This window comes from Entelurus aequoreus, linkage group LG11 (genome assembly GCF_033978785.1).
Source record: "Entelurus aequoreus isolate RoL-2023_Sb linkage group LG11, RoL_Eaeq_v1.1, whole genome shotgun sequence".
NCBI classification, from domain to species: domain Eukaryota; kingdom Metazoa; phylum Chordata; class Actinopteri; order Syngnathiformes; family Syngnathidae; genus Entelurus; species Entelurus aequoreus.
Window position 1 is genome coordinate 40,922,575 of NC_084741.1, and position 72,089 is coordinate 40,994,663.

The following is a 72,089-nucleotide window of genomic DNA, read 5'->3' on the forward strand; positions in this document are numbered from 1 at the left end:
ATCGGTCGACCACGGTGAGCACCGTGGTGTTACCTCTTGAGACCAGGAGGCCCGTGACAAAGTCCATAGAGATGTTCGACCACGGTCTGGAGGGAATGGGCAGAGGCTGTAGCAGTCCAACACTAGACCCGGAGGATGTTTTATTGCGAGCGCAGACCGGACACGCCTCGATGTACTCCCGGACCCCCGCCTCCATGGATGGCCACCAGAACCGCTGTGAGATCATAAACATAGTTCTCCGGATCCCCGGATGGCAAGTAAGCAGCGAGGTGTGAGCCCAATGGATCACCTGTGGGCGCAGATTGACCCGGACAAACAAGCGATTCTCTGGGCACCCACTAGGTGGAGGGTTCTCACCGTTGGCGTGTCTTACTTCTTGTTCTATCTGCCAAGTGACCGCTCCAACCACACAGTTCAGTGGAAGGATGGGCTCTGGTACCTTGGCAACAGGCTCAGGGTCGTAGAGGCGGGACAAGGCGTCTGACTTGACATTGCGGGACCCCGGCCTGTAAGACAACGGGAAGTTAAAACGGTTGAAAAACAATGCCCACCTGGCCTGGCGTGAATTCAGTCTCTTGGCCTGTTTGATATATTAAAGGTTCTTGTGGTCTGTCCAAACTATGAAAGGATGCTGTGCCCCCTCTAACCAATGTCGCCACTCTTCCAGCGCTACCTTAACCGCCAGCAGTTCCCTGTTGCCAACATAATAGTTACGTTCTGCAGGGCTGAGCCGGCGAGACAGAAATGCGCAGGGGTGGATCTTCCCATCGGCCTCCAATCTTTGGGATAGAACCGCCCCAACTCCCTCATTCGACGCATCCACCTCAACCACAAATTGGCGATGTGGATCTGGCAGCGTAAGGATGGGTGCAGTCATAAAGCGGCGCTTGAGATCTTGCCTCCGGAGACCAGTAGAAGCGCACCTGTGGAGAGGTCAGAGCATGGAGAGGGGCAGCTACTGCGCTAAAGCCTCTGATAAACCGTCTGTAGAAGTTCGCAAAAGCGAGGAATTGCTGAACCTTCTTACGACTATCAGGTGTTGGCCACTTGGCAACCACGCTAACTTTAGCCGGATCCATTTGGACTCTTTCAGGGGCTACAATGAAGCTCAGGAAGGAGATGGTGTCGGCATGGAATTTGGATTTCTCAGCTTTTACATACAAGTGGTTTTTAAGGAGCCGTTGCAAAACCTGGCTGACATGGTGCCTGTGAATATCCAGATTGTCAGAATAAATTAGTATGTCATCAAGATAGACGAAAACAAAATTGTCCAAAAAGTCTCTGAGCACTTCATTAATCATGGCCTGAAATACGGCAGGGAGAGTTAACCTTTCAAAATAAAACAGGAAATGACAAGACAACATGAAACCAGACGAAACCCAGACAAGAATTCACCCAGGTGTGACAATTTGTATGTTTCCTCAATGTCTTTGTACAATTATATAAGTATTGTACAGCTGGGATTGGGTTGCTCTATTTTCTTTTATCAGATTGATTAACATTCTGTGATTTTTATAAATAAGATTTTAAAAATATGTTTTTAGGCCAGCGCTGCCCACATTCAGTCTTCACAGCGCTTCACTTTTTCCACACTTTGTTTTGTTACAGCCTTATTCCAAAATGGAATAAATTCATTTTTGTCCTCAAAATTCTACACACAATACCCTATGATGACAACGTGAAAATATTTTATTTTAAATATTGGCAAATTTATAAAAAAAAAAAAATTAAAAAAAAAAGGTACGTAAGTATTCACAGCATTTGCTCAATACTTTGTTGATGCCGGATAAAAGCCAACACTTCTCATTCAACCTGATGGAGCTTGAGAGGTGCTGCAAAGAGGAATGGGCGAAACTGCCCATACCTGACTTTGGGCAGTTAACATTTTCTAAATGTATTAAAAATTTTGCAAACTTATTAAAAATGTGCTTAATTTAGAAAACAAAACAAAACTAAACTTCACATTGTCATTGTCGTGTAGAATTTTGAGGACATAAATGGATTTATTCCATTTTGGAATAAGGCTGCAACGTAACAAAATGTGGAAATGTAAATCGCATGACAGCAGCCAAGAGAAGCGTTTGTGGATTTATTATACTTTATATACCAACCAATAAGCTTAAAAAAATTCATGTTGAATTGAGAATCGATTCTGAATCGAATCATCACCCCGAGAATCGGAATTGAATGGTAAGGTGCCCAAAGATTCCCACCTTTAATGCTGGTGATCTTACCATCTAATCCGGGCAACATTGAGCCGCCTCCTATGCTGGAGGCTTTGTCCTGGCTTTTTATCAGGACTTTCATTCACAGTCCACCTTCATGCCATGCAGGCAATCGATGTCTTTGAAAAAGCACCATCTTCACGAAGGGAGTAACCATCTTTATCAGGATTGATGAGGAGGAAAGCTAACCAATTAGCAAGCCAGTTGCAATCACTTAGCAACACAGAATTACACGCAGTGCACTGGTGGACTTCCACAGAAAGGAGAAAATTAAGAAGATATGGCTCATAAGGTCCACATCCAAAAGCCAACATGGGACTGAACCTATATATAAAGATCATAAACGTAAGTCACCTTAATGACCGGCAGCATCCACTGTAATTTGTACCAGGAGAAATTCTAGTCTCAAAGTCACTAGAGGGAGAGACTCAGCAAGGCTTTTTGTGCCTAAAAACAATGGCACATACACTAAAACAGAATATTATACATTACAAAACATCAATTTACCGTGTCTTCCATTAAAAATTCAATTACTCACCTAGTTATTATAAAACGATTGCTAAAAAAATATGAACAGGAAAAAAAAAGCTTCTTTTGCAAAGGAACAATAATTGGTGGATATGTACACATAAAATCAATGGCCCTTTATCAAAACAAACGCAATAACATACTGCATGTTTTCATCTTTGTTTGAACGGATTATTCATTTGTGCACGCGTTCTTTTTAAGAAATGCCTTTTCATTTTGGGATTTCTTACTAATTGGTACCTGAGAAAGCTTGTTGCTTAAACCAGAAAATGACCACTAAAGTGCAGCCAGGGGTCCTTATTCTAAAAATAAAATGAATACATTTTTAATGGGATGTATATTTATCCCATATTACCTAATTTGCTAAGATATCAGTGTTTTGTTCTCATAGCTTCTTAGTATTTATTGATTTGAATCCATAACTTCATCAAAATTGAAGAACCATGTTGAGGTCTAAAATTGTTGAGGGGTTTTTTCCCACCATTATCTTATATCTATCGCCAACAGCTTTAGCAGCTTTTCAGATAAGCACTAACAAGCCAGCAGCTAATTTGTTTCTTGCATAGTGGGAATTGCTGTGGCCTGTGTGAGCAGCATGATGCTTTGTTGCCATCTGCTGTAGGCATGTAGCGGTGTAATGTAACCTTTTGATAGAAAACATACTATTGTAGTATTGTTGGTAAGACCACAGTTATTGGTGTGGGTCATGATTACTGTGTCATGCTTTCAAAAATAATATATTACTTTATTTTTATTTTAGTCGTGTGGGTGCCTAAATGAAGCGTTGACAGGAAACATAATTTGATAATGATAAATTAATGTGTTTTGAATGACAACAAAACAACCATGTTTATTATGTAGGCACTTTATTGGAATTCTACACTATACAGAGTTGTGCTTAACTGTATTTTTTATGAATATTTTTATTCCACCAAGGAAGTTTTTTCATTTGTTGGTGTAGAAAATAGAACATTTAGGATTTTTAAAAAAATGTTATAGATTTTTTTATAAATTTTTATAGTTTTAGCACTGGTGGCTAACACTTAACAACTCTTCATATTGATGCTCAGCCTTCAATTTCATTGGACCAATTATTAGCATGCATAAAAAACAACTATTTTAACTGAAAATTGTAACAATTCAACCATTTATAAATCACCAGCTGCAATTTCTGTAGACTTTTTTGCCGACAAATGGTTTCACCTGGAAGACGTCAGCAGAACTGAAACGGAGGGGAAAAAAAATATGTTATTTAAAACTAATATTTTATGTTAAAAAAAAAAAAATATATATATATACCGGTATATATATATATAGCACAACTTTGGAACAAAAAGCTGACCTTCCAGCGGTTTCCACACTCGTTACAGAGGACAAATGTGGTCATGGGCTCGTCAGCGCTGCGTGTCTGCACCTGTGGATTACATGCATTAAAACATTGTCATAAACTACTTGTGCAACTACATACAAACTTCTTAAAAGTCCTAACATTTAGAGCGGTAGACTTTGTAGGCTCCACTGTATTTCCAAATGAACATTTTGAATCATCAGGGAATTGTTTATTTACAATTAAAAAAACAAAATCATCGTTTTTTTCATCTACTGTTTTTTTTCCACGTTTGTGTTTTGCGCGGCACTGTGTACCTGATTGTAGGTGCAGTTCCTCTTCTTGCACTTGCCGCACTGCAGCAGGTCGGTGGAGGTGCCACCGGTTTTGGCCATCTGGTGCTCCCTGATGGCCTCCTGGGTGAGGACATTCCTCAGTTGTTTCAGCTCATCGCTGGCCATTTCCTTTGGGGTGTGGAAAGAGAGTGAAAAGGTCAAAGTTGAGTAAGTGTCAACAGACACTACAAATAAAGCTACCAATAGTAATGCTCCCAATGTAGCATGTTAGTGCAATGGAGGCCAGCCAGTGTGTAGTAAACAAGATAGCCAGATAGTATTGGGTGCCAAATGTAAAAGTTCAGTCACGCTTTTCTAGATATATTTCTCAGATTTAACTCACTTTTCTCAGATTTAGCTATTTTTCATCACATTTCAGTTTAAAATAAATGGTGATTCTAAATGTCAATGTAAGCACTAAATGTCAAATATAGGTTTAGATTCAAAATTTAGGTTTAGATTGAACATTTAGCGCTCATGTTTAAAGGTGCCTTATGTAGTAATGTGGCCAAAAATGGTACTGCAAGCACGGTCAAAATTCTGTAGTCCCTCCCACTGACTGAGATTGCCAGATATGCAGCCGAATCCTACTCCAAGGAACTTCAAATGGCAATCGACGAGTCATATACTGTAGGTTTGTCCTGCACTACAACGAGCTACTGCAACAAAATTTCCTTCTTATCTGTACTGTAAAGTTCAAATTTGAATGACAATAAAAGGAAGTCTAAGTCTAAGTCTAAATGTATGCTTCTTGCAAGATGGTTTACAGAGTAATTATGCCACATTATACAGATGTCGATTAGCCAAATGTATTTGTAAAGTTACGCAGCAATATTTTCCTCGGGAGTCGGGACAGATTGTTGGCATTACTCTGCTAAAATGTCTAGTTTGACCGCACGGACCACCATCGAAATAATTATATATAATAATATATAATAGATTATATATCGCATAGGCCAACTTTGATGGTAAGCCAAGGCCAACAGCAAAATTACCGCCACATTTCGTTCAGCATAACTCCATGTTGCATCCAACCTGACGCACTGCATTCTCTTCCATGTACGCACATCACCATCTTTCAGTGCAAAGTGCAATTCTATGAGCCAACCCACGTTACGCACAAATCATATAGCCTACTACCATGTCAAAACACAAAGTAGAAAATCATTACATGTAATGCATTATATTGTGCCAAGCAAATACCACCCCGTATGTGTTTGATGCACATTCAGTACCAGAAACCGCAATTAGCCGTGCTAATGTTGGAATGCATTTCCTCAGCGTATCGACATATTAAGAACGAAATAGGTTTTATTTGTTGAAAATATATGTTGCCCTGTCCGTTGGATGACACATCGACATATAGGCGAACGGGCATTTATTTCCCCCGTTAGCCTATATGTCGATGTGTCATTGACCGGGCTAGCATGCTAAGTAAGCATTACACTAGTGTGATGGTGCTTCACTCCTAAGCATTCATTGAACGAACACACTAGCTTTGTTAGACAAGATCATAGACTGTATTGGACAATATAGTTTACATACAAAATGTCCATTTCCATTTATTAAAAATAATAAGAAAACCTAAATTCTTTACTTACCTATCAAAAAGGAAATTAGCAAGTTTGGTGTGAGATGAAAAAATCTTCTCCGCCTTCAATCATCTCCATCTTTCAAAGGCATCCCTGATACAAATCCTTGTTTTGTTCCTGGCTTTATCATGAATAAGTTGAGAACCGTAACAAGGCCTTTTAGATTTACTAAGGTCTGACATGTTTAGTAACTTTACCAGTGGCAGTAGCTCGACGAAGAGGGCGGTGCGTAATTGCCAACCTGGATGTAACACACTCACAGACTTTTTAACTGGTCAAACGGTAGAGGGCGGGGCATCGAAATGAAAAACAATAACAATTTTTCGGGGCTGTAAATCTAATCTTAAAATGAGTACCGTATGTTTCGGACTAAAGGTCGCAGTTTTTTTCATAGTTTGGCCGGGGGTGCGACTTATACTCAGGAGCGACTTATGTGTGAAATTATTAACACATTACCGTAAAATATCAAATAATAGTATTTAGCTCATTCACGTAAGAGAATAAATGTATAAGATTTCATTGGATTTAGTGATTAGGAGTGACAGATTGTTTGGTAAACGTATAGCATGTTCTATATGTTATAGTTATTAGAATGACTCTTACCATAATATGTTACGTTAACATACCAGGCACGTTCTCAGTTGGTTATTTTTGCATCATATAACGTACACTTATTCCGCCTGTTCACTATTTTTTATTTATTTTAAATTGCCTTTCAAATGTCTATTCTTGGTGTTTGGTTTTATCAAATAAATGTCCCCCAAAAATGCGACTTATACTCCAGTGCGACTTATATATGTTTTTTTCCTTCTTTATTATGCATTTTCGGCAAGTGCGACTTATACTCCGAAAAATACGGTATATCCCGGCTGAATTACTGTTATCAGTTATAAAGGTATTCGAAAAGAACATGATTTATTAATGTCTTTTGACATATCAGAGCCGTTTAATGATGACTTGATATGAAATTATTACACATGGCACTTTAGATTTAGATTCAAGATTTAGGTTTAGATTTAACATTTAGTGCTCATATTTAAAATTTATATTTATATTTATCATACAGGTTTAGATTTAACATTTAGGTTTGGATTTAAGAATTAGATGGACTTTTCTGCCATTTAGTAATTAGCTTTGCCTTGACTGTCAGTCACTCTGCCTCAGTTCAGCGGCAGCGGCATACACTCAATGACAGTGACACTTCAAAGATCTCCAACAGGTAACTGGTGATACATACAGTCGCTCACCAAATGGCCACATAATAGTGGCTTCAACTCTTAGTAAATATAGAAGTGTTCAATTCAGACATTATCCTTCTATTTAATGATAATATCCATCCATCCATCTTCTTTCGCTAATCCGAAGTCGGGTCGTGGGGGCAGCAGCCTAAGCAGACAAGCCCAGACATTCCTCTCCCCTGCTACTTTGTCCAACTCTTCCCGGGGGATCACGAGGCGTTCCCAGACCTACTGGGGGACATAGTCTCTCTATCATGTCCTAAGTCTTCCTCGTTGTCTCCTACCGGTCAGACGTGCCCATAACACCTCCCTGGGGAGGCGTTCGGGGGGCATTCTGACCAGATTCCCGAACCCCCTCATCTGGCTCCTCTCAATGTGGAGGAGCAGCAGCTGTACTCTGAGCTCCTCCCAAATGATAAAGCTCCTCACCCTATCTTTGAGGCAGCGCACCGCCACACGACGGAGGAAACTCATTTCGGCCACTTGTACCCGCGATCTTGTCCTTTCGATCATAACCCAAAGCTCACGACCATAGGTGAGGATAGGGACGTAGAGCGACCGGTAAATTGAAAGCTTTGCCTTCTGGCTCAGCTCCTTTTTCATCACGATGGGCCCATCACTGCAGACGCCGTACCGATCCACCTGTCGATCTCATGATCCACTCTTCCCTCACTCGTGAACAAGACCCCGCGGTACTTGAACTCTTCCGCAACCCGCAGATGTCTCTTCACCCGTTTACGGACGAGAACCATGGACTCTGACTTGTAAATGCTGATTTTAATCCTAGTCGCTTCCCACTCAGCTGAAAACTGTTCCAGTAAGAGCTGAAGATCCTGGCCAGATGAAGCTAGCAGGAACACATCATACGCATAAAGCAGATACCTAATCCTGCAGCCACCAAACTGGATCCCCTCAATACCCTGACTGCGCCTAAAAATCCTGTCCATAAAAGTTGTAAACAGGATCGGTGACCAAGGGCAGCCCTGGCGGAGTCCAACCCTCACTGGAAACGGGTCCGACTTATTTACCAACTACTTACCGACTTACGGACCAAGCTCTGACACTGATCATACAGGGAGCGGACCGCCACAATCAGGCGGTCCGATACCCCATACTCTCTGAGCACTCTCCATAGGACTTACAGAGGGACATGGTCGAATGCCTTCTCCAAGTCCACAAAACACATATATACTGGTTGGGCAAACTCCCATGCACCCTCTTAGATCCTGCCGAGAGTATAGAGTTGATCCACATTCCCACGACCAGGACAAAAACCACACTGCTACTCCTAAATCCGAGGTTCGACTATCCGGCGTAGCCTCCTTTCCAGTAAACCTGAATAGGCCTTACCGGGAATGCTGAGGAGTGTGATCCACAATACTTGGAACACACCCTCCACTTCCTTTTTTTAAAGAAAGGAACCACCACTCCACTCTGCCAATCCAGAGGCACCCTGATGTCCACGCAATGCTGCAGAGTATTGTCAACCACGACAACCCCACAGCATCCAGAGCCTTAAGGAACTCCGGGTGCCCTGCCACCGTATGCTTCTTAACTACCTCGGCAACCTCAGCCCCAGAAATAGAAGAGCCCACCACAGTCACCAGGCACCGCTTCCTCATTGGAAGACGTGTAGGTAGGATTGAGGCGGCCTTTGAAGTATTCCTTTCACCGATCCACAACATCCCCAGTCGACGTCAGCGGTCCCCACTATACACGCCGTTGACAGTGCACTGCTTTAACCTCCTGAGGCGGGGGATGGTGGTCTAGAATCGCTTCGAAGATATCCGTATGTTGTTCCCCATGACTTCTCTTAACTCCTACCGTGTCAGAGTGTTTGCCTCTGCAACCGTCAAAGCTGCACACCGCTTGGCCTGTCAGGACCTGTCCACTGTTTCTGGAGTCTCATGAGCCAAAAGAATCTGATACGACTACTTCTTCAGCTTGACGGAATTCCTCACCCTGGGATTACTACCACGGCAGGCACCGATCACCTTGCGGTCACAGCTCCGATTGGCTGCCTCGACAATAGAGTGTGAAGAAGGTCTAGCGCTGTTGTTTTTTCTGTTCTTTTTGTAAAAACATGATTATGGATCCTTTGTTTCCAATATTGCCCTGAGAGGATATTCAGTATCGAGGAAATTCACTACTTTAGCAATGGTTGACATCTACAGGTTCACAGTTTAGGCCCACAGTACCTCAGAAGTCATACTGGCAATGCGGTTAAGGTCAATGCTTCCTGCCAGAACGTTCCTGCGGAGACCAGGGTTCTTTGGGTCCTTTAAGTTGCTGATGCGACTCCTCACTCTGTTCTTATATTTCATGTCTGTGGCTTTTATTTCTTGATAGATATGTGCACCATAAATGTAAGGAAGTACTATTTGTGTTTTGTTTTGGCATGTTGAATGTTAAATTAAATTGAAGGATATGATCTTCAATTTCTGCTGCCATGCTGTCACAGTTAGTTCCAAAATCTTTGAAGTCATCTGCAAGCAAAAAATAATATAATATGACATGATTCATACATATGATATGTTTGGAACATAATGCATTATTAGCTTATAGTTCGCTAAAAAGACCTTACCGTCAGTGCGCAGGGCAGCAGCCAGCATGTCGATGCACTTGTCTCGTATGGAGTCTCCAGTAGCCAAGTGGGGGGGCAACGGGCCGCCAGTTGAGGTAAAGCCAGGCGACATGGGGCTGGTGGGCGTTGTTGGAGTTTTAGGGGGTTCACATTTGCCTTTTCTGAACACAAAAGTGTACTGTGATCATTTGCTCTTGTTGCAAACCAATTAGAAACGTTTGGTGATATGTTGTTTTTCTACATATTGTCCCTTTCATATGTATTTTCCAGGATCAGTAGTTAATTTTAGCATTTTTAACAACAACACTGACTTTTGCCTCCAGCAACAACCCATTTCTGAGGAATCTCATGGAAGAGAGCTTCACGCAGACAGTGTGTATACCGTTGACAAAGGTGGTTTTGGCGACTATAAAAGACTCACTCGCGGCATGGAGATGTTATCGCTTGAAGAAGCGGTGCAGGAGCATGACGCAGTGCCGCTGACATCGCCACCATCAATTAACCCCTTTTTGACACCACCATAGCAACTGTGTGGAACCACAGGGGAGCCAGACACAGTTGAGAGCCGTTTTGAACGTTTCATGAGTAGGGTTATGGCATCTACCCCTGTGGTACGTTAATCTGGAATGAATAGTAACAGAGGTAGTCTCGTTAACCCTTTGTCTTCCATGAACTGTGAATGCAACATAAGTAAAATTGCATCTGTTAATGTGCACTGAATGCCACGTCACGTGCACACCTGCCAGTTAAGAATGTCAGAGGTGCACAAGCTAAATACTGTAGCTCTGCCTTGCACTATAGTGCTCCACCAATAGGCGGTGAAGAGACCTGAACATGAGTAGCACATACTTGCCAACCCTCCCGAATTTTCCGGGAGACTCCCGAATTTCAGTGCCTCTCCCGAAAATCTCCCGGGACAACCATTCTCCCGAATTTCTCCCAATTTACAGCCGGACCTGAGTGAGGACAGTCTGTCGTCACGTCCGCTTTTTCTCCGGCCCAGTTACGTTATAACATCTACGGCTTTTGGAGCTCAGTGCGCAACTGCACACACAACAAGAAGGAGACTGTTATATGTGTCTCCGTTATCCATAGGTTTATTTATAACCTATATAGTAGGCAGGCACGGAGCTATTTCTCAGCGTGTGTTTATTCCAACCGGCACGTTAATACACTGACACACAACATCCGGATTCCCATCATGCATTGTTTCAAAACTACGGCAAGTAGTAATGTCCAAAAACATAACAGAGACGAAGCAGAAGAACGAAGAAGAGACAGTCATGGCGACGACGAGTAAGAAGAAGAAGTACGCTTGCATGTTCCAAAATGATTGGAAACAAGAATTTTAGCTTATCCAGGACAGCTCGAAGGGGAAGGGGTATGCTAGGGAGGGATGGAAGATTCCAGACTCTGGTGCATTTGATGAAGGCACTTTTGTGCGTGCCACACAGCAATGCATCTTCAGAGAGGGTGTTCAGCATGGTTAGAAAGGTAGTGACAGGGAATAGAACGAGGACGGACAATTCAACCCTAAACTCACTCCTTTCCTGCAATTCAAATTTCACAGATGCTGCCCATACCTATGCTCCTTCAAAGGCTGTGCTACTGGCTGCAAAGCATTGCACTTTCAAATACAACAATGAGTAGAGGAGTGTTATGTGTGTAAATGTGTAAATAAATGAACACTGAAATTCAAGTATTTCATATATATATATATATATATATATATATATATATATATATATATATATATATATATATATATATATATATATATATATATATATATAAGAAATACTTGAAATTCAGGGAATTCTAGCTATAAATATACTCCTCCCCCTTAACCCCACCCCGATCCCGACCGGTCTGACTGCGCTAAGAATAAAGAGCTTTCAAAAAAGTACCTTGCACAAGCATAATTTACCCAAAGCACATTCACAAAATTAAAATGCTTTGACCTAAAATACTGGTCACAATTGTCCAAAGATGTATTACGCTATTAAATGTGAGGATGTTTGATTTAATTAACAAACATTTGTACAATTTTATTTTACACAAAAATTGGTGGTAAAATAAGTGTAAAAGGTTAAGAAAGAAAACCCAAAATAAAAACAATTAAAACGGAAAAAAATGAATTGTATTGTTTTTAATATTGCTATTGTTATTGAAATTAATTTGTATTGCTATTATTATTATTATTTTACTTGTTGTGGTTTATTTGTGGTTTATTCGCTTATCTCTTTTGGGGTCGCGGGGGGTGCTGGAGCCTATCTCAGCTGCATTCGGGCGAAAGGCAGGGTACACCCTGGGCAAGTCACCACCTCATCGCAGGGCCAACACAGATAGACAGACAACAGTCACACTCACATTCACACACGAGGGCCAATTTAGTGTTGCCAATCAACCTATCCCCAGGTGCATGTTTTGGGAGGTGGGAGGAAGCCGGAGTACCCGGAAGGAACCCACGCAGTCACGGGGAGAACATGTAAACTACACACAGAAAAATCCTGAGCCCGGGATTCAACTCAGGACTACCCAGGACCTTCGTGCATATGCACTAACCCCTGTGCCACTGTGCTGCTTATTTGTTACTAGTTTATATCAATTTTTTAAAAACTATATTTAAAGTTGAGTTTTGGTGTCACAATAAATACTGATATTTTTAAATGAATACCTGTAATTAATCGTTACTACAATATCAATCAAAATAATCGTGATTATTATTTTTGTCATAATTGTGCAAACCCTGGTATATAAAGATGTATTAACAGGTCATATGCAAAAAAAAAACAACCTTAAGACTGGCAGATTCCAAGTGAGAAAACACAAACATGACATGACAACATGACAAATGTCTGTCAAACATTTGCAGCATTTAGAAATGCTAGTTTTTCAATGGTATTAAATGCCAGCATGTCTTTGGCGATGTATTTTACCACACTTACTATGAGCGCAAACTATTTTGCACTGTTTTGTTTGCACTCAGCTTGTACACCAAACGCGGAGAGTGTGTGGACTGTCGGTTGGTTTTGTTTCAAGTGTGTGTGAAGGTTTCTTTTGGCAAACTGACTCCTCTGTGTTGATAGGCTCATCTCGTTCGAAAGGTTTGAATTGAAATATTCCCACACTGGTGTGGTGGCATTTGGTTTTGTGATCATTTTGTCCATGTTAGCAGCTACGTGCTAACTTGTTGCACTGTGTGATGCTAGCGGGCCAGCAGTCCGGCCTCGTGGCAAAAAGCATCAAAGACACTTAATGAGGACAAAATAATTCACCCCCATCTTTTCGTTCTGCTATGGTACAAACGCGCGTACAACGACCTGGCTCGTCTACTGCAGACCCAGAGTAATTAATTTTTCATTTAGGCCGTACCACCTTAGTACAACTTTGTACTAACTATTCCGGGTCCGCAAGTGAAACAACCCCTGCGCAGAATGTCTAGTGAAAAACAGGCTGCTGCAGATCAGCAGCTGCAGCAGAGTCTGACAGCCATCGCTCAACCTAAAAATAGCAGCTGGGCTGCTCCGATTGTAATGGTGAAAAAAAAAAGATGGGACTAGCCGAATGTGCGTGGACTATAGACATTTGAACGTGCAAACTATAAAGGACGCGTACCCCTTGTCACTTATTCAGGACACCCTAGATCAGTCCTGGGCATTCTGGGGCCCGCGGGCCGCATCCGGCCCTTTGTACGTCCCTGTCCGGCCCGCGTGAGGCCAATCATAAATTACAAAATACATTTTAAAAAGTATCTATTTCGAGTGTGCAATACAACGGTGCTGCTTTTGTTTTGAAAAGCATTATTTGTATTACTTCCGTGTGGACGTATGCTCGTGCGCGCAGCGCCAAACACAAATTACAAAATAAATTTAAAAAAACATCTATGTCATGCGTGCAATACAACTGTGCTGCTTTTATTTTGAAAAGTGTTATTTGTGGGCGTATGTCCGGGTGTAACCTGTGAGTGAAGGCGCACAGCGACAAGTGATGCCCGGTTATCCCCGAGACGCTAAAAAAAGAAAAGTTGATGACGAATGGCGTGTTTCAACAAGACATGGACTGCACAGGTTGCTGTGTTTAAAGAATATAGTGTAACGACCTGCTGAAGTTGATGTTGTGTTCTTGAGTTGCGGAAATGAGTGAGGATAGACGTGCGTGTGGAGGGAACGAGATAAGTTGAGCTGTGTTAGTATAGGTTGCTCAATAAAAGTTTAAAAAGAGCGTCAGACTTGGTGTGCACTTCTTCTGGACGCTACAATTGGTATCATAAGTAAAACTTTGTGCATACTGCGCTGCTTGTGTGCGCAGCTTGCTACGTCATCGGGAGGTACGTGCCACGATGTTTCCTGGCGACTTTGTCAAGATTGAACGGGAGGGGAAGTACTTTGAGTGGGGACTTAAGGTGCCGCGGCAGCACTGCAGATGTCTGTGTGAATCCGGACGTGAGGAGCTCGTCGCAAAGAGAGAGAGAGAGGGAGGAAGGAGAGAGGCAGCGTCACAGGAGAGAGAGTGAGAGAGAGAGAGAGAGAGGGAGGAAGGAGAGAGGCAGCGTCTACAGGTGCAGCGCAAGCTGCTTGGCATGGGGGAATTCCGCCCTCAATGAAGACTCCCAGGTTTGATGGCAAGGCGAACAGGGAGGCATTTCATCCCACTTCTGACACCAATTGTAGCATCTAGAAGAAGTGCACACCAAGTCTGATGCTCTTTTTAAACTTTTATTGAGCAACCTATACTAACACAGCTCAACTTATCTCGTTCTTTCCACACGCACGTCTATCCTCACTCCTCATTTCCGCAACAGCAACGCTTCCTCCTTCTTCGCCAATCACCTTACAGGTGTGCTACGTTCACAACAAAGAGGATGCAGGATAAAGTGACAGAAATTGAAATGTTTGCATTGTATTATACATCAGGAAGTGTTGTGTAAGAAAGTGTTAAAAATAAAACCATCAAAAGCCATCTGCTTTTGTATAAAGATAAGTTAGGTTAAATGAAAATATTATTATTATTATTATTTATCTTACGGTATATCAAAAATAATTTGAGCAAAATTTAATTGAAATATTGTCGGTGTGGCCCTCCAGCAGTGCTCGGGTTGCTCATGCGGCCCCCGGTAAAAATTAATTGCCCACCCCTGCCCTAGATACTCTATCCACAGCTAAATATTTTAGTACACTGGATTTAACATTGTGGTACTGGCAGTTGGAAATAACTCTGAGGTCTCGCAAGACTCCTGCTTTTTGCACTAGAAAGGGGTTATTTGAGTGGATAGTGATGCTGTTTGGGCTCTGCAATGCTATCTTCCAGAGGTTAATGGACCGAGTGCTGGCCGGGTTGCAGTGGGAGACCTGTCTGGTCTACTTTGACGATGTTATTGTTTTAAGTTAAGTGTTCGACAGACTGCGGCAGGCCAACCTTAAGTTGAAGCCATCAAAATGCTGTCTAATTCGCAAACGAGTGGCTTATCTGGGTCACATTGTTTTTGCTAAGAGTGTCGCTATGGACCCAAAAGGGTAGTAGACTGGCCCCCGCCACAAAACGTCTCTGAGGTGCGCCAATTGGTCGGCTTGGCTTAATTTTATCGGCGATTCGTGAGCTAACTAAAAGGTATGAGCGATTTTTCTGGACTAATGAGTGCCAACAGACTTTCAAACAACTAAAAGCGCGACTAGTGTCTGCACAGATTATAGGCTATCCTCTGGACAGTGGTGAAATTTTCTCGACACTGACACCGGGGATTGGGGGATTGGCGCAGTCCTCTACCAAGTCTAAGGTGGGTAGTAGAAAGTTATGGTTTATGGGAGTAGACGGCCACAGAACGAAATGATTGTACCACGAGATGTGAGCTCTTGGCAAAAGTGGATTTTACTTGTCATTTTCGACAATATTTGCTGGAGAGATTTGTACGGTCTGCACATACCATAGCATGTTTAACTAGGTTGCAGGAGTATGAAGGTCAGTTCGCACGTTGGCCTGGCAGAGTACGACTTTAAGGTTCTCCATCGGCCAGGCAAGCATCATCAAAATGCAGACAGGCTACTTAGGAGGCCTGGTCAGGTGGCTTGTCCATGCAAGGTGGGCAAGGCCGTGCCTAATGATTATTTTCAAGACAAAGCAGTGCAAAGCAGCCTAACTGAAACTGCCAGCGACATGGTGCAACCCCAGTCTCCTCCAGTGGGGTTAGTGCTGTTATCGAGCCCCTTTCTTCTGAAATCAATGCAATATTGAAGTGAAGTGAAGTGAATTATATTTATATAGCGCTTTTCTCTAGTGACTCAAAGCGCTTTACATAGTGACACCCAATATCTAAGTTACATTTAAACCAGTGTGGGTGGCACTGGGAGCAGGTGGGTAAAGTGTCTTGCCCAAGGACACAACGGCAGTGACTAGGATGGCGGAAGCGGGGATTGAACCTGCAACTCTCAAGTTGCTGGCACGGCCGCTCTACCAACCGAGCTATACCGCCCCAAATATACATATTGTACGTTATTACCTCGAACGGAGATGACCACACTCAGTTTCCCACAAATATCCGCCGTGTGCGTGAGCAGTCGCATAATAATCCGTTCTGCGGTTAAACCCCAGAACAACTAGTAGAGGCACAAAAGCCAGACAACGATATTGCCCCATTGACAGAGTGGTTGGAAGGGGGAGGTAGTCGACCATCTTGGGCCGAAATATCTCACCACACCTCGGTCACCAAAGCTTATTGGTCACAATGGAGGAGACTGTATCAGAAAGAAGGGTTCATAATGAGGAGATATTATGACCCTAAAAGGAAAACGTTTTAACCCCATATGTTGCTACCCCACAAGTTCTGTAATTCCCTAATGGAACAGATGCACCACAGCCCAGTGGGTTGACATTTTGGGGTAGCGCAAAGCCTTACCAGGCTCCAGACAAGATAATTTTGGTGCAACATGAAAGATAATGCGCATTTGTGGTGCCACACTTGCACCAGCTGCGCTGCTAAAGCCTGGTCAATGAAGACACCCAAAGCCGCCATGGGGACAGTGAGGGTTGGCTTCCCCATGGAGAGAGTAGCTGTTGATTTGATGGTAGTACAATATTATTTCAGTAAATAGGTGGAAGCGTACCCTCTCTCCGACGAACAAGCAGTAACAGTTGCTGAACAAGTTGCAGCTGAGTGGGTGTGTAGGTATGGGGCCCCCCTAAGCCTACACAGTGACCAATACACCAATTTCGAGTCAGCAGTTTTCCAAGAGATGTGCAGATTGCTAGAGGTTGAAAAGACTCATACCAAAGCATTCCATCCTCAGTTCGATGGCATAAGTAGAGCATTTTGAAGCTACTCTGCAGAAAGTCCTGGCCACCACTGCAGAACGTTGTCACTAGGATTGGGACCTGATGATTCCGTATGCAGTCATGGCATACCGAGCCACTCGCCACAGTTCGACAGGCTTAACGCCAAACATGATGCTCTTTGGATGTGAAATAAATGAACCTGTCGACGTTGGCCTGCCACCAGACTGTGACAATATCAACATCCCCCCTGTGTATGTCATGCAGCTCTGGAAGCGATTGGAACTTTGTCACCAGCTTGTACGGGAAGCCTTGGGGATGTCCGTTTATCGAGCTAAAAAGCAACGTGGTAAAAATGTTTGTCAAGCCCAATACACAATTGGTTAAGCCGTTTGGTACCTGATCAAAGGAACTAAAAGAGTGAAGAACAGGGTCCGGAAGTTACTGTCCTCTTATGAGGGACCATACTTTGTTGTACGCGTCTTGGACAACATGGTCTATCGTGGAAAAAGGGGTCCAAGATCCGGGGCCAATGGTTAACCACGACAAGCTAAAGCCCTACCATTCCGGACATTGATGGTCAATGCCTGGGCCCACCAAGACGCCAATAAATGTTCGACGGCGAGGGTGAATCCTCCGCTTGATCCTGACTCAAAGGCTCCTGACAGTGGTCCCCTTACCCTGGGGACACGCCTTCAGACGTGGAGGATAGAGTGGCAGCAGGCCTTTTCCAAGCCCTCATCAAATCTTGTCCTCGACGGCGGCAGAGGACGTCGGCTGACCTCCTGACAGCAGTGTTATGGTTTATTTGGATTAGACAAAGACCCAGCACCCCTCCGACAATCGGGCTAGCCATCCTCCATCGACCTCAACACCACGTAGGGCCCAAAGGGTCTGTGGACCACACAGCTGAAATATATTTTGTTTACTGTCCGGTTAGCAGTCGCACTGAGTAAAGCATATTGATGTGTACACATTAGGCCCCAAACCAAGTAAAATTTGTGTCAGAAGAATATGCAAGCATGCTTGTGGACAATTTATGGACATGGCCTCCTTTCTCTCGGCCCTTACTAGACGGGCCATACATTAATGTCTAAAAATGTATCCAGTCCAGTATTAATCTTGAAATATGTTGTTGTGCCCTGGAATTAAGTTAAGTGTCTAATCATCATCCAGAGTAGGGGTAGTGTTACAGGCATAGCATAGGCTTGGGGTCCTGTGGCTGACCTGAGGGCGGGAGCAAGATAGGAAACAGAGGAAGTGGGTGGCAATAGAGAGAGACGCACGAGTGTGTGTAACAAATGAGAAGGAATTGTTACTGTAAAAGTGACTTTTGCGCCTGAAACTGTCATGTTGGACAATGAAAACAAAGCCAGTATACTGCAAGGAAAAGTGCCGTCGTCCCATGAAACAAGTCCGTAAACTCGTTGAGTTGGTTACCGACCCATCGAGCCAACTTAAGTTTGATCAGGTCGTTCCCTACTACGGTTTCGGGTTTGAAGGTACCGCCCAACAAAAGAAAAAAAGATAACAGTTCCTATGTGCTCAGTGAAATCAATGCACACAGAAAAATGACAAACTGCTGTAAATAGCACACTTTGTTATGAATGTACTTTAAAGTTACACTAGGTGTGGTGAGATTATCACCCTCAACCCCTGAAAGGTGAGGGGAGCAGTGAGCAGCAGCGGTGGCCGTGCCCAGGAATACTTTTTTGGGTGATTTAACCCCCAATTCCAACCCTTGATTCTGAGTGCCAAGCAGGGAGGTAATGGGTCTCATTTTTATAGTCTTTGGTATGACACGACCGGGGTTTGAACTCACGACCTACCGATCTCAGGGCGGACACTCTAACCACTAGGCCATTATCCGCGGAATAAATCATATCCCCATTAACTGCATTGTTAGCCGCCTCATACTGGCCTTTTATCACTCTTTAGAACGCACAGCAAAAGGAAAGACGTGTGTTCTTGTCTCACATAGGGATTGTAGATGAATGGTAAAATTCTCCCACCAGTTTTCTTTTAAGGCAGGGATTCTGATGCTTTTTTATAGCCAAGTATCACTTTCAACAGAAAAAAGAATGTACCTTTCACTGTGGTCAGTAGAAGGCTTCCTCTGCGGCAGTGCAGGCTGAGGGGCCTTTGAGCCATGAGACTCTCTCCTGTCACATCAAGTCAACAGCACTTCCATGATTTTAGTTGAAAGAGGACAGTGAAACTTGTTGACAAACGAACACTTCATGTACCTTTCAGCTGTTAGCTTCTTTGCAGGAGGGGAGCTGCTCTGCTTCGAATCCGATTCCTGCCTGAGTAGTGAGAAGCTTGAGTGATCATGTCAACATCCATAGCTGAAATTGCTGTTTAAATGATTCAATGAGGAGGTGCAGGCCAATTGTACCTGTCAGGTTTAACATCAGTCGGATGTTTCACTGGTTGGACCAATTTGGAGTCACAGGAGTTCTTCCTGAAAGACCAAGAGAAGCAAGAAACATTGTTAGAAATGACTGACCTGTGACCTCATAATTGCTCTACTGGATCCATTGATAACAGTTAATGTTGCAGGCCTTGCATCTCCAACTGCATATTTCCTCCAATGTTCACTCATTGTAGGCGTTCTAATGCTTAATACTCATTTTCTGTAAAATCACTTTAGATTGCCTTGTCAAACTGTGCTCTATAAATAAAATTGTCTTGCCTACTTATGTCCATGTAGTGAGTGAATCAATACTGTTTTTTGCAAAGTTGTGGCTTACTGCCAATGTCACACTCCTGAATGTCCAACCTTTCTTTCTTGGCTTCCACCAACTGCTTTTTAGCCATTTTGCTATCCAGGCTATCTTTCCTGCAAGAAAAGAACACAGAAATGCTAATTTTAGCTGTGTAGTTCTCAAACATTTACAATAAACCTGTTTTAGCTGAAAGCCAAACGAACCAGGGTAGTGGATAAAGCAATTACAAAATAAAGTGGAAATCCCTAAACAAAAAATACATTCCAACAGAAATTTATGCCAGAAGGATTAACATTAATTGTGTTCATATTTATAATATGGATTAATTTGATTTAAGGTAAAAAAGAAAATGCTTAAATTTGTGTACGACTCAGTTTTCCACAGACCTTTTTGAAAAATAATGGAGGTAACACGGTGTTACTTCCATAAATATCTATAAAATACCACTAGGTTACAGTATCACTCTGCGTACACGTTCATAATGCCTGTAAATGTCCTCGTTCACCAGTTGTACTCTCAGGGCTCTCCTAGCTAGTCTGGAGCATGAACTGATAAACTCTGCTTGTCAAGAGGCTAAATGTCTTTTATATGATGCGCACTTTTTGGGGAATTTTGTCCATCATTCACAATCCTTACACATGTCTTTCTCTTTTTTGTGAGAAACTGTTAGCAAGAGGCAACTAACAATGTAGGTAATGGGCATTTACTAAACTAACTAACCTATAAAATACTCTTTAAAAAAACTTCAAATACCGCCAACAATGCCCCATTTACATGCTGTGACCTGCATATTAACCAAGCTATAGCAACGTTGTTATTGTAAGAGCTAACACCAAGGAACTACTTTTAGTAACACAGTGCCATACTTACAGAGAGATAAGCTAGCTACTGAGCTGCTGCTGAATCGCCTCTGAGTTTGTAAAAATTAATGCTAGATATTAAATCATGCTTCGTACTTGTATAGTTTAGATTTTGTCAACTTTGAAATTTAATTTAGATGTGAAGACATTGCTAAGAAGACACGACAAGATGCTCGTTTCATCCCAGCATTTGTAACTGAGGATTATGATGAATTCATTATTTAGACGGGGAGCACAAGTCTAATGCTGAAAGACATAAACATCCTATCAGTTGGCATCCCAACTGTTTTATAATGTTCGTAGTGTGTATTTCTTGTTTGGCACTTAGCAATACTGCTACATGATGCTTAGTGTTTCACTAAAGCTGGATCTGCTTATCACTCAGCTCCTAAAACTTGGAGCTCATCCTCCGTATATTCAGTCTCAAAAAAGTGCATCATCATTTGTCTCAAATTAGTCGCTGTTGGCTCTCACAAAGTCTGTCATGATTAGTAGTTGATTTTTGTTGACAGAAACGGCGTCCATTGCTGTGTGCTCTGTGAAATCAATGCTACCATAAAAGAAGTTCTGGCAATGCTTGAAATAACCAAAAAACTATAAATATTACATCATGAATGAATGGGCCTGTTACTACATTACATACAGTACAAACTTACGGCAAGTATATAAAACGTTGGAGTTTTCCCTATTTACTGCATTGTTAACCGCCTCTTGCTAATACTTTTTTATGATGCACGGAACAGTGTTTTTGTCTCACATAGAGATTATGAATCACAGGCAAAATTCCCCCAAAAAGTGGAGTTCTCTTTAGGACAATGTAAATTGATTGACTCCATGCCCTGAAAGCACCTTTTGTTGCCCTTTCCTGGTCAAAGGTAGTTTGACTTTATTGTAGTTGTATTGTGTTTTACTGTACAGTGGTTGACTTCTGTTTATACTTGCATGACAGTTAGGGATGTTGGTTAAAAGGTTGTGTATATAGTTATTTAAGGCTTTATGATGGCAGGTTTTATTGTGGTAACTCGCTTCAAAAGGAACCAACGTCCAGCGTCAACCAGCATCACCCAATTTTGTTCACTTTCATTAAACAATTCATTTACGTAAATATAAAATTATAATATAAAGCAAAATTCAAGAATTAGTCAACTATCCTAAACATTTTTACGTGCTATCTATGCCTCTGTATAAAACGACTGAGCCTCCAGGGTGTCTTCCAAAAAAAAGTCCCAGTTTCCACACCTGTCTTTCCTCACTGCAGGGTCTGACGTCTTCTGCGAGGGTAATTTAGAATCTAAGGAGTTCTTCCTGTGTTGACAAAAACATCACAAAGCTTCAAAATAGTCCGTCAGACCCTCCAGAGCTGTAATGATCCAAATCCCACCTCCCCTTTTTCCCGTCCAGCTGCAAGGGCCGCTTTGGAAGGGGCGGAGGTGGGTGGAGATGAAGAGGGAGAGGAGGCAGAGGAGCATTGGGGTCTGGAGGCTCTTTTCTAGAAGGACAAGACAGCTTGAGTGAGAACTCAGCTATGTCATCAAATCATTGAGTTGCTATTACCAGGCATCAACACCCTATGTGGTTGTTTAGGGCCACAACCCCTAGGGGTACTAAGGCTCTGACAACGTTCGAGTCAATTTAGATGCACACTGTTGATATTTTCAAAAACATTTGAAGCCTTAGATAGTTCAATTTGATTTGCAAATTATAAAGCCAAACATATTAAAGGGGACCTATGATGATTTCAAATTTACATTTAAAACACCTTGTGGTCTAGCTCAGTGGTCCCCAACCACCGAGCCGCGGCACGGTACTGGTCCGTGGATCGATTGGCACCGGGACGCACAAGAAATTAAAATTTAAAAAATTATATTTTATAATATATTATATTAAAGTATATATATATATATATATATATATATATATATATATATATATATATATATATATATATATATATATATATATATATATATATATATATATATACTGTATATATACATATATATTAAAAAAAAAATGAAATCAACATAAAGATACACTTACAATTAGTGCACCAACCCAAAAAGCCTCCCTCCCCCATTTACACTCATTCACACTCATTCGCACAAAAGGGTTGTTTCTTTTTGTTATTAATATTTCTGGTTCCTACATTATATATCAATATAGATCAATACAGTCAGCAGGGATAAGCACACATGGTTGTATTTTTTATGACAAAAAATAAATAAATACCAAGTATGACCAAAGATGTGAGTCTGTATTTGCATTTGCAATTTAATTTTATCAACAGTGTCCATCCATCCATTTTCTACTGCTTATTCCCTTCGGGGTCGCGGGGGGCGCTGGAGCCTATCTCAGCTACAGTCGGGCGGAAGGCGGGGTACACCCTGGACAAGTCGCCACCTCATCGCAGGGCCAACACAGATAGACAGACAACATTCACACACTAAGGTCAATTTAGTGTTGCCAATCAACCTATCCACAGGTGCATGTCTTTGGAAGGGGGAGGAAGCCGGAGTACCCGGAGGGAACTCACGCAGTCACGGGGAGGACATGCAAACTCCACACAGAAAGATCCCGAGCCCGGGATTGAACTCAGGACTACTCAGGACCTTCGTATTGTGAGGCAGACGCACTAACCCCTCTTCCACCGTGCTGCCCTCAACAACATCAACAGTGTATCTCAGAAAAAAATATTTTATTTTAGTTAGAATTTTTTTTTTGGAGCACTGCGTAATTGCATGTATATTTTTGTATCAGTTTTTATAAGTTCCTTCCCTTGCAGTATATTTGATTACTATTTATGTTTGTGATCAGTTTGACTTAAGCCTTAATAATAATCTGTGTGATTAACACATGGTTTCATATAATTTGACAAGGTTCATCCTGTTAATGTCATAATTCGTTGCCCGGATCATGTTTTATTTCGTTTTTGACTCCCTCACTTTCCAAGCACCCCTGGGTTTGTGTTTTGGTTGCCATGGGTGCAGCCTGGTTTCACCTGCCTCTGATTAGTGTTCGGCACGCTCACCGGCTGCCAGGCACTAATCAGAGAGCTACTTCTTCACGTTGTGCGCCACACTCAGTCTGGTTTCCTTGTTTGCTGTTGGATGCATGGGATGATTTCTTGTTTCCTTGCTCAAGATTCCTGTGCTAAGTTTTTACCTTAGCTCCCCATGCGATCGGCACGCGTCTCTTTTGTTCGTTTCCTGTATTTTTGTATGATTTATGAGAATAAATCATTGTCCTACCTGCATACTGCCTTCTGTCTGCATCCTGGGAGAACGACCCACGCATAAACATGCGGCCCAATCGTGACAGTTAAACTGTAAGTAGGTCAGATGTACTTTTGAATACAATTAAAGAGTAAGATGACTAATTCAGTGTTAATATTGAAGTGGTCATCAAGATGTTAGATTGAATCGAACAAATTAAACTATGCCCCACACTCTCCTAAAGTATCAGAATGTATTTTATGAAAATGTACACTGTTTAAATTTATATCTCGAAGTCGTCACCGCTATATTTTTTCCGGACACGGTCAAAAAATTAACTGGATAAACATTATGTAGATGGACCCGGTCACAACATTAGGTACACCTGCACACTCTTCTATGGATTCAGAGAGAGCATATAAAGTAGCTGCTTTTAGCAGCATGTACTTGTATGTCACTGCACGTTGCACGTCAGTGTTATTGTTCTCATGCCACGCTTAGATGAAATTCATACTTTATCCTACCCCTCTGGCTGAGAGCTTGACTTAATGTCCAAATAAAAACATCCGCCTCTGACGTAACCAGACTGCAAAAACCCCGCGAACATAGGCATCCATAACCGCGTGCAAGCTCACGGCAAAATGCGTAAACCTTATGATTTGATTAAAGTACAAACCCAACTTTTCTTCCCTGATGGTACCTATCTTTGATGGACGTGGAAACGTATTGTATAGTTTGTACACAGGAGCTCTCAAACAAAGCAGGTATATTTGGAGTCCCCATAAGCCCCATGGTGAAATCAAACCGTGGAAGCATGATGGAGGTATTTACATAACAATCTTGCTCCAAACGCACCGTTTGGAATTTGAGACATGTTTTCCATCGTAACATCGGCAAATATCTCATATATCAGTGGTCCCCAACCTTTTTGTAGCTGCGAACGCTTGAAAATTTGTCCCACGGACCGGGGGGGGTATTTTATTTTATTTTTTTTTAACTTTTTTTGTCATAAAGAAATACAACCATGTGTGCTTACGGACTGTATCCCTGCAGACTGTATTGATCTATATTGATATATAATGTAGGAACCAGAAATATTAATAACAGAAAGAAAAAACCCTTTTGTGCGAATGAGTGTGAATGAGTGTAATTTGGGGAGGGAGGTTTTTTGGGTTGGTGCACTAATTGTAAGTGTATCTTGTGTTTTTTATGTTGATTTAATAAAAATAAAAAAATACCTTATTTTTTTATTTTTTTTATTTCTTGTGCGGCCCGGTACCAATCGATACACGGACCGGTACCGGGTCGCGGCCCGGTGGTTGTCATATATGGTAGAGGTACCCCAATTTAATTTAGTTGTAGTCCAAAGTTTATGTAACGAAATTTCGTTCTTATCTGTGCTGTAAAGTTCAAATTTGAATGACAATAAAAAGGAAGTCTAAGTCTAAGTCTAAGTTGTGGCCAAAAGTGAATTATATTTATATAGCGTTTTTTCTCTAGAGACTCAAAGAGCTTTACACAGTGAGACCCATGATCTACATTTAAGCTACATTTAAACCAGTGTGGGTGGCACTGAGAGTAAGGGTCAAGTGTCTTGCCCAAGGACACAATGGCAGTGACTATAAGCGGATGCTAGAATCAAACCTGGAGTCATCAAGTTGCTGGCATGACGCTCTACCAACTGAGCCACACCGCCCAATAAGTTCCTTCTTTTTTTCTATCCTCTTGTTGTGGGGCAGACTGCCTCGTACATGCACATGCATGTCAAAATCCTCCGCTATTGCCATTTCAAATACAAAGTAGCATTTACTTCTAGATCGGAGGTTGCGAGTTCAAACCCTGGCCGAGTCATACCAAAGACTATAACAATGGGAACCATTACCTCCCTGCTTGGCACTCAGCATCATGGGTTGGAATTGGGGGTTAAATCACCAAAATGATTCCCGTGCGCGGCCACCGCTGCTGCTCACTGCTCCCCTCACCTCCCAGAGGGTGATCAAGGGTGATGGGTCAAATGCAGAGAATAGTTTTGCCACACGTAGTGTGTGTGTGTGACAATCATTGGCACTTTAACTTTTTAACTTGAACTTCTATCTGTCAGTAGACTTTTTATGGAAGCGCTAAAAACTACAACATGGCTGACGGGGTGGAGATGCAGATGAAGTGGAAGGGGATTTGGCCCTGGAGGACGGCTTTGGCATGCGCATTCTGAAAAGACGGTTAGGAAGTGGATTGAAGATGGTCTGTAAAACAAAATCTATGCACCACCATTACATGTTATGTGAACCACAAGGAAGTATTTTAAATATAGAAAAATAAATCATAAATGACCCCTTTAACACGAGTATGAAACATTGTAACAACTTTTATAAGTCAGAAAAGAACTGATTTATCATAGGTCCCCCTTTAAAGACCGAAATGGGACCACAAAAAAAGTCTTGTTTCGGGCTACAAAAAGTCAAAAGTGGGTGCTAACCTTGGCGGTGGAAGAAGAAAGTTCAAAGGAGGAGAATCCTTGCGAACATTTGATTCTTTTGGAATTTTCCTAAGGTGAATTAAATCAACATAAGCACCATGAAAAAATGGATTCCATGCGTTGCCGTGCATGCGAACGCTCCTGCCTGACCTCTTCTTCTTAGAGTCCACTGAAGGCCGCTTAGCCTTGGGGGAAGTACGCCTTGGAGCGTGAGAGTGTCCAAGCGAAGGGTCTTTCCTGAACAAATGTCACACACGAGACAGCCTCACATGAATTCCCCCGTGATACAACATGCATGCGGCTCAGGCTGACGAGACACACCTGAGCGAGGCATCACCGCAAGCAGCATGCACAGCGTTCACAGCGTTCACCATGCACGGCACGCTACTGCGCTGACCTCTCTTTCTGCACGTCCACAGGGGGTCGCTTGACGGGGAGTGGAGGCCGAGCGGGTTGAGGAGGTGAGGGGAAGCGGCTGGGATAGAGAACGCTGCTGTCAAGAACTCCTCTCCTGAAATGAAGAGTTCACCCTCAGGCCGGGTTGGTTCTGATGGAGCTAAGTTCTACTTGGGTCACGTCTCACCTTTCAAATAACGGTCTTTGGATGCTTGCAGACGTCCCCCTGCAGGGGTCACTAAGGTGTCGATTCGTTGTGCTTGTTAACCTCTCTTGTTTGCTCTCCTCTTTGGGTTTCATGTCATGGATTTTTTTGGGCTCCTCATGTTTTTTCACTTCTTCCATGGTGCCCCTCAGATGGTCTTGAACTTGCTTGTTTTTCTTCTCATGTTGCTCTTCATCTGCTGCTTTTGACTTTTTGCTTTCGTCTTTAACTATTTGCTTTGTGTGTGCCTCGTTTTGAAGCTCATGCAGGTCGTCTTCATGCCCCTTTTTGTGTTTTTCTTTCCCCTCTTTAATGGAGCAATTTGTGTCAGAGTCTGCATCCGATCTCCTGTGACCAACATAAGAAACAAAGGATATTTTGTTTCTACGATACAGAAGGAATTCATATGGCCCAATTCCTGGGTGGATCCCGCGTGAGAGGATGAAGAAGGGTCAATAATTTTGCAATGCAGTCTTCTGAAAACAATGGAAAGCGCCACTCTACATAGCAATTGACGCTGTGGTCAAAGTTGCAATTGCCACAAAACTTATTTTAAGATATTCAACACTCTACTGCCATCTGGTGGCTAAAGTGGATTGAGCACCACCCCAATTTGTCACGTGAGGTAAACCATGCCAAATACGGCCATAGGAATCTCCTTCTTACTGTACCTCAAGTAAACTATAAACCGCGGCTGTGGAAAATAATTTGTCTCTAGCTAGTCAATAAATCAATTAATCAAACGCTAAATGAAAATTAACCCGATAAATTTGCCTTCATCAATAAATTGGCATGTCCATGTGTTTTTGTTTTCTTGGTCTATGCTTTCAAACAGGGTCCAAGAGGGTTCACTTTGTGCATCGCTCTCAGCACCCGAGCCTGTTTATTCAACAGCAAAATTAAATGAACAGATTAAATCCTTTTAATAGTCATCCACAATATTAGCCTCTGTGTGTGGAGGCAGGACAGCTGGCTTACACACACAGGAAGCAAGGACAGAAAGCCTCGTTAGTTTCGACTCGCTAGAGAGAAGCATCGCAAAGGTACAAAAATTAGAATGGAAAAAATATGATTGAAAAGCCAAATAACCGGTGTGGGAGTATTTTGGCTTCAAACTGTTTGGACTTTTGTCAGTTATTTTCCTGTGTTCTGTATCATTTCCTGTGCTTATTTTGGTTAAACTTCCTGTTGGACTCCTTGTTTATCTGCGCCTTTATTTTCCTACCAGCACTCCTGTTTTCTATTTCTCATCAAGTCTATTTTTTCTTGCCAGGGCTGGATTTGTGGGTGCACTTTTTTGTCAGTGTGCATGAGTTACTTTGCTGCTCATACGTACCTTTTGTTCATGCTTTCTTTATTTTTGCTCTCTATGTAAAGAATTAAATCATTTGACCTGCACGCTGCGTTTTATCTCTGCATCCTGGTGTCACACCAACAAACCGCATGTGCCAAATGAGTTAGCAAGATGAGCCAGTATGTAAGTACAAAAAAAACAACAACAACACCCGACCCAGTTTTTACAATTGGGGGAAAAACTCCACTACAAGATTTTCAACGTTTCATGAAGTCAATTTTTTCTTTCAGAGATTGAGAGTCAATCTTATTTTTATGTTTACTAATTTAGAACAATTAAAAATGATTGACCTTCCAATTACAATGGTAAAATCTAACACAGACATTTTACATAAACTGCGCTGTTTTGGGTGGGCCAAGCACCAATTAAATTGATTTTAATTCCTTTCAATGGAATACGTTGATTTGAGATATAAGTGTTTAGAGTTAAGAGCTCCGTCAAAGAACCAACCAATTACGTTTAGAAAATGAGGACAAATAAAGGTGGAATGTTATTTGCGTTGCAGCCATGCCTCACACATTTCATCTCTTAACATTCTTAGTTGTCACACGAGTGTAAAAAGAAGTCAGCTGGTTCAAGGTTTCTGATTCACGCTAATGACAAGTGAATCTTTTGAAATAAAAGTTGTTAAAAAAAAGTCAAATAAAAGACTCAAGCAGAGTCCATATCCTGATTAGTGCTTGTATAATTATTCATTCATATCAGAGGATTTCCAGCCACTTCCTGTTGGTACAAACCTAGAGATGTTCCACTTTAGAGGACAAAACTTCTACACAACATAGCACCTAACACGTGCAAACCAGACCAAGAGTTTCCCAGCATAATCACCCTGACAGTGTGCATATGTTACTCCTGTACGTTGGTCGCTGACCTGGGTGAGCTGCTTGGAGACGCGGCCGCTTTGCCGGAGGCCAAACCGTTCTTCACTTCCGCTGCTTTGTCAGTGTGAGGACGGCCAGCGTCTAAGGATCATAGAATCAGTCATGTCCTCTGTTCAACTGCTTGCTCGGTCTGCATGCCGTCTACACTGACCTAACAGTCTTTTCCATTCCTTAATCAGGACTTTTGCCAAAGCAATGACCTCCTCGTCCGTGCAGTGCTTCCTGATGCTGTTCACAGACATGCCGATTCTTGTCTCCTGCAACAAACTCAAGCTTTTATTGGACACACAGGTTGGAATAATGACAATGATATACTTTGTCTTGGTCTTTTTCATGTCAACTATCACACATGAAATATAGTCAAACTAAAATGTTAAAACATAACACACGCTAGCTTTTAAAAATATTATAATGTTAACCTGGGCAGAAGTATTTGAACACTACCAGAGTATTTATTAAGTTTGCTGACTTCACGTAAACTTCCAGTGAGTTTTCTTCTCTACCAGTCTCCAAGACACACCTAGCATTAATCCTTTAATCCATCCATCCATTTTCTACCGCTTGTCCCTTTAATGCTGGCTAATATTAGGTCTAATGAGACGTGTTGTTCTCACAACGGTTCAATTCGATATATACAGTCTTGGTCAAAACTTTACATACACCTGTAAAGAACATAATGTCATGGCTGTTTTGAGTTTCCAATAATTTCTACAACTCTTATTTGTTTGTGAGTCATTCATGAAGTTCAAACATTCATGAAGTTTGGTTCTTTTATGAATTTATTATGGGTCTACTGAAAATGTGACCAAATCTGCTGGGTCAAAAGTATACATACAGCAATGTTAATATTTGGTTACATGTCCCTTGGCAAATTTCACTGCAATAAGGTGCTTTTGGTAGCCATCCACAAGCTTCTGGCAAACTTTTGGTTTAATTGTTGACCACTCATCTTGACAAAATTGGTGCACTTCAGCTAAATGTGTTGGTTTTCTGACATGGACTTCTTTCTTCAGCATTGTCCACACGTTTAAGTCAGGACTTCGGGAAGGCCATTCCAAAACCTTAATTCTAGCCTGATTTAGCCATTCCTTTACCACTTTTGACGTGGGTTTGGGGTCATTGTTCTGTTGGAACTCCCAACTGCGCCCAAGACCCAACCTCCGGGCTAATGATTTTAGGTTGTCCTGAAGAATTTGGAGGTAATTCTCCTTTTTCATTGTCCCATTTACTCTCTGTAAAGCACCAGTTCCATTGGCAGCAAAACAGGCCCAGAGCATAATACTACCACCACCATGCTTGGCGGTAGGAATTGGTGTTCCTGGGATTTAAGGCCTCACCTGTTCTCCCCCAAACATGGGTATTGTGGCCAAACAGCTCAATTTTTGTTTATCCATATATATATATATATATGTATATATATATATATGTGGAGGGGGGCGTGGCCTGCGGGCCTGCAGCGAGGCGGGGTGTGCCAGGACCGGCCTCGAAGTCAGCGACAGGTGCGTAGATGGCCCACCTGGGCCTTGTTATCTAATCACCTGTCACTCTGTACAAACAGCAAACCGGGAGGAGAGACGTGTTTGGAGTGGGAGCCAGAGAAAGACACACGTACAGAGACACGCCGGACTGAAAAGTCCAAGTATATTGCTGGAAAGCAATCCCTACATGGTTGCATGCGAATAATTTGGAACAATGAAACGGGCTCGCCTGGAGATGCTTGGTGGTCAGGAGGACCCACTGGAAGAGAGCTTCCACAATATATATATATATATATATATATATATATATATATATATATATATATATATATATATATATATATATATATATATATATATATATATATATATATATATATATATATGTTAGGTCAGGAAAAAACACAAGAGGCTCTATCATCCCTACAAGCCTGATTCGCCGTTTTTCCCTGACCTAACATAAATGCATCTTTAATACAAATACAAACACTTTTATGTATTACTTACATGTCATATATATATATATATATATATATATATATATATATATATATATATATATATATATATATATATATATATATATATATATATATATATATATATATATATATATATGTATATATATATATATATATATATATATATATATATATATATATGTATATATATATATATATATATATATATATATATATATATATATATATATATATATATATATATATATATATATATATATATATATATATATATATGTACAGTATATATATATATACATATATATATATATATATATATATATATATATATATATATATATATATATATATATATATATATATATATATATATATATGTACAGTATATATATATATATATATATATATATATATATATATATATATATATATATATATATATATATATATATATATATATATATATATATATATATATATATATATATATACATGACATGTAAAAAATACATAAAAGTGTTTGTATTTGTTTTAAAGATGCACGCTTTGGCTGGAGCTTGTCTTAAAATGGGGGTTCCCTGTCAAATCTGGCTTTCGGCGTATATTCTCCCTTGACTTGTGTTCTTATATTACGCGCCTCTGAGGCTGGAATAAGTCCAATGCCTTATTCCATTATATTGCACTTGAAGTTTGGATGCAGTGTAGACCACATATAATAAAACGATAACATAAACTTCCAGAGAGCTATCAAATCTATTCTGCTCGCCTTAATTCTAAACACCTGCAAACATGAGATGAGTATAAAAGGACCGAAATGCCACTCTGTATTGTCAAATATCTAAATGCACATCGTAGAATCGTGAGTGCAACCACAGCTGAAGGTTACAGCAAGTATATCTGCCGTGTTTGAACATCCTGCTACTCACGGACATTCAATGCATTTGGACCTTGATCATTGAATTACTGTATGTGACTATGTATTCGTAAATACATAGAGTGGTGTCTATCAATTATTTTGATTGATTTTTTTGAACAGGTAATGTCAATCTGTAACACACGCACACAAACTGTTTGGACCCACTGACATGTCACCGCTTCACGAACATGTGTAATAAACATAACTCTTATTATCACAAATACCATCAAGGTGGTTATAATAACAGGTAGAACAACGTTTAATCTACAGATTATTATTCACATCGAACCAGGAAGAAGAAGCTGTTGTAGTATGCATACACACTACACCACCATGATTACACGCGTTGGCATGACAAGCACTATACGGCCTTTTGAAATTTTAGGTGTTATCTTTTTCATGGATTTCAATGACATTCACAAGTGGTAGTAGAACTCCATGTTCGATTATTTGTACGCACTTCGAAAAAAAAGCATCACGGAAAAGTCCGCCTCTTAGTAATGAGTCCGTCTTTATTAAAGGCCTACTGAAACCCACAACTACCGACCACGCAGTCTGATAGTTTATATATCAACAGTGTTGGGTTAGTTACTGAAAACCAGTAACTAGTTACAATTACTAGTTACTTTATTTCAAAAGTAACTCAGTTACTAACTCAGTTACTTACACCAAAAAGTAATGCGTTACTGTGAAAAGTAACTATTTAGTTACTTCTTTTTTTTCCCCCTTTTTTTTAAGGCTCCCATTAAAGGCCTACTGAAATTAATTTTTTTTAATTTAAACGGGGATAGCAGATCCATTCTATGTGTCATACTTGATCATTTTGCGATATTGACATATTTTTGCTGAAAGGATTTAGTATAGAACAACGTCGATAAAGTTCGCAACTTTTGGTCTCTGATAAAAAAAAAAACTTGTCCCTACCGGAAGTAGCGTGACGTTGTCAGTTGTTCACTCCCTCATATTTTCCTATTGTTTTCAACGCAGCTAGAGCTATTCGGACCGTGAAAGTGACGATTACCCCATTAATTTGAGCGAGGATGAAAGATTCGTGGACGAGGAACGTTAGAGTGATGGACTAGAATGCAGTGAAATACATGTTTTTTTTTCGCTCTGACCGTAACTTAGGTACAAGCTGGCTCATTGGATTCCACACTCTCTCCTTTTTCTATTGTGGATCACGGATTTGTATTTTAAACCACCTCGGATACTATATCCTCTTGAAAATGAGAGTCGAGAACACGAAATGGACATTACAGTGCCTTTTATCTCCACGACAATACATCGACGAAGCTCTTTAGCATCTTTAGCATGACCTAACGTGATAGCCATACTTGCCAACCCTCCCGTTTTTAGCGGGAGAATCCCGTTATTCAGCGCCTCTCCCGACAACCTCCCGGCAGAGATTTTCTCCCGACAAACTCCCGGTATTCAGCCAGAGCTGGAGGCCACGCCTCCTCCAGCTCAATGCGGACCTGAGACTGAGTGGGGACAGCCTATTCTCACGTCCGCTTTACCACAATATAAATACGCTTGCAAGTTCCAAAACGAATGGAAACAAGAATTTCAGTTCATCCAGGACAGTTCGAAGGGGAAGGTGTATGTTGCCTGTAAATATGTAGAACAGACTTCTCCATTGAACACGGTGGCCGAAATGATTTCTCAGTCATGAACAGAGAAGTTAAACAGGACAATACTGCCATCTAAGGGATAGATAATTCAAGTATTTCTTTTATGTAAATAAAATAAATATATATATAGCTAGAATTCACTGAAAGTCAAGTATTTCATACATATATATATTTCATATATATATATATATATATATATATATATATATATATATATATATATATATATATATATGTATATATGTATGAAATATATATATATATATATATATATATGTATGAAATATATATGAAATACTCGAGTTGGTGAATTCTAGCGGTAAATAACCACGCCCCCAAACACGCCCCCCCCCCCCCCCCCCCCCCCCCCCCCCCCCAACCCCCACCTCCCGATATTGGAGGTCTCAAGGTTGGCAAGTATGGTGATAGCATCTGTCTCAAATGCAGATAGAAACAAAATAAATAAATCCCTGACTGGAAGGATAGACAGAAGATCGACAATACTATTAAACCATGTACATGTAACTACACGGTTAATAGATCTCAGCCTGGCAAAGCTTAACAATGCTGTTGCTAACGACGCTAAGGCTAACTTAGCAACCGGAGCTCACAGAGCTATGATATAAACATTAGCGCTCCACCTACGCCAGCCAGCCCTCATCTGCTTTGCTCAGCAACACCCATGCTCACTTGCGTTCCAGCGATTGACGGCGCGACGAAGGACTTCACCAGATCATCCGTGCGGTGGGTCTGCTAGCATCGGCTAGGCGTCTGCTAGCATCGGCTAGGCGTCTGCTAGCATCGGCTAGGCGTCTGCTAGCATCGGCTAGGCGTCTGCTATCCGAGTAAGTGGTCCTTGTGTTGCTACAGCCACCTACAACGTTCTTCTTTGCAGCCTCCATTGTTCATTAAACAAATTGCAAAAGATTCACCAACACAGATGTCCAGAATACTGTGGAATTATGAAATGAAAACAGAGCTTTTTTGTATTGTATTCAATGGAGAAGGCATACCTCTGTTCCTCGGGCTACGTCACGCGCATACGTCATCCTTCGAAGGCTTTTTCAACCGGAAGTGTGGCGGGAAATTTAAAATTGCACTTTATAAGTTAACCGGGCCGTATTGGCATGTGTTGCAATGTTCAAATTTCATCATTGATATATAAACTATCAGACTGCGTGGTCGGTAGTAGTGGGTTTCAGTAGGCCTTTAATGCCCTTTTAGCCTTCTTTTCAGTACTGTTATTGCACTGGAGAATAATACAATGTGTTGATCAACTTGACATGCATTTGCATCACTGAACTCTGCTAAGCAATGTGGTCTACATACAACACACAAACAATGTGGTCTACATACAACATACAAACAATGTGGTCTACATACAACACACAAACAATGTGGTCTACATACAACACACAAACAATGTTGTCTACATACAACACACAAACAATGTGGTCTACATACAACACACAAACAATGTGGTCTACATACAACACACAAACAATGTGGTCTACATACAACACATAAACAATGTGGTCTACATACAACACACAAACAATGTGGTCTACATACAACACACAAAAAATGTGGTCTACATACAACATACAAACAATGTGGTCTACATACAACACACAAACAATGTGGTCTACATACAACATACAAACAATGTGGTCTACATACAACACACAAAAAATGTGGTCTACATACAACATACAAACAATGTGGTCTACATACAACACACAAACAATGTGGTCTACATACAACATACAAACAATGTGGTCTACATACAACACACAAACAATGTGCTCTACATACAACACACAAACTATGTGGTCTACATACAACATTCAAACAATGTGGTCTACATACAACACACAAACAATGTGCTCTACATACAACACACAAACAATGTGCTCTACATACAACACACAAACAATGTGGTCTACATACAACATACAAACAATGTGGTCTACATACAACACAAACAATGTGCTCTACATACAACACACAAACAATGTGGTCTACATACAACATACAAACAATGTGGTCTACATACAACACACAAACAATGTGCTCTACATACAACACACAAACATACAACAGCCCTTTGAGACACTTGTGATTTAGGGCTATATAAATAAACATTGATTGATTGATTGATTGAACACACAAACAATGTGCTCTACATACAACACACAAAGACAAAGATATGTTTCAAAGGGCCAATTTATTTCAGGCCAGAACAAATTGACAAAACTATTTTAAATAGCTGCAACATAATGGCACTTTAACTTGAACTTTAAGTAGATAGGATCTTTGATCCAAGACACAACTTACATTTAACTAAAATGTTATTTTCTTTGTGCTCGACAAAAGAAAAGTAGTGGGAATGTTAAGACACTCGACTTCTGGCTTCACCATGATGTCATGTTAGTTGTTATGAGAGTAGCGTATGTGTGTGTGTGTGTGGCCCTTTAAAATATGACAGCATGTGGGTGAGTGACGTCAGTGAGGGAGTGGGCGAGAGAAGTGAGGGAGCGGCGACAGTGAGTGAGTGCAGGTTCTCTAGCTTGGTGGATGGCTGCGTCCAATAAAGTCACAAAGTTGCAACAAACCGCCGGGCTCGTCATTCACCCTCAGCTGTAAAGACCCTCTTCCGGGTGAAGTGAAGGTTGTTAGTACAGAACGTCTCCCCTGCGCCCCTCGACTACGGTATGAGAGCCCCCTATGGCGTCACATTAGTACCAAAAATCCAAGCGCGTAAAAACTGTTATCATGCGCTGATTCTCAACTTCGTGCGCGCGCAACACCCTTTTGCGCGCGCGTGGTGTCTTTGTGCACGCGCGCTGTCTCGGTCTGTGCGCTGTCATGTTTCATTTTGGTACTTTGGGGGCGGGTATGCTTAGACCGCCCCTTCTTTCTGATTGGCTTTGAAAAAAAAAAAGAAGAAAAAAAAAAAAGAAAAAAAAAAAGAAAAATACAACTTCAAGTAGGTTGTAAAAAAAGGCAGATGAAGTGAAACTATAGCAATGCTTTTCTTTACACTCTCTCATGCACACAGATACTCATGTTATGAGAAGTATATTGTTTCAAAAATATTAACATTAATTGTTGATATTTTAAACATCTTTCAGATTACATTGCTCGAATTCAAAAACCACTTTACTACACAAATATTAGGCCCAATGTGCAGGATTATTCTATTAGTATTAGTTATTTTTATGTTTTATCATATCTTAGCTTATTTTTATGTTTTATCATATCTTAGCCTATTTTTATATGGTCTTATTATATTTATATTTCAGTTTTTATTGTATTTTATTTTATTTTATAGTTTTTCATATTGTAGTTTATTTTTATGTGTGATTATATCTTATCTTATTTCATATTATTTTTGGACTTTTACCTGATGTGTATTTTAATTATTTTTAATCCATTTATTTTATCATCTAGTGTTTCCTCAAAAAGCCCTCTGGATCTCCACGTCCAGAGGGTTCCTGTGATTGGCTATTGTCATTGTGTTGTTATTATTATTGTTGTTGTTGTTGTTGTTGTTTGTTTATTTTTATGTACATGTTTGACTGTCTTCATGGGGTGTGGGTGTTATTTCTCATTTTGTTTTTAACTATGTAAAGCACCTTGAGCTGCATTTTAAATGTATGAAAAGTGCTTTATAAATAAAAATGTATTATTATTATTTTTAGTAATAGTACCCTTACAATCACTCCAAACCAGTTCAATAACTTACCTCTTTTTCAGCCAACATTTTTTTATCCACTTCTTCCTCCGTAAATCTTGATACATATTGACGATGACCCGCCCTGCTATACTTCTGATTGCTCAAAGCCAATCAGAAAGAAGGGGCGGTCTAAGCATGCCCGCCCCCAAAGTACCAAAATGAAACATGATAGCGCACAGACCGAGACAGCGCGCACGCAGAAAGCGACAGCGCGCGCGCAGAAAGGCACCGCGCGCGCAAAAGGGTGTCGCGCGCGCGCACGAAGTGGAGAATCAGCGCGCGATAACAGTTTTTACGCGCTTGGATTTTTGGTACTAATGTGACGCCATACCCCCCACCCCCACCCACACAAAGCGCCTCTTCTTTTCCACCGGAGCGCTGCAATAAAACACACTCAGATCTTCAGTTTCTAGCCGATACTACATAAAAAATAACGTAAAATAACGCAGTAACGCATCATGTAGTAACGGTAACTGAGTTACTGAATATAAAAAATAACGCGTTAGATTACTAGTTACCGCCGAAACTAACGGCGTTACAGTAACGCGTTACAGTAACGCGTTAGTCCCAACACTGTATATCAATGATGAAATCTTAACATTGCAACACATGCCAATACGGGTTAACTTATAAAGTGCAATTTTAAATTTCCCGGGAAACTTCCGGTTGAAAACGCCTATGTATGATGACGTTTGCGCGTGACGTCAATGGTTGAAGCGGAAGTATTGGGACACATTGAATCCCAATACAAACAGCTCTGTTTTCATCGCAAAATTCCACAGTATTCTGGACATCTATGTTGGTGAATCTTTTGCAATTTGTTTAATGAACAATGGAGACTGCAAAGAAGAAAGCTGTAGGTGGGATCGGTGTATTAGCGGATGGCTGCAGCAACACAACCAGGAGGACTTTGAGTGGGATAGCAGACGCGCTATTCGACGCTAGCCGCCGACCGCATCGATGATCGGGTGAAGTCCTTCGTCGCGCCGTCGATCGCTGGAACGCAAGTGAGCACGGGTGTTGAAGAGCAGATGAGGGCTGGCGTAGGTGGATAGCTAATGTTTTTAGCATAGCTCTGACGAGGTCTCGTAGCTAAGTTAGCTTCAATGGCGTCGTTAGCAACAGCATTGCTAGGCTTCGACAGGCGGCACAGCATTAACCGTGTGGTTACAGGTCCAGTGTTTGGTTCGGTGTCTCCTGATAGTAGTATTGTTGATCTTCTGTCTATCTTTCCAGTCAGGAGCTTATTTCTTTTGTTTCTATCTGCATTTAAGCACGATGCTATCACATTAGCTCCGTAGCTAAAGTGCTTCACCGATATATTGTAGTGGAGATAAAAGTCACTGTGAATGTCCATTTCGCGTTCTCGACTCTCATTTTCAAGAGGATATAGTATCCGAGGTGGTTTAAAATACAAATCCGTGATCCACAATAGAAAAAGGAGAAAGGTACAAGGGCTCATGGATTCCACACTAAGTTACGGTCAGAGCGAAAAAAAGATACGTCCTGCACTGCACTCTAGTCCTTCACTCTCACGTTCCTCATCCACAAATCTTTCATCCTCGCTCAAATTAATCGGGTAATCGTCGCTTTATCGGTCCGAATCGCTCTAGCTGCTGGTGTAAACAATGGGGAAATGTGAGGAGCCCTTCAACCTGTGACGTCACGCTACTTCCGGTACAGGCAAGGCTTTTTTTTATCAGCGACCAAAAGTTGCGAACTTTATCGTTGATGTTCTCTCCTAAATCCTTTCAGCAAAAATATGGCAATATCGCAAAATGATCAAGTATGACACATAGAATGGATCTGCTATCCCCGTTTAAATAAGAAAATTTCATTTCAGTAGGCCTTTAAGGACTTACTGTAAGCACTTTTGCCAAAATATCCTAACTGGATGGGAGAATATGAATAGGAAAAACGTGTGTTAATCCAAGGGCGTAAAAAACACTTAAGCGCAGATGGGACCAAAAACAAAAACTGTGGCTTTAAAGCAGCACTAAGTAACTTTTTAACCTTCATAAAACATGTTCAGAACTTTTGGGATGATACATCGACTTACATAGAGTAGAATGAGAGATTTTTGACAGATGCTGCCTTGGCTCTGTTCTTGCTGGACCAGTAAGTAACATTTGATGCTCAAATTAAAATGATAATGCTATTGTTGGCTATCGGAAATTTGCGTGGTAGCAATAAAAAGCCACCAGCTTCAAAGTTGGCAGTTCCACACTGACACGACCTGGCACACAACAAACTCAAAAGTAATGGAGTTTGAGTAAGATCAGTCATTCTGAATCGTTGTGGTATCATCATGTCAGTTTGTATGTACGTGACAGTAGTTTCTGACTATTTACGACGCTACGCGATGGTCCTCATGGAAAATTAGATTTGCCTTCAGGCAAAACACTACCGCTTTGGTCCACTGGCGCCGCCAAAATCAACCAAAACAGAGGGGCTTTAATACTGAGGTCTGCAACAAACTGTGTATATCATATCATCCATCCATCCATCCATTTTCTACCGAAAATATATATATATATATATATATATATATATATATATATATATATATATATATATATATATATATATATATATATATATATATATATATATATATATATATATATATATATATATATATATATATATATATTAGGGCTGGGCGATAAAACAATAACAATATATATCGCGATAGACATGTGGTCGATAGAACGTTCGATAATTTCACTGAGTTCTGTTAGAAAAAAATAGGAAGAAAGGCGCAGCCGGAACCGCACGGCATTCTGGGGGGTGTAGGCAGAAGAAGGCCTTTGGCCTCTCGACCTATCACGGCCGAGCCTGAACCGCAAGGCATTCTGGGAAATGCTAACTGGGAAAAAAAAAAAAAAAGCAACAACGGCTAGCTGATGACGAGGAGTAAAACAAAATGGGAATATGAGCGCGGCAGCACGAGAGGAAATTGTAAATAAAAAAGGAAACGTCACGTCACCAGTTTGGCAGTATTTTGGATTTTTTTTTAAATCCGATACGAATCAGAGTAATACTGTCTGCAAACTTTGCAAGGTCGTCGTCCCGACCAAGTCTGGGAACACGACAAACTTATTTTACCAACTGAGCCGCTCTCACCCGCTGGAGTACAGCAGTATCAAACAGCCACAACCATCTACATCAGCCGGTGCAAGTGGAACAGCACCAAAGCGGCAACAACAGACCACCATCGTCTCGATGGTGGTCTGTTGTTGCCGCAGACAGTATTACTCGGCAGCAGTGCCATACGACAAAAATTCAAAACGTTATAAAGAAATAACGGATGCAGTGGTGTATCAATTAGCGAAGGACATGCTACCGCTCAGCATAGTTGAGAAGTCTGGGTACAAGCATCTCATACACGTGCTCGACCCCCGTTATGTTCTACCTGGCCGAAAGCACTTTTCCAAGACAGCTATTCCTAGGCTTTACACAATGTGCAGGGAATCCGTGGAAAAGGAGATACTGAAGTTGGTTTGATTTTTCCATAAATGACTGAAGAGGGTAACAGGTTTGTTTTGTCACAGATGTTCAGACGCAAGTTTATTCCGATGTTTACAATATTCTGTAAGACATGTTTGTTTCTGCTTGCTTAATGTGACTGTTATTTATTTGCATATATTGTTACCAATATGGCTTTAAAGCCTGAGTTGTACACTACTAATTTCTTAATTACAATACTTTGCACATTTTGTTGGATTAAGCATTTATTTAATGTCAATATTTGCACATCGACCAGTATTTTCATTTATTTGACTGTGTTTCATAATGCTGACCTCGTTCTAAAGGTTAAAGGTTATATTTAAAATAAAAGTATTTAAATTTAGTCTTTTTTCTCCTGGTCTTTATTTAGAATAGTTTTTTGTTTTTTTTATCAATAATTATCGATATCGACTGATATGAAACACTTATATCGTGATACATTTTTAGTCATATCGCCCAGCCCTAATATATATATATATATATATATATATATTATATATATATATATATATATATATATATATTTATATATATATATATATATATATATATATATATATATATATATATATATATATATATATATATATTATATATATATATATATATATATATATATATATATATATATATATATATATATATATATATATATATATTAGGGCTGGGCGATATGACTAAAAAGTCTAAAGTCATCAAATTCATGACTCGAGTCTGACTCGAGTCCAAGTCATGTGACTCGAGTCCACACCTCTGCTGTATACTATACTGTATATATATATATATATATATATATATATATATATATATATATATATATATATATATATATATATATATATATATATATATATATATACAGTATATATATATTATATATATATATATATATATATATATATATATATATATATATATATATATATATATATATATATATATATATATATATATATATATATATATATATATACAGTATAGTATACAGCAGAGGTGTGGACTCGAGTCACATGACTTGGACTCGAGTCAGACTCGAGTCATGAATTTGATGACTTTAGACTCGACTTGACAAAATGTAAAGAGACTTGCAACTCGACTTAGACTTTAACATCAATGACTTGTGACTTCACTTGGACTTGAGGCTTTTGACTTGACATGACTTGCTACTTTCCCCAAAACCCAAACCTTAAAAAGTTATTTGGGAGCGCTCCGTATCTTTCATTTTATACGTCTGTGTCTATAAGCGTGTGTGCTGCGTGTCAGCGTGTGTGCTGTCAGTACAACAGCCAATCAAATTAAATCTACGTTGTTTTCATCCCACAGCTCTCATCCAATCCAATTGCAGGACAACCACCGAACATGAGTTGTCAAACAATGCGGCAGTGAGAAACAATTATGCCAAAGTTAATTTCGTTCGGGTATAAAAACTACGACTTGGTCAACAAAAAACGAATTGCGGTATGCAAATCACGCAGTTCGAATATTACAGACGGAGACGCAACAACTTCCAACTTCGTTCGACATTTGAAGTTGCACAAAGAAGGGTAAGTTTTGAATGTAAGATAACGTTTATTGGCTAAGTAACATGACTTTTATTTGCTGTGTAGTTAAATCAGTGAGGCTGTAAACTCACTGCTAACGTTATAACCATAGACATCTTATAAGGGTACGCAGCATTGAGCGCTACTGCCTACTGGCGCAGACGAGACGCGGAGCCGCCATCTTGGAGTGGTGATCCGCTCCACTCAGTGCAATTCAATTGGCAGGAGCAATGAACTGTCAGCAAATTTAATTCATCTTACCTCACTGAATACCACTCATTTTCACGCGTTTTTTTGTCATACGTGTAGCTATGATAACGGACACATGTTTTGGCGTTTTTATTATTCATAGTTTGCTTAACAGTAATATAATATTCTTATACGCTATAAATGACCAGACGTCCGAGATCAAAACTGGGAATATAATCCCAGAGAAGAGGGAAAAAAACGGTCAGCTATTTTTAAGTTGAAGAAACAATATGATTAGATTATATATACATGCGTATATCCTACATAAACAATGTATGAATACATTAGATATCTATATATTTTAGGGACCTATAGACTGTAACTCTGTTGCTGCAGCAGCAGAGAGTTTATTCTGTCTTGACACTTTGTATTGATATTTTGTATTACATTCTTCCCTTAAATGATAATGTTTACAGTGATTGTTTTATATCTATTTTTTATGTATGTCGCTTTGGATAAAAGCGTCTGCCAAATACTTAAACATATATAAACACCTGAAAGTCTTTATATCAGCTAAAACCACCAATCTGTTTCACTGGATTCAGAATAAAACCAAATGCTGTCTTACCCAACAATGTTAGTATTTGAATATTGTTACTTGAAGACTTATTCCTGGTTACAATTATACTGTTAAGAAAGTATTGTCTTATACTTTGCCTAAAATGAGAATGCATCATAATCAGTGGCGGCTGGTGAATTTTGTTTTAGGTGGGGCTGAAAGTTTGTAAACCAAACCCCTGTAGGGGGGTCATCCTCCCCCAGAAGATTTCTTTGTGATTCTCACATACAAATATTGAAGATCTTTGCTCCTTCTCAACTTTGTGGTAATGTTATTTTCATAAAATACAACCAATAGTATGTTAATGTTTGTTTTTGCAAATGTGTTTATTCTGTAAAGGAATGAGTTAAATGTTTAAAATTGTTTAAACTATTAAAATGACTGGTTAATAGTGCTATTATGAATTGCAATGTCAGCACCATTTTTTTTCCTGCAATTTCAAATGCACTTGTTTTAATAAATAAATACAGCGTTTTAAAAGCATACACAATCTGTGTAAAAAATATTAGTCTGTGGTTAAAAGGACTTGAAAGGACTCGAAACTCAAAATGCAGGACTTGGGACTTGACTTGAGACTTTCTAGTCTTGACTTTGGACTTGACTCTGGACTTGCCTGTCTTGACTCGGGACTTGACTCGAGACTTGAGGGAAAAGACTTGAGACTTACTTGTGACTTGCAAAGCAATGACTTGGTCCCACCTCTGGTATACAGTATATTGCTGTACATGTGTGTGTGTTACCTGTAGGAGTTTAAGTGTCATATTGAAATCTTTGAGCTCCTTCAGCAGGTCCATAGCACCTTCCTGTGAGTGAAAAGCCAACAAGTTAACATGGGAATTATACAAGGTCATAGATGCACATTTAGTGATTGGAATTGCGGTTCTTTTAATTAATTTGTTGTTTTGGCTTTCCATAACTAAAAATTAAATGGATGCAGGGCGCGGGGGTATTTTATATATTTTGTTTAAGTTTGTAAAAATGCTAGAAAAAGGTTATATTTAAAGACTAAGTTTTATATTATTAATGGTTATTAGTGTCAATATTTCAGCTTTGTATCTTTACATTGAGTCTTTATTCTTTATTTACCCGATGGTCTGCTTTTTTCTGTTTGATATTAGTATTATTAGTATTCTTATATTGTTAAAAAAAAATTTTAAAAAATAAATCACAAATGTGCAAGACCATATGCATAATTGAGCGCCTGCCCGCCTGCCCCCCTACCCCCATTACAAAAGTGTTCACACTATTGTATTAATGTGAAACCATTTTGATACTTTTTTTTAACCAAATTTAATTTGATGCATGTTCCAAGGTCAAGGTCGAAGTTTTTAAAGCGCACAAGTGAGGTAAAAATTTTTTTGAAGATCAACCAATAAATTAATAAATCAAATAAATGAAAACATCAGAGAGGTTTACAAAAATGCAGTTGATAATAGCAAATAAATGTGAATAAAATATTTAAAACATTACTAAAAAGTCTATCTTAACTTGTTTTTAAAGGCAAGTGCATAAAAATGTGTTTTAAGACTAAAACAAACTCAAGGGAAAGAAATTGTTTAATAATTAGTTTTTCTACATCAAAATAACAGCCTTTAATATAATCCAAAGAGATTAGGTCTTCAAAAAGTTATGCAATTTGTTATTCTTATAGCCGGACCTGTGTGTTTACTTCTGTACCTGATGGCTACAACTGTTGCCTTCCTCAGGGGTTGTCACGTGATGTTAAATACGGAAGTAAACACACATGTATGGCTATAAGAGTAACAAATTGCAGCCTTTACTATAATTAAAACTTAAATTACAAAAAAAGTAAGAATTTTAACATCATTAAAACAAATGTATAAACTCTATTTTCTCAGCTCCAACTGGGATTTGAACCTGTATCCTCCTTTTTCAAGACAACCTACAGTATATGGGCCAGTAGAGCCACTGGCACTTGGGGGACATTTGGCATTATATTCAGTGACACAGGCAGCATGGTGTGGAGTTTGTACGTTCTCTCCGAGGTGTGTCCTCGGGGTATTCCGGCTTCCTCTCACCTCCAAAGACATGCACCTGGGGATAGGTTGATTGGTAACACTAAATTGGCCCTAGTGTGTGAATGTTGTCTGTCTATCTGTGTTGGCCCTGTGATGAGGTGACAACTTGTCCAGGGTGTACCCGGCCTTCGGCCCGAATGCAGCTGCGATAGACTCCAGCACCCCCGCGCGACCCCAAGAGGAACAAGCGGTAGAAAATGAATGGATGGATTCAGTGACGCAGCAGGAAGCGGCTAGGAATATGTTTGCTGTAAAATTTCATCAGTGAATTCTTTAATTAACATTTTACATGTGCTTCTTCATGCATAAAGGGGCCCCTTACGGATCGTGGGGCCCTAGGCACATGTTTAGAGGGGGCCCTGCAAATGGCCCCTCTTCTTTACACGCATAGAAATAATCATTTTACAGCACTTTTACTCCTAAAAAGTCATCAAATTGTGCAGCTTAAAGGCCTACTGAAACCCACTACTACCGACCACACAGTCTGATAGTTTATACATCAATGATGAAATCTTAACATTGCAACACATGCCAATACGGCCGAGTTAGATTAGTAAAGTGCAATTTTAAATTTCCCGCAAAATATTCTGCTGAAAACGTCTCGGTATGATGACGTTTGTGCGTGACGTCACGGATTGTGCGGACATATTAGGACACCATTGTGGCCAGCTATTTAGTCGTCTGTTTTCATCGCAAAATTCCACAGTATTCTGGACATCTGTGTTGGTGAATCTTTTGCAATTTGTTTAATGAACAATGAAGACAGCAAAGAAGAAAGCTGTAGGTGGGATCGGTGTATTAGCGGCCGGCTGCAGCAACACAACCAGGAGGACTTTGAGTTGGATAGCAGACGCGCTACCGTGAGTACAGCTTTGGCTTCCAAACATTTGATCGCTTGCCCGTACGTGCGTGCCGCTATGTGCATGTCACGTACGTAACTTTGGGGAAATATATGTGCTGTATGAACTTTACGGAGGTGAACGGTACTTTGGGCTGTGGGATTGAGTGTGTTGTGCAGGTGTTTGAGTTGTATTGGTGGGTTATATGGACGGGAGGGGGGAGGTGTTTGTTATGCGGATTAATTTGTGGCATATTAAATATAAGCCTGGTTGTGTTGTGGCTAATAGAGTATATATATGTCTTGTGTTTATTTACTGTTTTAGTCATTCCCAGCTAAATATCAGGTCCCACCCGCCTCTCACAGCATCTTCCCTATCTGAATCGCTTCCACTGCCCTCTAGTCCTTCACTCTCACTTTCCTCCTCCACGACTCTTTCATCCTCGCTCAAATTAATGGGGTAATCGTCGCTTTCTCGGTCCGAATCGCTCACGCTGCTGGCGTCCATGATTGTAAACATTGTTTACAATCATGGACGCCAGCAGCGTCACAAGTAAGTCTCAAGTCTTTGCCCTCAAGTCTCGAGTCAAGTCCCGAGTCAAGACAGGCAAGTCCCGAGTCAAGTCCAAAGTCAAGACTGGAAAGTCTCAAGTCAAGTCCCAAGTCCTGCATTTTGAATTTCGAGTCCTTTCAAGTCCTTTTAACCACAGACTAATATATTTACACAGATTGTGTATGCTTTTAAAACGCTGTATTTATTTATTAAAACAAGTGCATTTGAAATTGCAGGAAAAAAAATAGTGCTGACATTGCACTTCATAATAGCACTATTATCCAGTCATTTTAAACATTTAACTCATTCCTTTACAGAATAAACACATTTGAAAAAACAAGTGCATCTGTACTTATTTGCACAAAAGTGTTAACATTGTATTTCCATGGCATATTGCATTGTAACTAGTTCCACAGCAGTTTCTATCCTGTTCTTACCTTATCTCATTGATCTCATCTCATACTGTATGTGTGTTTATGTGAGCATACATATGAAAAACATAACAAAAACATGAACAAAACAATGAACAGAGTTGTACTTTTTATATATTATACATTTTAACTGACCTTTATTTGACTGTTTGTGTTTTTGTAGGTGGCTAAAATACGCGGTGCTGCTGATCGCCGTCTAACGTTACGTTACTGTGTGTGATACATTGACTAACTTAACGTTTGTATAGGTACCTCATGCAACCCTGCTTAAAAAATCACTTGACAAAAAGTATGAATAAGGTAGCTAACTGCAGTGGACGCAACAGATCGCTGTGTTTGCAATGACGTTATAACCATAGACATCTTATAAGTAGACGCAGCATTGGCTGCTGTGACACGAGCAATTTGGCCGCCATCTTGAAGTGGTGATGAGGAGCCGGCGAGCAGCCTAAACTGACAGTTGACAGGTAGAAAACAAAGATGGGGTTCAGCGTTTTCCTACTCAAATGAGCGGACTGTTGAAAATAGGAATCGGGGGATTACTTTTCACAAGTAAGATTTAACATTAATGTACTATTGGTTATATTTTATGAAAATAATATTACCACAGAGTTGAGAAGGAGCAAAGATCTTTAATATTTGTATGTGAAAATCACAAAGAAATCTTCTGGGGGAGGATGACGCCCCTACAGGGGTTTGGTTTACAAACTTTCAGCCCCACCTAAAACAAACTTCACCAGCCGCCACTGATTATGATGCATTCTCATTTTAGGCAAAGTATAAGACAATACTTTCTTAACAGTATAATTGTAACCAGGAATAAGTCTTCAAGTAACAATATTCAAATACTAACATTGTTGGGTAAGACAGAATTTGATTGTATTCTGAATCCAGTGAAACAGATTGGTGGTTTTAGCTGATATAAAGACTTCCAGGTGTTTATATATGTTTATGTTGAAGTATTTGGCAGACGCTTTTATCCAAAGCGACATACATCAAAAATACATATAAAACAATGACTGTAAACATGATCATTTAAGGGAAGAATGTAATACAAAATATCAATACAAAGTGTCAAGACAGAATAAACTCTCTGCTGCTGCAGCAACAGAGATACAGCCTATAAGATATATAGATATCTAATGTATTCATACATTGTTTATGTAGGATATACACATGTATATATAACCTAATCATATTGTTTCTTCAATTTAAAAATAGCTGACCGTTTTTTTCCCCTTTCTCTGGGATTATATTCCCAGTTTTGATCTCGGACGTCTGGTCACTTATAGCGTATAAGAATATTATATTACTGTTAAGCAAACTATGAATAATAAAACACGCCAAAACATGTGTCCTTTATCATAGCTACACATATAACAAAAAAGCGCGTGAAAATGAGTGGTATTCAGTGAGGTAAGATGAATTAAATGCGCTGACAGTTCATTGCTCCTGCCAAATGAATTGCACTAGTGGAGCGGATCACCACTCCAAGATGGCGGCCACGCGTCTCGTCTGCGCCTGTAGGCAGTAGCGCGCGATGCTGCGTACCCTTATAAGATGTCTATGGTTATAACGTTAGCAGTGAGTTTACAGCCTCACTGATTTAACTACACAGCAAATAAAAGTCACGTTACTTAGCCAATAAACGTTAGCTTACATTCAAAACTTACCCTTCTTTGTGCAACTTCAAATGTCGAACGAAGTTGGAAGTTGTTACGTCTCCGTCTATAATATTCGAACTGCATGATTTGCATAGGGCAATTCGTTTTTTGTTGACCAAGTCGTAGTTTTAATACCCGAACGAAATTAACTTTGGCATAATTGTTTCTCACTGCCGCATTGTTTGACAACTCTTCGTCAATGATTGTCCTGCAATTTGATTGGATGAGAGCTGTGGGATGAAAACAGCGTAGATCTAATTTGATTGGCTGTTGTACTGAGAGCACACACGCTGACAGGAACAACACGCTGATAGACACAGACGAAGAAAATTAAAAATACGGAGCGGCGCGCTCCCAAATAACTTTTTAATCTTTGGGTTTTGGGGAAAGTAGCAAGTCATGTCAAGTCAAAAGGCTCAAGTCCAAGTGAAGTCACAAGTCATTGATGTTAAAGTCTAAGTCGAGTTGCAAGTCTCTTTACATTTTGTCAAGTCGAGTCCAAAGTCATCAAATTCATGACTCGAGTCTGACTCGAGTCCAAGTCATGTGACTCGAGTCCACACCTCTGGTAAACAATGTGCGGATGTGAGGAGCTCCACGACCTGTGACGTCACGTTACTTCCGGTACAGGGAAGGCTTTTTTTATCAGCGACCAAAAGTTGCGAACTTTATCGTCAATGTTCTCTACTAAATCCTTTCAGCAAAAATATGGCAATATTGCGAAATGATCAAGTATGACACATAGAATGGATCTGCTATCCCCTTTTAAATAAGAAAATTTCATTTCAGTAGGCCTTTAAAAGTACTTGTTAATATAAAAACATTAGGAAAACAGTATGAGTTTTTAGTTCCCAACCTATAAGCAAACTTTGCAGTCTGCATGCTGACTATTTTGTTGTGAAAGGAAGTTCAAATTGACATTTGTGGAAAATCAAGCCTCAAAACACCACTTGTGATTTACAGCCTCCAAACAGTGCGGGAGTGCGCACACTACCGTACTTGTTTACTCTCTAGTAGCCGAGCAGTTGTTGAGCGGCGATAACACCTGATCCACAACACCCAAACTGCTCCCAGATCAGTGTTGGGCAAACACCTGTCGACCATTTGTTACAGCGCACTGTGGCTTGTCTTGCAACTTGTGCACACGCACACGCACGCACGCACGCACAAAACACACATGCAAATGCTGAAGCCTTGGAGTATTTTCCCCGCGTTAAAGCCACACGGCGTGTTTATCCTCGAACAAGACGCGCACAGCAGGTCTGGTGCACCAGAGCGCGCCACATCGAGGGTGTCAAAGTTCCAGTCTCACCGTGTTATTTCTAGACACCATCTTGTCCAGCTTCTTGGCAATCCGGATCAGGTCTTCTTCCCGCGTCATGGCTGCATTTAAATCACTCTGAAATCGCAAAACCCCCCCAAAGCTGCAAGAGTGTCGGACTTTACGCACGGTGCGCTCCATTTAGCGCCACGGAGGGCGTGTCCTCCTCCTGCTGCTGTGGACGCCAGCTGACAAATAACCACCGCCACACACTAAAACTAAATTTAGCCGAGAGTGCACACATGGGTCAGTACAGGCAGGGGACATGTTACTTAATGTACCTTTAAACAATACTTTCAATTACTGCATGTACACTTTTTTACTAAGTCAGACTGCAAAATCCTTAAATTGTCACGATGTAATAATGATTGTCGTGAAATAATTCGCCAGTGTGGGACTTTTCTCTGAGTGCGTGAGACCTGGGAGGAAGGTTAGGCGGGTCAATCCAAATATCAACCGTGTCGATACCAGCGTGGTATCAGTATCAGGTCAATAGTAGTGTAAAGAAAATTATATTTTTCAATTTATTAAGGGCTGTCAAATTTAACATGTGCTTTATAATAACAAAATATCACATTAATAATGTATCAATTAGATAAAGGACGAGAGGGACAACAGGTATAAAATGGATGGATGGACTTAATCATGATTAATCAGGTCTCAAAATAATCTGATTTTATTTTAAATCATTGGACAACAGTAGATTATTTTTCATAAATATCTGTGTTTTTGTTGTGTTGCCCATGTTGCTATTGTTGTTGATAATATTTATAATTTAAAACATTTACACATCCTTGGAAACATTAGGTTTCTGGGAGTAAAATGACAAATGATTTGAGTGAAAATGTGTTGTACTCAATGGGCCCCATTCAGCAATAAGTTCCTAACTTTTCCTCTTATCTTTCTTCCTAAGTGATTTCCTAAGAGGAGTCCATTCAAATTCATGACGTGTTCTTAAACTGCCAAATTGTTCCCACCTGCTGTTCTTAAGTTGCTGAATGCCAAATTGTTAACACGTGCGTGTTTATCATAATTTGCATATAAACACGCCATTATTTCCCCAATATGAATATGTAAACACCCTTAATTCTGTAATTTGCATAGGTAAACGCCCTTAATTCCCCATATAAGGGCACAATTCCGGCGGAAAAGCCGAACATCAGACACACGGAGAAAACACAAACAGATTACAGAAGAGAAATTCGTATTATCCCGCGTCAAAACGTAAGTTTAAGAAAGGGGGGACAGCTGAGGTAGCCCCGAAGTGGAAGAAAAACTGGTTGAGTTCAGAAATGGAGGTTCTACTGCAGGAAGTGGAGAAAAACAAAGTAGTGATCCTCAGCAATGCAAACTCGGGGTTTAAGGGCACATATAAAGCTAAGATCTGGGGCACTAAACAGCAGTAAACATGGTGTCAAGCGCAGTTGAGGACGTTAAAAAGAAATGGTGTGTGTGTGTGTGTGTGTGTGTGTGTGTGTGTGTGTGTGTGTGTGTGTGTGTGTGTGTGTGTGTGTGTGTGTGTGTGTGTGTGTGTGTGTGTGTGTGTGTGTGTGTGTGTGTGTGTGTGTGTGTGTGTGTGTGTGTGTGTGTGTGTGTGTGTGTGTGTGTGTGTGTGTGTGTGTGTGCATGGAGGACATGCTAGGCTCCTTGAGGGACGAGCACTGCATCCCCTACCTTGACAATGTCCTATGCTACGCAAGGTCGTTTCAAGAACACGTGGAGACAGTACGCAAGGTTGCAAGGGTTAACCACAGAACATAGTGTTCTGTGGTTACTTTTTGGTTGGCCAACGGTTTACGTTGTATTGCGCACCCTGACGGCAAGTGTGGGAGTTGGTTCTGAAGAATGAAGTAAAGAGATGTAACTTCGTCACCTCGCCTGGTTATTGACTCCAACCCAGAATATTACACTGCCCATACCTACGCTCCTTCAAAGGCTGTGCTACTGGCTGCAAAGCATTGCACTTTCAAATACAACAATGAGTAGAGAGGAGTGTTATGTGTGTATAAGTGTACATAAATGAACACTGAAATTCAAGTATTTATTTTATTTATATGTATATATATATAATACAATACATATATATATATAGCTAGAATTCACTGAAAGTCAAGTATTTATTTTATATATATATATATATATATATATATATATATATATATATATATATATATATATATATATATATATATATATATATATATATATACATATATATATATATATATATATATATATATATATATATACATACATACATACATACATATATATATATATATATATATATATATATATATATATATATATATATATATATACATACATACATACATACATATATATATATATATATATATATATATATATATATATATATATATATATATATATATATATATATATATATATATATATATATATATATATATATATACAGTATATAAGAAATACTTAAATTTCAGTGAATTCTAGCTATAAATATACTCCTACCCCTTAACCCCGACCACCCCCCCGACCTCCCGAATTTGGAGGTCTCAAGGTTGGCAAGTATGGAGTAGAATATGTGTGTGTGTGTGTGTGTGGCCCTTTAAGATATGACAGCATGCGAGGTGAGTGACGTGAGTGAGTGAGTGGGCGAGAGAGGTGAGGGAGCGTGCAAGACACCAATAAAGTCACAAAGTTGCAACAAACCACCGGCCTCGTCATTCACCCTCGAGTCCGGAGCTGTAAAGACCCACTGCCTGGTAAAGTGAAGGTTGTTAGCCCCGAAGTACATAGGCCCTGGAGGAACGTGTCCCCTGCGCTCCTCAACTACGGAGCACCAACCCCACCCCCCACCCCCCACACCTTTTCTTTTCCTTGTGACACAGAAGAACGACACCGCAGCGCTCCAATAAAACACACTCAGATCTTCTGTTTCTAGCCGATACTACATAAAAAATAACGTAAAATAACGCAGTAACGCATCATGTAGTATCGGTAACTGAGTTACTGAATATAAAAAATAACACGTTAGATTACTAGTTACCGCCGAAACTAACGGCGTTACAGTAACGTGTTACTTTGTAACGCATTAGTCCCAACACCGGTGATCCTTGTGTCCATATTGCAGGTTAGTAATGACCTTAAAGCAGCTGTATTTGAAACACAAATAATTTTGTGATAAAGTGCAGTCACTGAGCTTCCGTTTGATGTAAGGATGATGATGTTTGGTGTTCATTTTGGGACATTGTAATGTAATGCAAAGTGGGCTGCTGCAGTTTATTTTTCTATTATTATTTTTCTAACCACTTCTGCAAAAGTGACAAGTGCAATGAGCATAAATGTGTACAAAATGAGTTCGTTTTTGTATTACAACTTTCTATCTTGTTTAATGGTCCAGTTCTGTCATTGTTGTTAGCATTAGCCAACATTAGTCACTGTCTACTTTCTGGGTGCAATGTAGTGGTGCAGCTACTCACCCGTGGAGTGACACTAAAATAATATGGAAACTGTAGAAACAGTATTATGCTGAAAAGGAAAATGAGAGATATTGATGAAGAGAACAGATGATGCATAATGAGAATGGTGCTATGTAGTCTGAACTTGAATAATGACAGAATGATTGTTACATTGATTATTATTGTGATAATACAAAAATACGAACATTGAAAAGACAATGGAAAAAAACAAAAGAAAGAAAGAGGCAGAATATATTTTATTGTGGTTCAATAAAAACACAATCCTGTGGAATCTGTGAAAGCGACAACATGTTTCAATTTGTGATCATTGTGTCCATATTGCAGGATAACTATAAGCTGTAACCAGGTACTCAAGCCGGGAACTGTAACATGTGTGTGTGTGTGTGTTTGTGTGCGTGTGTGTGTGTGCGCGTGCATGCACACGGTATTTTGAAATGTCTATATATTGCTCATTTTGCTATATGTCTGTCTGTCTGTCTCTCTGTCTGTCTCAGACCATTCTTTCAATTCATCCTCTGGAAAACGAGCATCTAAGTCATCACATAGATCTCGCAGATAAAAAGAAAGAGTGATCTCCTTGGTATTTCTGCCAACAGCTGGTGAAAAAGATGGCATCCTTTATAAGTCCGACTCAACACAGTAACCTACAAAACAAGTCAACAGGTGCAGCACGCGAAGCACGTACGTACGTCGACATTAAATATATGCATATGGCATCGATTGGCTGTGTAAGTAAACACGTGTTGTAAACTTTAGGTATCATTGGCAGCAATGCTGGTCAGCCCCGCAGCTGCACGTTGCGGCCGCTGAAGGTGCTCGTCATCCTTGTCCTGTCATCAGTTGTTACCGCGCTAATTAAGTTGAATTGCAAAGTGGTGCATATATATATATATATATATATATATATATATATATATATATATATATATATATATATATATATATATATATATATATATATATATATATATATATATATATATATCAGTGGCGGGCCGTGCGTTTCCCACCTAGGCCTTCAGTGATGAAGTATTACCTCTCAAAATACCTATGTCACCACATGACCATTGCTGGAGAAATACTATACAGAAACACATTTACACCCTACTGGGCATGCATTATTTTCTGGCGCATTTAAAAATCAATAAACCCGCATCAGCAATTAAAACATATCTTATGTGGAACTGTCAAAATTAAAATTGCAAAAAACATATTAAACGTTAAAAAAAAATAAGTAAAATATCTGAACTCACAATGTGTAGAACCCATTCGAAGCCAGTGGTACCGCTCGTAGTCGGCTGATTCGAGTGGAAATGGCGGGCATTTCCCCATTAAATCACCGACATCGTCTCACAATATGTAGTTTCTCTTTAAACATCCTTCTTGAAAATGGCCTTGCAAATATATCTGCCACCTAATCAATGTTTTGTTCTCCTTCTTTATGGGTCAATACTTTTTGCGTTGTAATTATACAATGCACTTATTTAATTAGAATGTTCACATTTTAACTTGATGTTTTGTTGATGTGGTACATTCATGTTTGTTGACAACGCCTAGCATGGCTGTACAAGCCAATTCTTGAGTGACAGTTAGGGATGATGTTTGATAAGAAATTATCGAGTTTGAGCCTATTATCAAATCCTCTTATCGAACCGATTCCTTATCGATTCTCTTATCGAGTCCAGATAGGTTGTTGTATATGGAAAAAAACACACAATATTTGGTTTAACAAATCACTTCACATTCTCTACTGCTCGCTACTATAGTATTACCATATCTGAGTTATTGTGCAGAAATGTGGGGAAATAACTACAAATGTGCGCTACATTCGTTAACCGTGTTACAAAAAAAATTAATTAGACTGATACATAATGTTGGATATAGAGAACATACAAACACTTTATTTATTGAGTCAAAAATATTAAAGTTCGATGATTTGGTAAAATTGCAAACAGCTAAAATGATGTGGAATAAATGATGGAATGGATTAAGTAAAGAAGTTAAACATTGTACTGATATGATCCAGTTTAAGAGGTTTTTCAAATGAATACTGCTTACAAAGTACAAAGAAGAAGAATTATGAGAAATACTTTCAACCTTATTGAAAATAAGATATTCTTCATCTCAGTATATTAATAATGACTGAATTAATTAATTACATATTACAAAACTGTTGTATATACTAATTCACAGATATTTTATTATAAAAAGGTCAGTAAATGATGTATATATTTGTAAACGCTAAGAAGTGGGAAAGGGGTAGGATTAAATAAGCTTTACTTCTTCTTACTCCTGTAAAGTGAAATTATATGAAACTGTGATGTATTATACTGTAAGTGTGTTCATGTTCCAAATAAACTAAAGAAATAAAGAAAGCACTAGTTTATTAGACAGACTTGCAAACTCTGTCGTGGTGTAGATTACAAGATAACGTTAACGTTATCAGACACATACAAAAAGGCTCACGTTAACGTTACCGTTAGCCGCTGACTATGCTTAGGTAACGTTAGTCTAGCTAACATTACTGCAGTCCTGCTTGACATAAGAAGTAACGTTACTACAAGTGAGCAGATATGGAAATTAACCGGCAACAGTTAACGTTAGTTACTAACCGGCGTCACCGCCACTGTAGCTGGGACTTGGGCAGCTGGCAGAAGAAGAGAGGCGTTCTTCGTCGTCTCTGCCACTGCTTCGAAGACACGACACGCTTGTTGTACTTCCCCCGCTTACACGAGAGCGAAGCCTGGCAATAATTGCATATTGCCGCTTCCTCATTTTTTGGGTGAAATTAGGCCATGCCTTGGAGCACTTTTTTCAGTCCATTTTTTTCCTGCTTTTCCTATCTGCGCCTAATGACTGAGCTATGTGACGTCATTTCTTGTGATGTCACACGGGGCATTTCTTGTCGGGATGAGATTCGTTCCCAGGGATTCGAATACAGAACCAACTCTTTTTCTTTACTATAGTGGTCTCGATAACGGGTACCGGGTCTCAAAAAGGGATTCGAGTCCGAGGACTCGGTTCTTTTCTTATCGAACAACCGGGAAAACCGGTTCCGAGCATCATCCCTAGTGACAGTCCCTGTTACACTTAGTGCAAACATGTGTATAGACTTCGTCCCGCTCCTGCTGTGTGATGGTATTTGCAGTTTGTTTCCTCCTGTCTCTCTTCTCCTCTGCGAGCTGGCCTCTCCTCAAATCAGCCTCTGCAATACCCCGTCCAACCGCTTGACGCCAGACATTTCGGTTCTCCGCCTGTATCTCCCAGCTGTCTAGAGGAATATTACATGCCTTAAGATTTCTCTTGCATGCGTCCTTGAACCGGAGGGAGGGACGACCAACACGTCTGGAACCAGCAGCCAGTTGTCCATACATAATGTCCTTGGGAAGCCGTCCGTCCTCCATCCGCCGAACATGTCCCAGCCATCGAAGACGGCACTGGCTAAGCAGAGAGTTCATGCTATGGATATTAGCCCGCTGAAGAGTGACACTGTGTGGAATATAGTCCTGCCAACTAATACCAAGGATACGTTTGATGCACCGCATGTTGAAAGCGTTAAGTCGACGCTCTTGTCTCATGTAAGTAGTCCAGGGGCCGTATTTATCAAGCTTCTTAGAATTACTCCTAAGAAGTCTGCTAAGAGTTGACTTATGAGTAAAGAAATTATTCGCTGAAAGCTGCACTTAAAAGTTAGTTATCAAGCGTCTTACTCACACTTTCAGCGAAGTGTAGGACTGAATCTTAAGTGTCACACTCAGAGCTGAATTACGACATTACTATGTGCCGTAAACTGAATTTTAGGTGACATAGTTTCTGTGTCCATAGAAATGACCAATCACGGAAGGGAATCCCTTGTCTAAGAATAAAGAAATATCTTAGAAATATTTAAGTGGACAATGGGAATGTATATTTTGACAATAAACTACAAAATAATACAAAACAAACAAACAATATTGGCAATGAATCAAAAATAAATGTTTCCTTTTCTTTCCAATTAATTAATTAGGCAACTATTTTCAAACTGGTGTGGGTGGCTCTATATATACTAGCCCACTGCAGCCACATGCAGAAATCAACATGGAATCGAAAAGAAAACCAAACTGGCGAGAGGAGGAGACACTGTACTATACTGTGTGTGTGTTGTACTGTGTGTATATATATATATATATATATATATATATATATATATATATATATATATATATATATATATATATATATATATATATATATATATATATTTATTTATTTATTTATTTATTTTTTATTTTATTTTATTTATTTATTTTTTTTTCCAGTAAATAATCATTCAAAAAGTTGAAAAATAAAAAACTGAGTATATATTTTCACATTTTACTTTCATGAGAGAAACAGATTTGGGACCTAAGGATATACAGTATAGTACAGGCCAAAAGTTTGGACACACCTTCTCATTCAATGCGTTTTCTTTATTTTCATGACTATTTACATTGTACATTGTCACTGAAGGCATCAAAACTAGGAATGAACACATGTGGAGTTATGTACTTAACAAAAAAAGGTGAAATAACTGAAAACATGTTTTATATTCTAGTTTCTTCCAAATAGCCATCATTTGCTCTGATTACTGCTTTGCACACTCTTGGCATTTTCTCCATGGGCCTCTGTGCCATCCCCCACTGGCAACTCCTAACCACTTAGGACACCTCTGAAGGTCTCTTAAATATCGTGGAGAGTAGGAGTGATTCTTAGACTTAAGAAAGTTGATACATAGCTTTTATTCTTAAGTTTGAGAGTAGGACTACATTTCGCAAATTCTCAGGACTTAAGTGTAAAATGGCACTCTAAGACGCTTGATAAATACGGCCCCAGGTCTCGCTTCCGTAGAGTAAAGTGCTGAGAACGCAGGCCTGATAAACTCGGATCTTTGTATGTTGAGTAAGAGCGTTGTTTTCCCATACTCGTTTTGCTAGTTTAGCCATGATGGTATTTGCCTTTCCAAGCTTCCTGTCAAGTTCAACATCAAGCAAGAGTGTATTGCTGATTGTCGAGCCTCGGTATATAAAATTATCTACTACTCCTAAAGTGACACCATTCATCTTGATAGCAGGATTTGCAGCACCTTGAACGCTAACATTGGTTTTCTGCAGGCTAACTATAAGTCCAAACTGTTCACAAGCATTCGCAAAACAGTCTCTTAGACGTTGTAAGGCTTCTTTGGTGTTGGTAACAAGAGAAGCATCGTCTGCAAAAAGCATCTCTCGAATTAACACTGACCTCCTTTTGGTCTTCGCACGTAATCTTGCCAGATTGAACAATTTGCCGTCAGACCGTGTGTGTAGATAGACACCCTCAATGGATGTGTCAAAAGCGTAGGACAGGGGTATAGAGAAGAATATTCCAAAAAGAGTTGGTGCTAAGACACAGCCCTGCTTAACACCACTGTTGATAGAGAAGGAGTCTGAACAAGATCCATCATACAAGACTGTTCCCTTCATGTTGGAATGGAAAGAGATCAACATGCTGAGTAGTTTTGGAGGACATCCAATCTTTCGTAGAAGCTTGAATAGGCCCTTCCTGCTGATAAGATCGAAAGCCTTAGTTAGATCTATGAACATCATGTAAAGAGGTTGACCCTGTTCTCTACTCTTCTCTTGAATCTGCCGGACTGAAAATATCATGTCCATTGTCGATCTTCCAGCCCTGAAACCACATTGGGATTCAGGATAGATACGATCTGCAAGTATCTGTAGCCTGTTTAGGATTATGCGTGCATAAACCTTTTCAACGATGTTCAAGAGACAAATTCCTCTATAGCTATTGCAGTTACTGCGGTCCCCTTTATTCTTATAAAGTTTCACAATAGGGGCATCACGCATGTCCTGAGGTACTCCTTCTTCCTCCCAGCAAAGATACGGTAATTCGTACAGCGGTTTAAGTAGGGCAGGCTTCCCTTGCTTGATAGCTTCAGGTGGAATGTTATCGTTACCTGGTGCTTTGTCAGATGGAAGTGAACCAATAGCTTTTTCAAGCTCTACCATTGTAGGCACTTCGTCTAGTTCATTCATGATTGGTAGCTCCTTCGTATCATTTAGAGCAGCATCAGAGACAGTTGTTTCACGGCTGTATAGTTCTGAGTAGTGCTCGACCCATCTGACCATCTGTTCTTCACGATTGGTAATCTTCTCCCCTATCCAAGATTTAATTGGAGCAGTCTGTTTTACAGCAGGTCCTATTGCTTTCTTGATACCGTTGTACATGCCACGGATGTTACCAGATTCAGCACTCATCTGGATATCTTCGCAGAGCTGCTGCCAATAGTTGTTTGCACACTGTCTGGCAATGCGCTGTGTGGAACAACGAGTACTCTTTAGTGTTGCAAGTGACTGAGCATTTGGACATCTCTTGTATGCCAAAAATGCTTTGCGTTTGGCCTTAATTGCTGGTTCCATGATTGGTAGATAGGCATTAAACCAGTCGTGACTAGTTCTTTCCTTCTTCCCAAAAGTAGAAATAGCTGTATTGTAAATTGCTTCTTTCATGGCGTTCCATTTTGCTGTAGCATCATGCTCCGGCAGGTTTTGAAGAGCTTGGTCCAGGGTTGTTACATAATCATCCACCTTGCATGAAATTGACATCTTTGATGTGTCAATGCAGGCACGACTCTTTGCTTTGGAGCGGTGAATTTTACGGGGCTGAAGGCGCACCTTGGCGCTCACAAGGGCATGGTCCGTATTGCAATCTGCACTATGATAGCTCTGGTAATAAAATGTTATTTAATGACGGCCACCTAGTGATTATCAAATTAAGCTGATGCCATCGATGAGACCTGGGATGTTTCCATGATGCTTTGTGTGATGGTTTGCTCTTGAAAAAGGTGTTTGTAATACAGAGGTTGTGATAGGTGCATAGCTCCAGCAGCCTCTGACCATTCATGTTCATCTTTCCGATGCCATGGTGTCCCAAGCAAGATGGCCATGATGCATGGTCTGCGCCTACTCAGGCATTAAAATCGCCAAGGACGATTAAGCACTCATCTTTAGGAAAACCCTCGATCTGCTCATCAAGTTGCTCATAGAATTGATCTTTAAAGGCCTACTGAAACCCACTACTACCGACCACGCAGTCTGATAGTTTATATATCAATGATGAAATCTTAACATTGCAACACATGCCAATACGGCCGGGTTAACTTATAAAGTGACATTTAAAAATTCCCGGGAAATATCCGGCTGAAACGTCGCGGTATGATGACGTATGCGCGTGACGAAGTCAGAGTAACGGAAGTTATGGTACCCCGTGGAATCCTATACAAAAAGCTCTGTTTTCATTTCATAATTCCACAGTATTCTGGACATCTTTTCCAATTTGTTTAATGAACAATGAAGGCTGCAAAGAAGACAGTTGTAGGTGGGATCGGTGTATTAGCAGCGGACTACAGCAACACAACCAGGAGGACTTTGTTGGAGCGCTAGCCGCGCTAGCCGCCGAACTCACCTTGACTTCCTATGTCTCCGGGCCGCCAAACGCATCGGGTGAAGTCCTTCGTCCTTCTGCCGATCGCTGGAACGCAGGTGAGCACGGGTGTTGATGAGTAGATGAGGGCTGGCTGGCGTAGGTGGAGAGCTAATGTTTTTAGCATAGCTCTGTGAGGTCCCGTTGCTAAGTTGCTAAGTTAGCTTCAATGGCGTCGTTAGCACAGCATTGTTAACCTTCGCCAGCCTGGAAAGCATTAACCGTGTATTTACATGTCCACGGTTTAATAGTATTGTTGATTTTCTATCTATCCTTCCAGTCAGGGGTTTATTTTTTTGTTTCTATATGCAGTTAAAGCACGATGCTATCACGTTAGCTCGTAGCTAAAGCATTTCGCCGATGTATTGTCGTGGAGATAAAAGGCACTGAATGTCCATTTCGCATTCTCGACTCTCATTTTCAAGAGGATATAGTATCCGAGGTGGTTTAAAATACAAATCCGTGATCCACAATAAAAAAAGGAGAGTGTGGAATCCAATGAGCCAGCTTGTACCTAAGTTATGGTCAGAGCGAAAAAAGATACGTCTATCACTGCCTCTCAAGTACTTCACTGTAACGTTCCTCATCTACGAATCTTTCATCCTCGCTCAAATTAATGGGGTAATCATCACTTTCTCGGTCCGAATCTCTCTCGCTCCATTGTAAACAATGGGGAATTGTGAGGAATACTAGCTCCTGTGACGTCACGCTACTTCCGGTACAGGCAAGGCTTTTTTTTATCAGCGAGCAAAAGTTGCGAACTTTATCGTCGATTTTCTCTACTAAATCCTTTCAGCAAAAATATGGCAATATCGCGAAATGATCAAGTATGACACATAGAATGGATCTGCTATTCCCGTTTAAATAAAAAAAAATCATTTCAGTAGGCCTTTAATATCCTCAGTTGAAGAAAGAGTAGGAGCATAGACACTTAGAATGTTCACTGGACCTGTAGCAGTGTTGAGACGGATAGACAGCGATCGCTCAGTACCTCCTGATGGAGGTTCCACTGATGCCAAAAGTGTGTTTCTGACTGCAAAACCAACTCCTTGCTGACGAGGCTCCTCAGGTTATCTACCTTTCCAAAATAATGTATAGTTAGCCTCTCTAAGAGACCCACTGGAGGCTAGCCTAGTTTCTTGAAGAGCAGCTATGTTGACATCAAGCCTGGCAAGCTCCTTATCTATGATGACCGACCGTCTTTCTGGCGTCGTCCACTTCACGAAGGTCATCAGAAATTCCTGTGCACATTGTTCGCACATTCCAGCTTGCTAATCGAAGAGCTGGAGTCTTCTTTCTTTTCTTGTTTTGTTTGTCTGGTACATAAAATTAACTGTCTGCTTTTCATGCCTTTGCAGTACACTGAGCTCCAGGCACCCACTGAAGCAGGCAAACGTTGGCGGGACGACACCTTTTTGACCAGGGGCTGCCTGGCTTAAGGCGGACGGTAGTCGACCGATGAGACACGATGATCCCTTCCACCGTCGAAACTGACCCGTGGCGCCCCTTTCCTACGGCAATTGGATGGGGGCTTATAACCCGTAACTGTCAGAATCCGTGTTGTTTCCACACTTGGTTAAAGTGAAGCTGGAGTGTCCTCTCCAGAGCGTAAGCCTGGGTATTACATGTGGAGATCCTGGGTTGCCCAGTCGTCAGGATCCCACTCTCGGCCTTGCTCATAAAATCCAAAGGAATGCTGAGCATAACGTTTGGCATCAGCTTGGCTGCAGGAGCTGCCGAAACAGTGTTTGCAAGGCACTAATCCACCTTCGGGGCTCCACTCCTGATTTTGGAAGGTTTACTCCTTTACACATGGTCGTTGAGTCTATGTAGATGTATAGACCTCCTTCGCCCTAGCCGTTTGCTGGTTTGTTCAGCTCATCCGCCCAACGGTGCAGTGTAAACACCAAGTCTACGGGTATTACATACTGTTGGAAGCAGATCAGAATCATATCCATATTTAAGTGTTACTTCTTTCTAAAAACTCCTATAGTCATATTTACATCAGCTAATGTCTCGTGTGGTACAAAGTGCTTGGATTCGAGTGTCCTTGGTTAGAGTCAGAGCGCTGTTTATTCTCTTTGTTGAGACTGCCATTACATTCCTAAGATAAGGAGCACAGCTAGACTGGGGAAACAGCAGGCGGGGGACAGAGGGAAGATCACGGGACTTCCGGGGGTCTGAGGGGAGACCGAGCTAGACCGATCTGGACCGGGCTGGGGAACGCTGGTGTGCTGGATTGGTCTCAGTTTGTCCTCTAAGCTTGGAGAATAAACCACAAAATACCAACTGCTGCCTGTTGATTGAATATAAACATCAGCTTATGTGCCATAAAAAGAATCTGGGAGAGACTAGCAATTTGAATTCCCCATTGTAGGTATGCTGGTCGACGCAACAATACCCAGGTTTGTAGTCAGAGTTGTCCTTCTCCTAGGAAGACGTCCGGCCAAGGATGTTGAGCTCTTCCTACCGTGCTAGATGGCCGATGGGCGAGCGCCCTTTGGCCTTTGGCGAATCTTGTTTTTGCTTCCACCAGGGTGTCTAGCCACCCACCTCAACAGCCCCAGTTGGGCACTGATGGGAGGGCCAGTTGAGTCGCCGGCAGCCCGACCCTGAAACAGGTTGTACTGGATTACAGGTTACCAGTAGCAGATCCAACCGACCTGACCTGACCTAATATATATATATATACGTTTGTATATAGACGTGGAAGCAGTGCACAATTGCACACGCGCGCACCTTAAAGGGAACATTGATTGTACCATTAATAGTTCTTATTTGGGTTAAATGAATAATTGTATTATTGTGTTGGTATTATTACATTGTTTTATGTTTTATTCATACAAAAGTCCTCGTGGTCATCCCCACTGCTCCACATCTCGTGCTTCTAACGATGCGGCTTCACCACATCGCAGATTTTTTCGGTTTATTTTAAGCATATTCTAAAACGTGTTTGCCTTAAATTTAGCATTTTTGAGTGTAAGCGTAGCTAAATTAACTACAATTATCAATACTGCAGTAGTATTGTCCACTAGAGGAGACCAAACCAATCAGAGTGCGCTGTTCAGTATCGTGGCCATTGATTGGCTTAGCCCCCGGCAGCGTTATATTATATGGGATTAAAAGAGTGTATTTAAAGGGTTGTAAAGGGTTTTTTATGCTCTAGCTATGAACATATTCCATTTACTAATAATGATTACTACTGTACTTCACAGAAAATCGTTTAGCGTGATCATTGGTCGGAAGCAATTAACAGTGATAAACGAGGGATTACTGTATTGGAAAATTGTTGATGTAGGGATGTATTCTGATGATCAAATTATGATCAACAAATTGAGGGGAAAACCGCATAATAATGCAATGATATTGATTAATTTTTAATAAAAGCATCAATATCAGCAGGCCACGATTATATTCGTATTACAAATCAAATAGAATTTTTAACAGTGTTTGTATGAAAGTGTGAAAATAAAGAAGAACTCAGTGATAAAAGTGTAGAGTTGACATTTAACCTGCTGTTTAACACGAACCTTTGGCACTCACTAAAACAAACAGTTTTCTCCTGTGAAAGTTGAACTGTTGAACTCCAAATGTGAGCGAACAGAAATAGAAGCAGTTGTATTTCTACTAGAGAAACAGACAGATGTATTGCCTCGTTGTCAATGTCTACAATTAATACAATAAAGCCAAAAACCTTGGAAATAAATGCAGTTTCATTGGTTTAATGGATAATAAAAACAAATATTGGTTGTGGTCATTTTGCAAAATACAATACATATTTCTGGACTCAAAGCGGCGGGATAATATTTTCAAAAATGATTGCACTTCAAACCCTGAGCATGTGAACTCACACACCTTAAGAGACTTTAATTTAGCGAGCACTTCACAAGCTTGTCAAAGAAAAGTGTGATGATAACCATAGAACTCAGTGGCGGTTTTAAATATGTGCCACAATGTGACCAATACCATTAATTAAATATCAGCTACAGAGACTAATTTTACCAAGCAGATGCCAAAAGCATGAAGGCTAATGACTATAACAACACACAAAGCGTGTTTTATTTTCTATTTGAAAGCCAAAATGTTTGCACTATAAATTTATACTTCTTGTATACTCTTATTGAGTCCAGTAATACCTATAAAACACCACTAGGTGACAGTGCCACTTCACTATGTCTATCAGGATGCGGAGTACTTTTACTTGATTTTAGTTTTATTATACTGTGGTTAACTTGTCTTTGTATGCGTATGACATTTTATCAGTGGTGTGCCAGCAAGGCCTTCTCTGCTGGCCTAACATAACCAGAACTAATGATCATAATTAAGGATAAAATTATTTTTTCAATTACTTTCCCTTAATATCTAAAATTATTCATATTCTCTTCATGTCATATTATGCTCCTTCCAGTGCTGTTGTTTTTAGTTTTAGTTTGTATCCAATCAGAATTCAGCTAGCTTATGTTGCCATGCTGCACCAAATCTGCCAGACGGCTTTAGAATCAACTGTACAAGCGTCCGTGCACTGTAAGTGAACAGACACATACAGTTGATAGACAGTTGCAATAGCCAATCAGGTCACGAGTTGTTGTCAGTAAGACCTTCTAGATGGCCTCACGTTGAACGTGACATTTACGCGTCCTGTGATGGATACTGACCGGGACTGTTAGCGGATGAATTTGAGAACACATAGAATTGAGAGACAGTTGCAATAGCCAGTCAAATCACAAGTTGTTGACAGTAGCTGTTCTGTTACAACTAGAAGTTGTAAACTCTTGTTGTTAAAGTGTGTCATGCTTGTCATTTAATTAACATTGTTACATGTGTATTTGTCGCCATCATGTGGTCAGGGCAGTTAATATATCTTTGAGAAGTGTGTACTTTGAATCAAACTTTATTGACCGGAAGTTACATAAGCCAAGCAGAGAAATTTACGGTATATGTTTTAATTGCTGATGCGTTTTAATATATTTTTAAATGCGCTAGAAAATAACCCGTTTTGTATACTGTTGATGTGATTCAATGCCCAGTAAGGTGTAAATGTGTTCCTGTATAGTATTTCTCCAGCAATGGTCATGTGGTGACATCAATTATGGTATTTTGAGAGGTAATCATTTAAGTCGGACATCACTGAATTGTCTAGGTGGGAAAAGCACGACCCGCCACTGCATTTTATAAAAGTAACACTTTGATTCTGGAACACAATCGAGTCACTTTACAATGTTTTTTGCACATAAAAACAACTTGGAAGTCAACTATGTTGATCAAGCGTCTCCATGACAACGACTGAGAGCTGACTAGAAGTCAATGTGCAATGAAAATCATTCTGAAGCTTAACATATTGTTGCTTTATGATGTTTGTTCTTGACATATAGACTTTTTTTTATTATATTAGTGCAAGTCATATTTTGTCTTGTAGGGTTTAAGTTGTGTGTTGTCCGCACAAAAATAGGTCACAGTGTCTAATGATTAATATTTCCACAGTAAGGGCAGTAGGACAGGGCACAACTCCAACTCCAACTATATTTACGCAACGATCCTCAGGCTGATATGTCAAACCATTGAGCTCAGATCATTGTTTATTACATATTTACTACAAGAGCAACGTTTTAAAAAAAACCTTTGCGAAAATCCCTAACAATTTGTGGGACTGAAAGGCAAACACTCAAAACACACTTTTTCTTACTACCACTAAAGGCCGCTGTTGTGCCACATTACAGTCATGGACATATCTAATGAAACTTGCGTCACTGCATTTTGTTTGGCATTGTTTCACCTTCTGCTTTATTGACGACATTGTCAACCTAATATATTTTTATAAATAGTAGTCATAAAATGATTGGAACAATAATCATTTTGAATTTTTTTTTTTTTTTTATACAAAACTATTAATGAAATTAAAGACTCAATGTTTCAATAATTTTACACAGCACATAATTTGACAACATAAGCCAAGTATTAGAGGAATTTTCTATTAGACTATTGTGGTTTTTCATTTTGTAGTATTATAGCAATAACTATTATTATTATTACTATTCAATCCAATCCACTTTATTTATATAGCAGATTTACACAACAAGATTGTTTCCAAAGTGCTGCACAGCCATGTTAAAAACAATATTAAAAACAATATTATGCTCCACCAATGACTGAATAAAAACAAAAAATAAATGAATAGAAAACCAATATAAAAACAATGTAAAAAATAAATATGATTAAAAACGATTTTAAAGGGTAAAACCAATTAAAACAGTAAAATAGAAATCAAAATTTTTTTTTTTTAAAACACAGAGGACAACAGAGGACAGAAGACCACACAACTCACGTAGTGTTAAAAGCGAAATAATAAAAGTATTAAAAGCCAAAGAATAAAAGTATTAATATAATTGTTTCATCCCAAATATATGTTATCAACCAAATATGCATATTTTTCCAAATTAGTAAGACACACAATAAAATACTTGAACAACAAAATATTAAGAAAAAAAAGTAAGTATAAATTAACTTAAAAGGAGGAATAAGGAGACAATCTACTTTTTTGAGTTTTGTTTTATTTTCATGACATCATTCATGAATAATAAAGAATAGTATGATGATATATTTTTTAAATTTGTTTTATTTTTCAGTAAAAAGCTTGGCCACCATTAGCTATCCTAGAATCCTAACCAAATACATTAATTATTTTTAAAGACTTTATTGGCACACAATAATTTACCGAAAAATATTTTTCAAAACAAATACTTTTTTAAATGTTTCCCAATAAAATCACTAATATCCATTTACTACCGTAATAATAAAAATATGAATCATACTTTTTCCATTATTGTTTCTATTTTTCTGCTGATTGGTTGGAGTAAAGCTTATCTACCCTTAAAATGACTAAATATGTTGTATTATTTGAAATCATTAACAGGGCACAAAATAAAACACTTAAAAATATGCAATAAAAATCTAAGTAAACAATGTTTTTGCGATTTGTTTCTCATTTTAGATCCCAAGAACATCGACCAGTTCAGGATTATTTCCTTGCTGAGTGTTGAAGAGAATATTTTCTTCACCTAAGTTGCAAGACTGCTGAGCAACTTTTACATCGACACCTCAGTGCAAAAGGGAGGCAAATCTGGAATGCCGGGTTGCCCAGCTCATCAAAGAAGCCTGGGAGAACAAGGGAGACCTGGCAGTGCTCTGGCTAAACCTGGCTAATGCTTTTGGCTCCATTCCACACAAATTGTAGAAACCCTGGAGAAACAATAATGTGTCATTGTGGACTATTACAACCAGTTAAACATGAGTGTCTCATCAGGGTCTATAACATGAGAGTGGCACAAAGTCGAGGTTGGGATCATCACAGGCTGCATGATCTCTGTGATCCTTTTTGCTATGGCGATGAACATGATCGTGAAGTCGGTTGTAACCCAACATTAAAGATTAAATTACCAATGATTGTCACACACACACTAGATGTGGTGAAATTTGTCCTCTGCATTTGACCCATCCCCTTGGGGAGCAGTGGGCAGCAGCGGCGCCGCGCCCGGGAATCATTTTGGTGATTTAACCCCCAACTCCAACCCTTGATGCTGAGTGCCAAGCAGGGAGGTAATGGGTCCAATTTCTATAGTCTTTGGTATGACTCGGCTGGGATTTGAACTCCAACCAACCGATCTCAGGGCGGACACTCTAACCACTAGGCCACTGAGATCAGGAGTGCGCCAGCCATGCACCAGTCAGGGTCTTCATGAACGACCAGACTGTTACCACCGAGTCACTACCAGTGAGCAGGTGGATTTGGTAAGGGTTGGAGGAACAAATTGGATGTGCAAGGATGAGGCTCAAGTCTGCAAAATCAAGGTCACTGTTCCTGGGCACAATCGTGGACAGGTCCTGCTTCAGCATCGGAAGGACACCAATACCCAAGGTGTCTGAAAAGCCATTGAAAGGCCTTAGCAAGGATTCTTTATCTGATCATGAAACCTGTGAGGAGCTTGAGACCTGGGTGAGAGCTTCTTGGAAAGTTTAGGGCTTGGCTCTACCAGCAGGGTATCCTGCCAAGGATACTTTGACCTTTGCTCATATACAAAGTTTCGATCTCCATCCTAGAGGGCTTGGAGGGGAAAGTCATAAGTTTCCTCAGGAGGTGGCTGGGACTGCCTAGGAGACTCAGCAGCATCACCCTCTGACACAATGCTTAAAGGCCTACTGAAACCCACTACTACCGACCACGCAGTCTGATAGTTTATATATCAATGATGAAATCTTAACATTATAACACATGCCAATACGGCCGGGTTAACTTATAAAGTGACATTTTAAATTTGCCGCTAAACTTCCGGTTCGAAACGCCTCTGAGGATGACGTATGCGCGTGACGTAGACCGGCGAACACGGGATTTGCCTTCCACATTGAAGCCAATACGAAAAAGCTCTGTTTTCATTTCATAATTCCACAGTATTCTGGACATCTGTGTTCGTGAATCTGTTTCAATCATGTTCATTGCATTATGGAGAAGGAAGCTGAGCAAGCAAAGAAGAAAGTTGTCGGTGCGAAATGGACGTATTTTTCGAACGTAGTCAGCCACAACAGTACACAGCCGGCGCTTCTTTGTTTACATTCCCGAAAGATGCAGTCAAGATGGAAGAACTCGGATAACAGAGACTCTAACCAGGAGGACTTTTGACTTCGATACACAGACGCCTGTAGAGAACTGGGACAACACAGACTCTTACCAGGATTACTTTGATTTGGATGACAAAGACGCAGACGTGCTACTGTGAGTATGCAGCTTTGGCTTCTAAACATTTGATCGATTGACCGTATGTGCGCAACTTTTTTTTGCGTATGTACGTAACTTTTTTAAAATATATAAGCTTTATGAACCTTGGGTTAGGTGAACGGTCTTTTGGGCTGAGTGATTGTGTGTGTTGATCAGGTGTTTGAATTGTATTGGCGTGTTCTATGGAGCTAGGAGCTAGTATAGGAGCTAGGAGCTAGCATAACACATACCGTACCGTACGTGCGCGTCACGTACGTAACTTTTTAAAAATATATAAGCTTTATGAACCTTGGGTTAGGTGAACGGTCTTTTGGGCTGAGTGATTGTGTGTGTTGATCAGGTGTTTGAATTGTATTGGCGTGTTCTATGGAGCTAGGAGCTAGCATAGGAGCTAGGAGCTAGCATAACACGTACCGTACCGTACGTGCGCGTCACGTACGTAACTTTTTAAAAATATATAAGCTTTATGAACCTTGGGTTAGGTGAACGGTCTTTTGGGCTGAGTGATTGTGTGTGTTGATCAGGTGTTTGAATTGTATTGGCGTGTTCTATGGAGCTAGGAGCTAGCAGAGGAGCTAGGAGCTAGCATAACAAACACGCAGGTGTTATTATGCAGGATTAATTTGTGGCATATTAAATATAAGCCTGGTTGTGTTGTGGCTAATAGAGTATATATATGTCTTGTGTTTATTTACTGTTGTAGTCATTCCCAGCTGAATATCAGGTACCGTGAGTATGCAGCCTTGGCTGCTAAACATTTGATAACGACCGTATGTGCGCGTCACGTACGTAACTTTTTAAAAATATATAAGCTTTATGAACCTTGGGTTAGGTGAACGGTCTTTTGGGCTGAGTGATTGTGTGTGTTGATCAGGTGTTTGAATTGTATTGGCGTGTTCTATGGAGCTAGGAGCTAGCAGAGGAGCTAGGAGCTAGCATAACAAACACGCAGGTGTTATTATGCAGGATTAATTTGTGGCATGTTAAATATAAGCCTGGTTGTGTTGTGGCTAATAGAGTATATATATGTCTTGTGTTTATTTACTGTTGTAGTCATTCCCAGCTGAATATCAGGTCACCCCCGGCTCTCACAGCATCTTCCCTATCTGAATAGCTTCAACTCCCCACTAGTCCTTCACTTGCACTTTACTCATCCACAAATCTTTCATCCTCGCTCAAATTAATGGGGAAATTGTCGCTTTCTCGGTCCGAATCTCTCTCACTTCATGCGGCCATCATTGTAAACAATAGGGAACTTTGCGTATATGTTCAACTGACTACGTCACGCTACTTCCGGTAGGGGCAAGCCTTTTTTTTATCAGATACCAAAAGTTGCAATCTTTATCGTCGTTGTTCTATACTAAATCCTTTCAGCAAAAATATGGCAATATCGCGAAATGATCAAGTATGACACATAGAATAGATCTGCTATCCCCGTTTAAATTTTAAAAAATCATTTCAGTAGGCCTTTAAGCTGCCCTTTAAATGTCTTGAGGAGGAGTTTAAAGTGATGACGGCAAGATATGTGATGATATATAAGGACTTCAGCGACCCCAAATTGGCCCAGGCTGGGATCATTGGGAAAACCGTGATAAAGTGGAGAGCTGATAAAGAGAGTCGCAGAGAACTGGTTGAAGCAGTGACCTAGGGTAAAGCCGGTCTTGGAACCATTCCAACGCCACATTTTGAGAAAACCAAGGAGAAGGAGGATCTCACACTGGTCCTAGAAGAAGTGAGGGCAGGTGTGGAGGAGCAGGGGACCAGCGGAGCTGTCGGCCGGAGGCGTCAGGGTGCATGGACAAGGTGGGATTAGGCTTTCAATCGGAAAGTAATAGTGCATAAAGGTCCTTATCCAGGCAGTGTATGACATTATGCCCAGCCAATTTAACTTCTCTATCTGGGGTAAAACAAAGTCTCCTAATTGCCCTCAATGACCAGGCATACAACCGCAGTAAGCTACCAGGTCTCCTATAGCAATTGTGCATGATTGGCAGCTGTTAACCAAGAGAAACAGCTGAAGTTCCCCCAGCACATTGTTGAGATCACCCTGAGGCCAAACATCGTCATGGTTTCAGAGAAGACAAAGAACATCATATTGTTGGAGCTGACAGTGCTGTATGAGGACCGTCTGGACGAGGCCCTGTGAAGAACTGATCATCAACGGCCGCAAGCAGGGCTGGAAGGCTAAGTGTGTGTCCATTGAGG

The 72,089-nt window shown here is 40.1% G+C and overlaps 1 protein-coding gene across 2 annotated transcripts; it reads right to left on the reverse strand.

Annotated features, from left to right (window-relative positions):
• Positions 1 to 3,645: 3,645 nt before the first annotated feature.
• Positions 3,646 to 50,314, reverse strand: tcea3 (transcription elongation factor A (SII), 3). 2 transcript variants are annotated; one of them, XM_062064248.1, is made up of 16 exons: positions 50,151 to 50,314; positions 44,054 to 44,116; positions 29,360 to 29,465; positions 29,199 to 29,289; positions 22,066 to 22,173; positions 21,924 to 21,989; positions 19,878 to 19,937; positions 19,494 to 19,559; positions 19,342 to 19,401; positions 19,183 to 19,257; positions 9,830 to 9,990; positions 9,670 to 9,731; positions 9,444 to 9,593; positions 4,398 to 4,544; positions 4,096 to 4,167; positions 3,646 to 3,975 (listed from the first exon to the last, which is right to left on the reverse strand). In XM_062064248.1, exons 1-16 carry the CDS (start codon positions 50,298 to 50,300, stop codon positions 3,967 to 3,969), a joined length of 1,446 nt encoding a protein of 481 aa, XP_061920232.1. In that variant the 5' UTR covers positions 50,301 to 50,314; the 3' UTR covers positions 3,646 to 3,966. The 2 variants fall into 2 exon arrangements, with proteins under 2 accessions (XP_061920232.1, XP_061920233.1); XM_062064249.1 differs by lacking the exons at positions 21,924 to 21,989; positions 22,066 to 22,173.
• Between the last annotated feature and the right edge of the window lie 21,775 nt (positions 50,315 to 72,089).

Bases quoted from the DNA above. Each gene is read 5' to 3' on its own strand.
- tcea3 (XM_062064248.1), bottom strand. From the start codon at position 50,300: ATGGAGCGCACCGTGCGTAAAGTCCGACACTCTTGCAGCTTTGGGGGG. The intron at 29,290-29,359 runs GTCAGTGTAGAC...TATGATCCTTAG, and splicing joins GGAATGGAAAAGACTGTTAG to ACGCTGGCCGTCCTCACACT. The intron at 21,990-22,065 runs GTGGGATTTGGA...TTGTCAACACAG, and splicing joins CTGGACGGGAAAAAGGGGAG to GAAGAACTCCTTAGATTCTA.